Here is a 72089-nt window from a genome sequence, read left to right on the forward strand (position 1 = left end):
CCCTGGAATTAATTGGTTGGTTCATACCCATTTAGAACGTGATATGGGTGTTCGAGTAATTTGCGTTCCCACCTACAAAGACTGCAATTTGGGTGATTTTGAGGTAGGCAGAGTATTACATCAGAGAATTTTGAACTGGTAGAAAAAAAAATTGAAATGGGAAACCAGAGAGATCAATATGTCGACTTAGGAAAGACAAAGAAGAAGTAGACGAACAATGATGTGTTTATTTGTAGAGAAAGAAAGATTGGAAGGTTGTGGGTAGGGGTGGCAATGGGTACCCGTTTACCCGAGAACCGAACCGACCCCGACTCTTAACGGGTAGGTTCTGAGTATAGGTTTTAGATCCATTAAGGAAATCGGGTCCTAAATGGGTATACCCGATAGGACCCGATTAGGAGGTGGGTCCTTATCGGGTATATCCGCCGGGTACCCGACGGGTAATGGGAACCCGAGATAATACAAAAAACTACCCTAGATTATATAGTATTCTTGTACGTCATGGTTTTTCTCACCAATTTACCAATTCACCAAGTTGTGAGTGAAATTTCTCAAATCCTCTTTTCCTTGGTTGAAAGCTAATTTTATAAAACACAAAGATGAGTGAGTTAATATAACATAAAGGTTCATTTCTTCTTTCTTGATTCCGCTAATCTCTAATCTCTTAGAGCATCTCCAATGCAACACTCAACTTACAAAACTCAATTTGACACATAGGATCACTTGAGCTTTTAACAAAAAACACTCTCTAATGCAACACTCAACTAGAGTCTCAATATGATGTAGCAACAATAAATGTTGAGATACGCAAAAGAAAACTCAACAATTGAATTTTCTTTTGAGTATCTCAATATTTATTGTTGTATCTCAATTGGTCCACATCAACATTTTATATATTAAAATAAGAACCAAAAGTAAATTTAAAGTAAATGTTGAGTTTTTTTTAGTGTTGCATTGGAGATGGATTTCTAATTGAGTATCTCAATAGTGCAACCTAGGAAAGAGAAACTCAACTCATACTTGACACATTGGATTAATTGAGTTTTTGTTGAGTGTTGCATTGGAGATGTTCTTATACTCATCAACTATTGTACCAGGGATATTTGCTTATTGAAGGATTTATGTCGTCTATGTTTTTTTTTAGTAGATTCATGCAAATTCTTATACTTTAAGAAATATTTGAATACTCTTATCAATACCCAATGGGTACCCGATACCCGATGGGTACCCGAGAATTTTAAAGGTTCCGGTTCTGGATCCTTTGATTAAAGTACCGGTACCGGAACCGTCAAGAACCGAAACCGTTACAATTTATAGGTTCCGGTTCTGGATAGTTGAATACCCGAACCTGAACCGACCCGTTGACACCCCTAGTTGTGGGTGGAAGATAGTGAGAATGAGAGAGATTTAGGTGTGAGATCAAGTTTTTAAAGAATGACTTAACATAAATGAAATGGGTATCATGAAATAAATACAAATCAAACACCACACAAGAAGAAAATGAAAATAGAGGATTTTTGGAATTAAAGGAGATGATGAGAGAGAGGGAAGTTTTTAGAGAGAGTAAGAAAGTTGACTCTGTGTGAATTAAAATGAGGGTATTTTTGGAAAGTCACAAAAAAGTTAGTAGTCAATAGACGGAAAAGAAAAAAAAAAGGTCACTTAAATATTTTCGATAAATTAGGGGGGTCACCGAGAAAGTGGTCATAAACTAGGGGTCACGCGAGAAATAACCCTAGATTTTACCTACCTAAATCATGGATTGGTTGACTCAAAGAGAACTAAAATCAACAACAAAAATAGAACTAAAATCAACTTATGTTAACTATTTAGACAAGTAAGACATTGTGAATTGGAGAGAAACAAAAAAATTAAATCTAATTCGAGATAATTTAGTCTTTCAGTCAGTCTTAAAATTTAACTTAAAAAAAATAAAAACTAGGTAGAATTATGTCTTGCGGTTCACTGTAGGAGAAGAAAAGAGTATCCTTCCCTGCTAAGCAATCTTAATACTAGAGAATGACTTTTTTATTGGAATGACTTTGTTTTTTTTTGTTGTTGTTGAGAGTTGGAATGACTTTGTTTGATGGATTGCTAATATTTTTTATATAGTGGTTTATTCATAATAATGTATGAAACTTTTTCATTAAAATAGAGAGATTAAAGATTGTAAAGTTACTTATAATGACCCCTTTCGATTTGGGAAGCCATACCTACCCAGCTTTTGACTAAAAGAAAGAAACATTTCCACATTGGTACGTTCCACTAATTTCAATTTTGGAGTAACTCTAACAAAAAATATATCTTCAAGGTGTATGCTTTTTTTTTCAGATGTGTAAAAAAAATTATCAAAATTGACTAATTCTAACTCGATTAGATTGGTTTGATAATGGATATGCCAAATAGAAAAAAAATCAAAGGACACAACTAACCGGCCTTTTATTTACCGTATAGTAGGCAGTTATATCTCAAAAAAGTTATATTCCAACAAAAATATATATGCAATTATACGTATACTAGGGTATAGCCCGTGCCTCCGGCACAGTGAAATTTATTAAGTATTTTACACAATTGCCAATTTAACAGTAAACACATTTTGCTTTAGTTTTACTTCATCTCTTTTCTTGACTTTATAGTTGTCTCTCAAGATCTTTAAATCGCAATATTAAGAAGTGAATTTTCAGCGTAAGTGGAACTCCATGTTCTTCAGGGTAATTCCAGTGGTTCTTTGTTGTTCAAGAGAACAAAACTTATGTAGTGTGACTTCAATAGTTGAAAAATATTCAGAAGGTCTACGGCAACTTTTATTCAGTTTCAAAATGATCGAGAACATGCTTTCTTTGGAAGCCATTAAAATATCAATAAACTTAACATAGGAAAAGAAGATACTCAAGTTACAAAAGTTGAAAAACTATCACTAAATGTGATTCAAAAAAGAATTCAACAAAATGAAAACTAATACTTCACTGTTGAGACTTACAAAGAAATATGGTCAAGTAAAATACCATTATATTGCTAGAAATTGAGTTGAAATAGCTCATATCAATGTGATTTGTAAGAACTAACATAATGCAAATAAATGTGTTCATATAGACAGACCAGAAAGAAATGTCCTTACATACAACACTAAGTACTTTAACATTAAAAAATTCAGAAAATAGTAATACGAAGTACAGGCAAAATGCGGACTCCATTTCAAGTAAAGAGGTTATCGGCATTGTGGGCTTGTCTAGTGAGAGGCTTGTTTTAGCAGAGTGTGCCGGAACAGGGTGGTCACTTTTGGATTAGGTCCTTTCCGCTTCAATACACATCTGGTGAACACGACCAAATCATGGAGCTCACTTCTAACAGGATGGTAACCATCTTCTTGATCTGTGTATTTATGTGTAGATCAAACTTTTCCCTATTAGAGTGCTGGAATATAAACCAAAGACCTGTGAGAGGAAGAAAACTGAACCTGACTGTGTTAACAGTAATTCAATTCTCTACGGAAAATCCATATGGAAACGCTCTTGCATTACTTAATGTGAAATATGGGCTTCTCAAGTTATATCAATGCTTTTTCTACTTTTTTTTTTCATAATAAACAACTCGTCTTGCCATACGGTTAACAATTGATGACTCAAACTCAGGTCAAAGAAGAATGATTTGAGTTGCCGATAGAGAAATTTCAAAGAAGATGACAAATTTGAATGAAGATGTTGAAAAGAACAATGCAGAATAAAAGAAAACTGAATTAGAAAAGTGAAGTGGTGGAGGTGGTAGCTGTGCAAGATTTCGAAGTGCTACCAGAGAAAAGCATGGATGGAGTACGAAACGAAGTATACCAAGTGCTACCAGATTGGTATATTTAATGGTTACTCAATCATTTGGTATAAGTGTTATATACTGGAGTACCATTCCAAGTTTTGGCATTAAACATAAAGGAAGAATCAATACACACATGAAACTACTAAGAAGTCATAATCACCTATTCCTTGGGTCGTAAAGTAGTTCTTATCTTCTTAATTTGTCACAACACCCAAAAGATCCAAATAAAAACACCCCAAAAGATCCTAATAAAAAGGAGAATGCCGAAGTTGCTCAATTACTTGAAATTGAACATACCCACAGTATAGTTAGAGTAGGTATCTACTCGGTTTCAGTTGAGAACAACTCACTTCAGAAATTTCATTTAGACTGTATTTTGTCAAGAAGTTAATCCACATCTTTTAGAGTAGGTATCTACCTCGACACATATTTATCTAAATTACCCATTCCAAGAGAGAAAACAATTAAGTAAACGAAATGATAATCAAACTCAATGAGCAATATGAAACAATTCAAAATGATAATCTGGAGAAAGAGAAAGCAACATATTTTTGATTTTTTTAACCTTAGAATGAAAGATTATATCCTTTGCTGCAACTCCTTAAATGACCAAACTATGAAGACGAAAAACTTAAATGATATAATCAAGCGATAATCTTGTAAAGGACATTAGTATAAGCAGAAAAGGTGAGCAGTGAAGAAGTAGAGTCTGACATGGAGTAAATTTAGAGGGATACCAAAATCTAAGAATAGAATTTTTCAAGTCATTCGTAAAAGAAAAGAAATGCACGAATAATCTAAGTCCATTTAAGTTATTGATCCAAGAGAACCATAAGTAAGCATGCAATAGCTTAAATCTAAGGGTTATTTCCCAAATAGTACCCAACTTTATGACCGATTTCCTGCTTAACCCCCTACTTTATAAAAAAAATACTCAGATGACCCCTTTTTTTAGATTGTGTTATAACACCGTTAACTAGTCATCACTTCTCTCTCATCCAACTCATCGCCACCTCATCTTCTCGCCACTTCATCATCTTCACCGGCGAAGGTCGCCGGCCAACGACCTTCGAACATTAAAAAAAAAATTATCTCTCCTCTCTCTAATTTTTTTTTTAATTTCCTCTCTCTCTAAACTCCGGCGAAGGGGGTTTCTCTTCACCGGAGGTCAGGCAGACCTTAAAGGTCTGCTCGAGCAAATCTGAAGGGTCTGTTCCGGCAGACCTTGAAGATCTGCTCGAGCAGATCTGAAAGGTCTGTTCTAGCAGACCTTCAAGGTCTGCCCGACCTGCGGCGAAGGGAAACCCCCTTCGTCGGCGTTTAGAGAGAGAGTGAGAGGAGAGAGGAAATTAAAAATTTTATTCCTTTTTTTTTATTTTTAGAGAGAGAGAGAAGAGATAATTTTTTTTTATGTGTTTGAAGGCTGGTAAAGGTGATGAGGTGGCGAAAAGATGAGGTGGCAGAGAGTGGCGATGAGTTGGATGAGAGAGAAGTGATGACTAGTTAACGGTGTTATAACGGAATCTAAAAAAAGGGGCCATCTGGGTATTTTTAATAAAGTAGGGGGCTAGGCAGCAAACCGGTCATAAAGTTGGGGGTTATTTGGGAAATAACCCTAAATCTAACAAAGCTTGCTAAAGCTAATCAGGAATAGTTTGATGCAAATCTAATCTCTAGATGGAGAAACACCATGCCCATTATAACAATTCCATCAATTAAATCAAATCACGAAATTTCTTATAGAAACATTTCATGGATTAAAAACGAAATCAGGAAATTGACATAAAAAGAAGGGTTATTTCCCAAATAGCCCCCAACTTTATGACTGATTTCCTGCCTAGCCCCCAACTTTATAAAAAATACCCAGATTGCCCCCCTTTTTAGATTCTGTTATAACATCGTTAACTAGTCATCACTTCTCTCTCTCATCCAACTCATCGCCACTCTCTGCCACCTCATCATCTTCACCGGCGAAGGTCGTCGGCCAATTTTCCGACCGGCGACCTTCAAACATAAAAAAAATTATCTCTCCTCTCTCTAAAAATTAATTTTTTTTTTTAATTTCCTCTCTCTAAACTCCGGCAAAGGGGGGTTCCCTTCACCGGAGGTCGGGCAGACCTTGAAGGTCTGCTCAAACAGACCTTCAAGGTCTGTTCCGGCAAACCGTCCAGATCTGCTCGAGCAGACCTTGAAGGTCTGCCGGAACAAACCTTCTAAGTCTGTACGAGCAGACCTTCATGGTCTGCCGGAATAGACCTTGGAGGTATGCCCGACCTCCGGCGAAGGGAAACCCCCTTCACCTGAGTTTAGAGAGAGAGTGGAAAGGAGAGAGGAAATTAATTTTTTTTAGAGATAGAGAAAGAAAGGAGAGATAAAATTGTTTTTTTTAAAGTTTGAAGGCCGCCGGCCGGCGATCTTTGTCGGTGAAGATGATGAGGTGGCAGAGAGTGGCGATGAGTTGGACGAGAGAGAAGTGATGACTAGTTAACGGTGCTATAACGGAATCTAAAAAAAGGGGCCATCTGGGTATTTTTGATAAAGTAGGGGGCTAGGCAGGAAACCGATCATAAAGTTGGGGACTATTTGGAAGATAACCCTAAAAAGAACGATTTCACTAAGCATGAATAACAAATTAAATACTAATCAACAAAAAAAACCCAGTAAATCGATCCAAAAATCCCTAAAAGGAATAACCTTTATATCATAATTTAATCAATCTGGTCTATTAAACCAAATCTAATAAGTTGTATAATAGAACACTTAAGAAGACATAAATTCTATGCAAGCGACGTCCCTACCAATCTGGTAGAAGAATTGCCTTCTTTTGGAATTCGAAGGAAAAAGTAGATGACATTTGCGCACAATACACTAATAAATCACAAATTATCAATGTAAACAAACTTACAATGACTACCGAATATAGGAAGATAGCTTATCTCTTGAAGAAGCTTCTCTTGGTAGAGGAGTTTCGAGCAAAAGATGATTTGGATCGTCCTTTTAAGGTTGTCAACACTGGTATCTTTGGGTAGAAATCAAAGAGGACATTAGTGAAGAGATTAGTATCAGAAGAAATTGAAGATGGAGGCGATAGGGTTTGGACGAGAGGAAGTCAGGCGAAGAAAGGAGAAGGAGAAGTTGATTTGTGCCATCAGAAGAAGAAAGGAGAAGTTGATTTGTGCCTTGAGCCCTCTCGACGCCCCAGATTAAATGAAAAGCACGAGGCTCAGACATTAATTAATACATATGAATGTTCTCTCAGATCTAGGTCGTTTGTTTGGCACATAAACGGTCAAGATTGACGCGAACAACGCAATATATAGGTACTAGAGGACCCAACCCAGATAACTATAAAGTTTTCAGGGGTGAAAGAAAATTAAAATTGAGCCTCTAGACAATATCCTTTGCTAAAAAAGGATATTTGTCCCAGACAACATTTTTTCTTCTGTTTTATTATATAGATATAGATATATACATATATTATAGGATGGTGCGGACTACTTTTCTTGGCTACTAGTGATATTGCCCGCTTTGGCACTTCTGATTCTCACGATTTTAAAAAACCTCACTAAGGAAGAATGGTTAACCTCTTAACAGAAGCATTACACTCTGTCTCACCATTCAAGTGAGATTGATATATATATATATATATATATATATATATATATATATATCTGAACTCCACATATTCAATCGTCAGGGCTCTCAGGTCGAAGAGAGGCCACAACTTCCATTGATTGAAACTTAACTACTTCAGGTGGATATGATCCTCTTCTTTCAATTTAGGGTGGATCCCTTTCAATTTCATTGCAGTTCATGAGGAAACTACCTATATATATATTACCATTCTAACCTGTCTTTGTTGAACCATTGTAATATGGAAGATTACCCTAGCTAACAGCTTATCCCCAAATGATTCCCGAGGGATTTGCAGTTATTGTAGAAATTTCACTTCCACTGTGATTAGAGTCTTCTGTAGAAGGAAAAGGTATAAAGAAATCTCATAATTTACAGTCAGTTCATTCAAAATTTCTTTTTTTAGATGATAAATGGTCATATTTAAGCCGATTATAGCCCTAAGTTTCTTAAAAGTTAGAACTCAGATCACTCAACCCTCTAATAGTTGAAGCTTTTAGACTGAATGGTTATTAACGAATGTGATGTTGTAAGCAAAACAATAGAAGCCATTGTTTTCGGTATGAATCTTAGTGCATCTCAATCAACAGTACTCGTGGACATAAATATGACTAAATCCTACCAAACACGAGAGTTATTCTCTAATAGCCAATAGCCTCGAAATGGTTCAGATTTCAAAATCTTTAGATGAGATGCACTTACACATGATAACTCATTAGCGTCTAATCTTGTCGAAGAAATCTTCTCCGATATGACTCGGGTGTTCTTCAAATTGTTACCCTTGCTAAATTAAACCTAAATTGCGATTATACACAAATTCTTCACTGAAATGGATGTACGTTCAACTAGATTCAATTGTTCATAAGCTAGCTTCATTCATTCAATAGAGTTAAAGTGGCTTCAGATTCAACGCATTTACATTTTTTTCCCTGCATAAATTCGGTTTGTTCAAATTTTATTCATTTATCTATAAACTTTGAAAATGTGTTGATTGAGAGTTCATATAGAACATCTGAACCAAGGAATTAATTTTGAAATCCATTGAACTCTACTGGACTAAATTGTATTTTCCATCCACACTGAAATTTCCGTCCAAACCGAAATTTAACTAAGAAAATTTCGGTCATTTTTCCCTGCTAACTCAAACTGAAATTTGAATCCTTCGTCTAAACTTCGTATTTCTTTCCTTTTGTTTATAGTTTCTAAATCTAAAAAAATAATCTCAATGATGGTCGAGTTTCCATTACTTTGAGAGGAAAAATATGTAAACCCTAAGGCCATGGGTGACGCGCGGGAATGGCGTGGGAATGAAATGTGATTTCCGGGAATCACATTCCAGATCATTGTTTGGCTTGCGGGAAAGGTGTGGGCCCGGGAATGTGATTCCCTCAAAAAGGGGTAATAGCAAACCCAGTGGGGGAGGTGGGTTTGTGATTCCCATTCCCCCTGAATCACATATATTACTCCCTCCGTCCCAAATTAAGAGTCTCATATTGGTAATCCAACTTATTTTCATATGTTTTCTTCTTCCAAGTTTACCCTTATTTATTTGACAACTTTTCTTGAAATAATACAAGGATTATAATTTCCATTCTAGAAATACATGTAACTTTTCTTGAAGCAATTAACTTTTCTTAAAGTAATTGAAAAATTACAAAGAAAAACCAACTTTTGTATTGGAAAATGTCAAATATCTTAATTAGCTTAATTAATGCACCATATATTAAAAGTATCAATAAAAGGGTATTCATGGAAAAACAAGGGATTTTATATGATATATTAGGAATGGGACTCTTAATTTGGGACATCCAAAAAAGGAATAGTGGAATCTTAATTTGGGAGGGAGGGAGTAATATTTATTGACAAATATATCCTTCACAAAATATTGAATTACCAATTTTATTTTTTTTGTAGGATTTGGTATGAATAAGTACTATTTATGTTTATGAACAAAATTTAATTTTAGATAAATTTCTATTTAGGTTTACGAACAAAGTTTTATTTTAGATAAATTTTTATTAAGATATTTATTTATTATCTTTAAATTCTAACCCTTTGATGTATCGTGTTATTATTTCATATCTACGAATTTGAAAAAATAATACTGATTGTAATATATTACAAAGTTGATGTGTATATTTTATGCTAAAAGAAAAAGTTGATGTGTATTTTATGTAGTTTAAGTAAGGGTAAAACTGAACTTTTACAAATATTTACATTCCTATTCCTATACGAACCAAACACCTAATTAGGAATATGTCAGGAATCAAATTCCCATTCCTGTTCAAACCAAACATGAAACTACAATAATCTGATTCCCAGGAATCACGTTACGGGAAATGGATCTACGTTCTACTAGATTCAATTGTTCATAAGCTAGCTTCATTCATTCAATAGAGTTAAAAGTGGCTTCAGATTTAACGCATTTACATTTTTTTCCCTGAATAAATTCGGTTTGTTCAAATTTTATTCATTTATCTATAAACTTCGAAAATGTGTTGATTGAGAGTTCATATAGAACATCTGAACCAAGGAATTAATTTTGAAATCCATTGAACTCTACTGGACTAAATTGTAATTTCCATCCACACTGAAATTTTCGTCCAAACCGAAATTTAACTAAGAAAATTTCGGTCATTTTTCCCTGCTAACTCAAACTGAAATTTGAATCCTTCGTCTGAACTTCGTATTTCTTTCCTTTTGTTTATAGTTTCTAAATCTGAAAAAATAATCTCAATGATAAGGGTTTCTAGCATTTTATTTGGGACAAGCTTAGCATCTGTTTGGTGAAATATATGAATGAGGGGTATTATTGTAAAATAGTAATTCAAACTCAATAATTCAGATTCAAAAAATAAACACCTAACTTTTAAATTAATTCAAATTTTTAAATTCAGCCGATTCAGTTCAGATAATTCAGATTCAGTCAATTCAGATTTAGACACCCACAAAAAACAAGGTGGATTCTTTGGGGCATAAAAGAAAGTCTCCGGAGAATAAAGACTTAGTCAACCAATATTGACTTAGGGGATATATTTATATTTTAATCCAAAAATTTACTCTATTGTTTTTAACTCCCTAATCTTCATGTTCATCTTCATCTCTCCACCATTACAACTTCCAAACACCACCAACATTTCTTACCATATTTTCTTTGGTTTTTTTCTCTCCTCTCTTCCTCTCTCTATGCTGCTCATCATCGACCAAAAAAGAACAAGAGAGAGAGAGAGAGAGAGAAACACAGAGACTATCATCACCGACCACTCTGACACTACTAAAATTGTTGCTACTTTAAGATACCCATTAACCCTAACAGCTATATTAATGGATAATTTCCAAATCCGAATTGTTCAATCTTAAGAACAACACCAAAATTACAAACATTAGGCATATCATGATCACCAAAATCACCACACCAGGCATTTCACCACCAACACTTCCTTGATACATCTTAGATTACAAATTCCTTCCAAAATCACTACAACATGCATATCTAACTTCCCAACAAGTTTCTCATCTTTCACTGTATTTCTTATATAATTTCCTATAGAAAATAAATGATTTGCTAATCAATTATCAAAATGTTCACTACCTAGATAATTGAATTCATAATTTCTCATATTATTTCTCTTATATGTACAATCACTAGGTATAGCCCGTGCCTCCGGCACGGACATTTATCTAGTATGATGAGTGCATGTGAATGCAAAAATTAATCAACACATGTGATTTTGTTTTTGTATCTTTTTTTTTTGGAATCGAACCCTAGACTTCTAGTTTTTTTGAATTTATGTCAACACTTTCAACCACTTAGGCTAACTTTGTTTCTATTAGTAGTCAAAACGGCAAAAAATAATACACAAATGAAAAATAAATATATTTGAAATAGAGTTTATGGTAAAAAAAAAAATGTAGCATGTACTTTCAAAAGTTCAAATTCTCATCATAACTGCACACTAATACGCCAAAAGGAACAATAAGACAATTACTTCATCATGTAAAGAAACCCCTACAAATAAATCTAAGTTCTAATAAATATGAGTCAACAATTAATTAAAATTTGATTTTGGTTCAGAGTAAATAAAGATAGATTGAAATGAAAAGATAAAATTGTACAATAAAACTTACGAAAATGGAAAGCTCCAAGAAATTAGAACAGTTGGGGAAACTAACAACTGTGCAAAACCATCTTATTTATGTAACTGATCAATTGATTGTGGAATCCATTCATAACAATTAGTGAATCAAAATTAAAGTATATGTCAGTATGGTTGTGCATATTCCCCGGACAGACACACCCAAGCGTAAGCTCGATCGCTTCGACATGTTATTGGTATGTATTGGACCACGACAAATGCTCACCCTCACCAAATATTCTAGGTCCTGAATTATCAGAACGCTCAAATAACCTAAGCTGACACAAATTCATTTCCGACAGGAAACTGTATTTCTACAAGCAAACAATCATTAAATTCTTAAATATGATCAGTACTTATTGAAGTTCAACCGCTTAAATGAATCCAAACCTACAGTTTACAAGCATACTATACAACTAAAATGAACATCAAAAGGGGAGTTTCGTCCATGCTTCCTATTAGGGATAGTAAACCATTGATTACTAATACCTCAAGTATGACTGAGAGTCCATAGCCAAGCCTCGTAAAACAAAGAATGAAGTGAATTTATAACCAAGACAACCTGAGTTTTTTTTGTGAGATAGACAACCCATAGAGTTAAACATCTAAAATGAAATAGTGCAAAAAGGTAAAGAAAATCTCCATTTTGTAGTGCAAAAGGGTAAAATGAACATTCTTCTGTTCACGTCTCAACTTGCTCAATATTAAAAACTGAAGATTTATATCATAAACACCCCATTTTTTTTCTTGGTCAAACATCCCCATTTTTTTCTCACAAAAACCTGCTTTACCATTATTAAGGTTATACATCAGTTATGGTTCCTATATTGCAAACTGAAGATTTATATCATAAACACGAAAAAATGGGGTATTTTCATATATTAGATTAATAAAAAAACTACTGCAGATTCTACAATAGCTCTTCCCACATAGACTGCTTACGGAGAGAAATTCAAGAAAGCAAGAGATCTGCCTACTTGTAATGTTTGTCACGCCCTACATTCATTCCCCTTTACTCGTGTAGGAAAAAAGGCTAGTAATAAAAACACTATTATGTCATAAAAATAGATATTTACCTTTGTTGATATATTTATGATCCAGAAATATGTTGGTGGAATCACTGCATTCATGCCGAATTACAATTCAATTACTTCGTTTGGTCATTAGACGATGAGGTATCCTTTAAGAAACATCTCCTTCTCATTAACTTCTAGAAGAAAAAATCTTCAGTGTCCAAAACGTATGTGATCTTTTTTTGTTGTTGAAAGAACAATGTATCTAACCTACCATTTGCATATATTAGGAACCACTTACTCTAGAAAAGCAATATGCGTTTGAAAACATCCTAAACACTTGATATAATATGGGAAAAGTCATGTCTTAATGGGTCTACCTCGAGGAAATACACCGAGATGCTGCACTTCAATTTATCTTTTATTAACTAATGGAAGCAGAAGAACTAAACTAATAGAGATAAAATGTTAAGTTTGTGGCCATCCAACTCAAAACCAATTGGCAATGAGTGGAGAGGACCTATTCTTTATATTTTTAGTTGCTAGTTACCCATTCTCCCATGTGGGACTATTCTCACACGCCCCCTCACGTGTGGCGTTCTTTGAGCCTAGCACGTGTGTTTTTTTCTTTACGGGTGACGTGGAGCACGTGTGGCTTTTAAGCCTATCACGTGTGGGCCTAGCTCTGATACCATGTTAAGTTTGTGGCCATCCAACTCAAAACCAATTGGCTATGAGTGGAGAGGACCTATTCTTTATATTTTTAGTTGCTAGTTACCCATTCTCCCATGTGGGACTATTCTCACATAAAAAATGACCTCTCTATACTCGTTATTCAATACCTAATTGACACAAAACAAAACTGATTATCTCAGTTCTCATTGAAGCTATGGGGATACAAGAACCGACCTATTGACAACCCGCACAAAAACGAGTATACTTAAAGGGTGAATTGCAAGCTATCTTATACTCCAAGTTGTAACCACTATAACTTTCTCCATGAACTTGGAGGTGATTGAACATTCATCGTGTTGCTGCACCAAATTAAAATGGAATAATTACTTATAAACCTGAAGGGGTTGCAAACAGGAAGTGTGTAACTTTATATTGTAGACTTCAGATATTATTGCGTTATCACCTACTACAGGAAAGAGACATGTTCATAATATGCTTCTAACCAATCTCTACTTGATCATATACTATGTTTACACTTTAACTATCTAGACCAAAATGATAAGACTAAGTATACAACACATTCTCGTTACATCAAAAAATCGATCTACTCTCTTTTTCATATACGACCTATGTTACACCAAATTTTTATCTTCTACAAGAGAATTCATGATTCCATCTTTCAATACTCCAATCTCTTTCTTAAATCTCTTTTGACTACTAATGCGACACCCCAACTATAAATTACCAGAACAATAACAACCAACCCTCCAAGATTGACAATTCCCTAATAGTATAATTTTACCAGTTTCTTTAATGATATTATCTGATCCAAAGAATATGAAATGACATAGAGTTGTATTGCCTATAACAGTATCATCTATTCCCCAAGGGACATAATGATATACTCTTTTTACTATACGAACTGCATAATATATGATCTGGAAAGATTAATTCAAACTACGCAACCGAATTGAAGGAAGAGAGAACTTGATATCTCAACCTGCATTTGTTTTAGTGATACTATACCCAAAACCTCAACAATGAACTGAAGGAAGAAAGAAATTGAATACCGGATTTGGTTAAGGGGTTTTATCGAACACCTACAACTCGTGATGATAACAAATAAAGAACAAAATGAGTTAAATCTTATCATATACTAAATATAAATCAAACTCCTAATACAAAAGAATAAGAATATGAAATGAACTCAACATTGTATACATAAGTGGAGAGCTGTGAGGTATCGAAAAATGAAATGAATATAACACAATAAGATCAAATGAAATACAACAAAAGATCAAATGAAGTACAGAAAAATCGATCAAAAATCACATAAATGAAATGAATATAACACAATGATGAGGGAGTACCTTAGAGAAATCGAAGGTGAGGAGATGATGATGAAAGAAATGAGTAGCCTAGAAACTTTCGGATGCAACCCCTTACTCAACCTGCTACACTAAACACAGAGAAGTTCTTTTAGAAAATTGATATGGCAATGGTTTTCAAAGATGAATAGTCCTAATCATGGTGCTAGAACACTACACGTTTTGGTATTCTTTGGAGTAAGAGAGTTTTCTGAAATTCGCATTCAAAAATAAAACTTATACGAAGATGAAGCAAACCGTGAATGAAGAAATTTCATGGGAGAGAGAGAGACGGAGGGCAATGAAGATGAAGTAGTGGGAGAGGACTCGAAGCCTTGAATGAGGGATAACCATCGGCCTTCAACCAACCGTTTAGATTCGGCCGTTTGAATCCAAGTTCCTATAATATGTGAGATTCATTTGAACGGCAGAGATGAAAAGAGAGATGGTTATGACTGTCAAATACATATACGGATGTCCAAATCAGCTTCCAACTCACCACCTAGCATTTATTTTGTCCCAGTCAGCACATAACAAGTTCTGTTTTGTTATATAGATTTATAACTAAATTACAAGATAAATATAGTTAGAGAATTAAAGCAAATAAGATAAGAGATATTTCTAATCTAATTACAGAATTATAATATATATATATATATATATATATATAGAAATATAAAATATATTCTCTTAATTCCAACACTCCCCCTCAAGCTGGGGCGAAGATGTTGAAGAGTGTAAGAAAAGAGAAATTGTATTGATTTCCTAAGCTATTACATAAGTCTTTATAAGGAGTTACATAGGAGAGAAGTTTTATCTATTGGGCAATGTGGTACTAAATATTCTAACACTCATATATTTTAACATTCCCCCTCAAACTAATGACTTTTGCTAGTGAAAAATTCATGAGTTTGCTTAAAATTTCTAGATGTTGACTTGGTATTGATATGGAGACATCATTGTGAGGTTGCTAAGTTGTTGTTCTTTGTTGTTGTTGTTGTTGTTGTTCTTTGTTGTTGTTGTTGTTGTTCTTTGTTGTTGTTGTTGTTGTTGTTGTTGTTCTTTGTTGTTTTTCTTTTCTCCATTGGAAGACCATTTGAAGAAAAGTTGGCGCCATTGCCAGGTATTTTCCCTTTTTAAAGAGAAAGCGGACAATTATAACCCATTGTCCGGTTGTGGGCGGAGATATACTCCTTGCTATCTTGTTTGTTGTTGAATATTGTTGAATGTCTTTTCTCCCTTTTCCATTTGAGGAAAAGTTGGCACCATTGACTAGGTATGTTCTCTTTTTAAAGAGAAAGTTGACAATTATAAACCATTGTCAAGGTTTTGTTTGGAGTTCTTACTCCATTGATTTTAATAGCCCTCACACATGATTATTACTCCAACATCATCAATGTAATATAATGCAAACCATTGATCTTATGATTTTATCATTTTTCAACCCCTTGATCTTATGATTTTATCATTTTTCAACCACTAGCAATTACCATTCTTGATTTTTCCCACTTCAATTCTTCTTTATAATCTTCTCTTATCTCCTCTTCATTTGATCTTATGAAAAACTAAGGAACAATAGTTTGAGAGTTCTCAACTTTGATATAAGAAGTATGAGCAAATCAACTAAGAGAATAAACTCTTTTGCCATAAAGGAACCCACAAACATGTTTTCAAACATCAAAAGAAAACTATCTTTGAGAATAAGCATGATTTCTTTGATACATTCTATCAAACACTTCATGTGCATCATATTGGAAATCAAGATTTTGGACAACTATAAGTATAGTTTCAAGATAAACATGGGGTATATAACTATTCTAACAAGAAATCCATGAATTCTTTTCCCCCTCTCTAATAGCTTTCCAATTTCTCTCAAAATATAACTTCATGGAACATGGATACACATAGATTTGATGTTGTGGAGGACTTGACATTTGAAATGCTTGAGATCATTGAAGAGTATATCATGTGATTTCTTCAACAAATCACTCTTGTTTGGATCTTTCATCTTCTTGTTAATCTTCATCATCTTCAAATACTATTGAGAAAAGTATTGAAGAATGATTAGATCTCAACAATAGAAAAGAACTACTCTTATTGGAAAGGAAAAAAAACACTAAACTTGAACTAAAAACCGATAAAAGCCCGGCGGACGGTAGCCATTAATGGGACTACCGCCGCCGGCAAGCGGAAGACTCTATTGACTAACCCAAGAAAGAAACCTAGAAGCTCTTATACCATGTAAGAAAAGAGAAATTGTATTGATTGTATTGATTTCTTAAGCTATTACATAAGTCTTTATAAGGAGTTACATAGGAGAGAAGTTTTATCTATTGGGCAATGTGGTACTAAATATTCTAACACTCATATATTTTAACAAAGAGCCCGAGCTTGACAAGTGATGACTGCAGTAATGATGGACCAACAGGTTTAGTAAACATATCAGCAGTTTGATTAGAGGACGAGACAAAAATTGGTTTGATGACACCTGAGTAAACTTTCTCTCGAATGAAGTGAATATCTACTTCTATATGCTTTGTTCTTTCATGAAGGACTGAGTCTGAAGATAACATGATGGCAGACTTATTATCACAAAATAGTGTAGAAGACTCCATTTCCGAAAAGCCTAATTCAGTTAAAAGCGAACGAAGCCAAATGATCTCACATGTGCCTTGAGCCATGGCACGATACTCAGATTCTGCAGAAGATCTTGACACCACTGCTTGCTTCTTACTTTTCCAAGCTAAAAGATGATTACCACGAAACACACATATACCAGAGGTTGATCTCCTATCACCTTTTGATCCTGCATAATCAGCATCAGTAAAACTAGAGAGGCCTGACTGTGCTCCTGTGGCATAAAATAAACCAAGACCAGGACAAGTCTTTAGGTACCGAAGAATATGGTAAGCGGCATCCATATGAGCGGTACGTGGTGCGTGCATGAATTGACTTAAAACACTCACTGCATATGTGAGATCAGGTCGTGTATTTGTCAAGTAAATGAGGCGACCCACTAATCGCTGGTACCGTGATGGATCAGGTAATTATTCCCCAGACTCTATAGTTAGTTTAAGGTTTGGGTCCATAGGCGTAGATGCAGGCCTACACCCAAGCATACCTGTATCCTGAAGGAGATCGATGGTGTACTTCCGTTGAGATAAAGATATTCCCCGAGAAGATCGAGCAACCTCGATGCTAAGAAAATACCGAAGAAGACCCAAATCCTTCATATCAAACGAGTTCCCGAGAGCTTCTTTTACTTGAACGATGCCAGATGGGTCATCTCCAGTAATGATTATGTCATCAACATAAACTGAGAGAATAATACAATGACCCTGAAAACAACGAATAAAATATGTGTGATCTGAGTGACACTGCGAAAATCCGAAAGATTTGACCACATCACTAAAACGACTAAACCATGCTCTAGGAGATTGCTTAAGACCATATAGGGATTTGCGAAGGCGACAAACTTTCCCTGAATACTCCTGATGGGTCATGAAAATGTCCCATCTAAGTCGTTTAATTTAGTCGAGTTAGTTCGTTTTGAGTCTTTATTATAATAAATTGGTTGGTTTTCTTGATTAGGTGTCTTTTGGAGAGTTAGGTGTGAAAAACGGTTAAAAACGAGGAAAAGATGCATGAAGGGTATTTTGGTCTTTTGGACACAAGGGTATTATGGTAAATTTGGCCAAGGTCAGTTTATGGGTGAAAAGTAGAGTCCGAGACGAGTCCGTAGGAGAAAACGGAAGTCGATTCGGAGTCCGGATGAGGAAACTAGGCAAAGTCAAAGTTGGGTCAATATTCGGGTAAAGTTCGGGAACAGTTGGACATGTGTCGCAATCTGGAGGCCTGAAGCACTTTAACTCCGTGGTACGTGAAACACCAGAACTGATCTTAAAGTGTTCGATTTAGTGGAGCGCGGAGCAAGTTAGATTCGGTAGCCCCGTCCTCGTACAACCGTCCACATCCGTGCACTTTTAATCGAACGGATGCTGCTTGTGGTACAACATAATACCGTGGATCAGCTCACACAATAACTTTCAATTTCCCAGCTTTGGAGACAAGTAACGGACGAACCTGATTGATGCATTAATTCCATAGCCGACACTTGGCGCCCCCATATTCACAATAGATGCTTTTCCTCAAAACCCCAAAACGGCTAATAGGCTTACCCTCTTGTAACGAGACAAGTGTCCTCCCATTTCTCTCTCTTAAAGTGAGAAACCCTAGCCGCCTGGGTACTCCGGGGTTTTTATATTTTAAACCTAAAATCCCACAAATAACCCTCCTATTCTCCCATTTCTACCATTTAACCTCAATAAACCCTAACACTATATAAGACCTTTTTCCTCCTCCATTAAAACCTAGACTTCAACAACCCTCTCAAATGGCTTCCTTATCTAATTTCTAAGCCACTTCTCTTTCTATCTTCTAACCCTAATCCCCCATTCTTTTCTTCTACTTTCTCTACCACCTTCATCTATTCTCTACATTTTCTTTCTACTTCTAACCTTCTAATTTCTCCATACTCCTTCTTCTCTAATACTTCCTCTTACATATTTCTTTCTTCAACCTAATCCATTTTTCCCATTCTTTTTCTATCTTCTCTACTAATACTACTACTTTCTTCTCTACCACTATTCTTTCTACCATTAATAGTCATCTTCTTCTTCCTTCCATATTCTTCTATCATCTTTACCCTCTTCATCTCTTCTTTCCAACTTTCTAGATCTAATTTCTTCTTTCCCTTTCTTTTTCTTATTTGAGTGGCAATAAAATAGCTACTACTTGGATTTCTTGGAGTAACATTCTTGAGCATAAATGGAGCAAATCTTGGACAAATTTGAGATACATGGGGATATGGAATTTGAGCATTCTTGGTGATTTCTTTCCATTAATTTCTTAGTATTTTCATTTATTTTACAATGTCAATGAATGTTATTCTAGATTCCATGTATAGTTAATTTAGCAATCTAAGGTTGTGAATGAAACCCATTTTGGATCTTTATAATACTTGTTCTTGATTAATTAAATCCTTTGATGTGCTTTAATGCCTATTGATTGTCATTTCATGTTGATTCTATAACCTTATTGTCATTCATGTATTATAATTAGATATTTCATGCTTTTATTGATTTATTAGATGAGATATGCCTTTTAGATCTTGAATGATAGTGTAGGAAATTAGTTTTATATGGTAGTCAATCATACATTCTTAATTATAAAATTGTTTCATCTAGAATATTATCCGGAATCCAAATAGTTCATTATATTGGATCCCGAGTAAATACAAAAGAGATTTAAGTAATTAAGTGCTTGTTTTCTAAAGTGAAATTATGTGGTGGATTTTATAACCTTAGATATCTTCTCCCCTCTCTTAGATAGTTTAGATAGTTTCTTTTGTTTTCTTATTGCTTATATATCAAATCAAATCAAATTTATGAGTGGGGTGTGTGTGTGTTTTAGTCTAAGTTAGTTTTTGACATTTTAATTATTGAGCTAAACTCGCCGTTAATTTCCGAAATTGCCTACTTATCCCTTGGGACGATACTCGATCTTATTATAAATACTATAACTTGACCCCGTATACTTGCGGGAAAAGACCTATTTTTAGGCCCATCAAGTTTTTGGCGCCGCTGCCGGGGGTAGGTTTAGTAGTTAGGATATTGTTTGCTTGTTTTGTTCTTTGGTTTAGTGTTATTTGTTAACTTAGACGTTTTCTTTCTTTATTTTCGTAGTTTCTTATCTATTCTTTTTTTTTAGGTACCACTTTAAGGGAAAAGCCCAAAAACGGGAACATAGGAGCGAAGGGGAACAAAAGAATCAGAAAGGAATCGGAAGAAAGAACGAAACGAGAGGAGCATCCGCTAGTATCGTATTCTATCTCTTTCTTTCTTACTTGTGTGTGATTGGTTGGATGAGTTTTGATTTGCATTGATAGCTTGTTTGTTAGTTCCTTGAGCATTGTGAGATCATGGTCCGTTCTTATAACGGTTGGCCATTTGATGATGATGATGAGCTTATTTCGAGGATTCCCCGCACTAACCGACCTGATATGACATTAGGTGAATACCAAAGGATGTGTAGGGATGCTTCGATTAGTGAGGGGAATAGACCATTTGAGCCTGACCGATCTCGTATGACCCTAGGAGAATACCGATGGATGTGTAGAGATGGTCAAATTAGTGATGGATATGGTCCGACACTAAATATGTATGAGAGACCTTATAGTCCACATTATTCTGAGACCAATGATTTTAGAGGCAGGTATGATCCTAGTATGTACGGTGGGAGTTATTATCAAGAATCTTCATTTAATTACACTTGTGAGCCTTATCATGAAGAGACTCTTGAAGATAGTTCTCAATTAGAGTCTGTGAGTCGTTTGACTGAAATGATGTTACAACTTAAAGAGACTCAAGATCGATTTGAACAGACGCAGGCTCAAATGCAACAAGAGTTACATCAGAAGTTTGAGTCTCTAAATCATCAAGTACAGATGATTACATCACAGTTATTAGCCGACGAGGAAGGGGTTTCACCACCCCAAACTCAAGAGGGTACTAGGTCCGATGGCGAGGGTAATACGTCATACCCTAGTACTAAGTTAAATGTCGACGAATCAACTGAGAGGGCCCAAGAGCTTGAACAAACTGATAACCTTGTTGTCTCGTTTCCTCACCATTTGGCGTCTCACCATGATAGGACTACATCAGACGTTGATGTTCAGGGTGATGGCTCTACGAGCAAGTTTGAGGATGACACGATTCCGAACTATCCAATTTTTGACACTTGTAAGGAGTCAGTCTTAGATGCAATGCTAGGAAGGCCTGATATTATAACTGACTGCGAGGCCCCAGATGTCTTTGAGGATATTGATGACGTAGTAGTTATAGACATGTTGGATAGTTTGTCAGACTATTTACCTAAGGAAACCATGGACCTTGACTTGGTCCCCGAGCATACTGCCTTACCCTTAGAGTCTAGTTCGACTTTCCACATGATCTCAAACTCGGTTGTTGATCCCTTTTGGGACATTTCAGACGTCTTTCCAAAGACGTCTATGGACATAGTGGATATTCTGTCCACTAAGCTTCCAGATGATTTTTTGCCTTCGACTGACATTTTGACTCTTCACATGTATGTCGATCCTTTTGATGATTTCTTTGTTGTCGTTCCTTCTATTTATACCTACTTAGTGGACTGTGCACCCACTAAGTTTGGGGATGGCTTGTTTTCTTTTATCGTCTCATGTGCACTTCGTATTCTTTATCTTTTTTTGAGACGATTAGCACCTGCATATAGCTTTCTTTGGGTTGACCCCCAAATCTTCCGTCTTTTCTTGTACGATCGTTAGGCCGACTGAGATGGGCCTTGATGTTTGTGGGTAACATCTCTGGAAACCCTCCACGAGACATAACTCGTGTTCTTGTGTGAAATCAAGAGAATTAAAGGCTAATTGCATAGCTCAATGCAATCGTGTATACCCGCGTTAGTGGTAGATTTTTATATGGTCATATGTTTTATGTGCTTCATTCTCATGATATTTGTTGATATTTTAGGAGCAATTCTTATATGTTTTACTTCTAAGGCGTGGTTTGTTCCAAGTTTGGGGATGGCGCGAGCTTGGCATCAACTTGGAACCTCGTTATACATGAGCCTTGGTAGTATCATCTTTTATCTCCTTCGGTTATGGTAATATCTCTCCACTCTTCTCTTTAGATTGACGAGCCTCTTTATCTTTTGGTGAGTATATGCTTAGAACATTGAGGACAATGTTAGTTTTAAGTTTGGGGATGCGGGATATGACCATAACCGATGCATGACCATGGGTTCAAAGACAAAAGGGTTCAAATTAGCCAAAAATTGAAAATTTTGAACATTTTGAGTAGATTTGCATGTGATTCTAGTGATAGTTTTAAGAATTTTGATGCATATGTGTCGAGTTGATGAGTTTTGTGATTGCTAATGGCCTTTGCATGAAAGTCGAGTCTTTTAGTGTTTGTGTTGTGCCATGTGAGTTACATCTTAGTGAAGAAGAAACATTTCTAAGAGACCTAAAGTAGTCATTAGTGGAGACTTAACCCATGTGAGAGCTCAAAGCCTAAATTGCCATTCGAGTGTACTCTTCCGCGCTAACTCCGAGTAGAATGAAGAGCTACTCAACCTCGTAACTTATAAAAGAGCTCATTTGATCTCGTGTGCTCAATTTCCTTAGCCACTAGGAGTGACATTAGGATAGCGAATTAACCTTGCCCTTGTAGTCCATGAAACCCAATGAGAATGCCAACTAGAGGAAAGCGGGTACTCCATCACCATCCATCATCTTATATCCCGAGAATGAAGACATGAGATAAAAGAATGAAGAATGTCAAAAGCAAGTATGAAATGAAAAGTTGATTGCAAGAATAGAGTTGTGTGTGTTGTATTTTGTTTTAGTTGTTTGTATTTGTGTTATGAAAAAAAAAAAAAAAAGAGAGAAAAAAAAAAAAAGAAAAAAAAAGTGATATGAAAAAAAGAAAAAAGAAAGAAGAAAGAAAAATAGTGAAATAAAGTGATTTTTGTGAGCATGTGTTAGCTCTTTTGTGTGAGTGATGTGATTGTATATATGTGTTGGTGTTTTTGTTCATGAATAAGTATTCGAAGCAAGAAACAAATGTTGAGATGCTTAAGAGATTCTACCATAATGAAGAGGTCGAAATTCTCGGGAATCCACTACCATCACATCATCTATTGTATCCGCTAACCTTTAGAAGGCATCTTAATAGGGTAGAATGGGTGAGAAGGGCGAGTGAGCTTCCCCACTCTATATAGTGGCTAATTCCTTTTCGAAGATCATTCGTTCCAAAATGTTGTCCTCACCCCTTTTTATGTGTTGAGTCCTATTTAAGTGATCACACTCACACATACGAGCGAACCATTCTTGAGTGATTTCATTTTTGGAGTGTATGTCCGTGAGGTCGAAGTCGAGGCGAAATGTACAAACTTGGGAATCAAGGTTTTGTGACTTCGGAACATAGATGTGCTTATTATGGTATGACACTTGCATTTTAGGGTAAGATCATTAGTGAAGGGGTCTTTAGCTTTCACATGAACTTGTTTACTTGATTCATTATGTTTTTTCATGCTTAAACCCTTTACTATATCAATCATGCTTATCTACGATTTGGATTTTGGACCCTTGTGTATTTGAAACCATGATGTTTGTGGGTATCATCTATAGAAACCCTCAGACCACACTCGTCCACTAGGGCAACCTAGGGGTTTAACGGCTTGTTGCATATGCTAAATGCAACCGGGATTCCTCCGAAAGTGAGTTAGGTTTTTCTTTTATTTTGTTTTGCTCGAGGACTAGCAAAATCTAAGTTTGGGGATGTTTGATGGGTCATGAAAATGTCCCATCTAAGTCGTTTAATTTAGTCGAGTTAGTTCGTTTTGAGTCTTTATTATAATAAATTGGTTGGTTTTCTTGATTAGGTGTCTTTTGGAGAGTTAGGTGTGAAAAACGGTTAAAAACGAGGAAAAGATGCATGAAGGGTATTTTGGTCTTTTGGACACAAGGGTATTATGGTAAATTTGGCCAAGGTCAGTTTATGGGTGAAAAGTAGAGTCCGAGACGAGTCCGTAGGAGAAAACGGAAGTCGATTCGGAGTCCGGATGAGGAAACTAGGCAAAGTCAAAGTTGGGTCAATATTCGGGTAAAGTTCGGGAACAGTTGGACATGTGTCGCAATCTGGAGGCCTGAAGCACTTTAACTCCGTGTTACGTGAAACACCAGAACTGATCTTAAAGTGTTCGATTTAGTGGAGCGCGGAGCAAGTTAGATTCGGTAGTCCCGTCCTTGTACAACCGTCCACATCCGTGCACTTTTAATCGAACGGATGCTGCTTGTGGTACAACATAATACCGTGGATCAGCTCACACAATAACTTTCAATTTCCCAGCTTTGGAGACAAGTAACGGACGAACCTGATTGATGCATTAATTCCATAGCCGACACTTGGCGCCCCCATATTCACAATAGATGCTTTTCCTCAAAACCCCAAAACGGCTAATAGGCTTACCCTCTTGTAACGAGACAAGTGTCCTCCCATTTCTCTCTCTTAAAGTGAGAAACCCTAGCCGCCTGGGTACTCCGGAGTTTTTATATTTTAAACCTAAAATCCCACAAATAACCCTCCTATTCTCCCATTTCTACCATTTAACCTCAATAAACCCTAACACTATATAAGACCTTTTTCCTCCTCCATTAAAACCTAGACTTCAACAACCCTCTCAAATGGCTTCCTTATCTAATTTCTAAGCCACTTCTCTTTCTATCTTCTAACCCTAATCCCCCATTCTTTTCTTCTACTTTCTCTACCACCTTCATCTATTCTCTACATTTTCTTTCTACTTCTAACCTTCTAATTTCTCCATACTCCTTCTTCTCTAATACTTCCTCTTACATATTTCTTTCTTCAACCTAATCCATTTTTCCCATTCTTTTTCTATCTTCTCTACTAATACTACTACTTTCTTCTCTACCACTATTCTTTCTACCATTAATAGTCATCTTCTTCTTCCTTCCATATTCTTCTATCATCTTTACCCTCTTCATCTCTTCTTTCCAACTTTCTAGATCTAATTTCTTCTTTCCCTTTCTTTTTCTTATTTGAGTGGCAATAAAATAGCTACTACTTGGATTTCTTGGAGTAACATTCTTGAGCATAAATGGAGCAAATCTTGGACAAATTTGAGATACATGGGGATATGGAATTTGAGCATTCTTGGTGATTTCTTTCCATTAATTTCTTAGTATTTTCATTTATTTTACAATGTCAATGAATGTTATTCTAGATTCCATGTATAGTTAATTTAGCAATCTAAGGTTGTGAATGAAACCCATTTTGGATCTTTATAATACTTGTTCTTGATTAATTAAATCCTTTGATGTGCTTTAATGCCTATTGATTGTCATTTCATGTTGATTCTATAACCTTATTGTCATTCATGTATTATAATTAGATATTTCATGCTTTTATTGATTTATTAGATGAGATATGCCTTTTAGATCTTGAATGATAGTGTAGGAAATTAGTTTTATATGGTAGTCAATCATACATTCTTAATTATAAAATTGTTTCATCTAGAATATTATCCGGAATCCAAATAGTTCATTATATTGGATCCCGAGTAAATACAAAAGAGATTTAAGTAATTAAGTGCTTGTTTTCTAAAGTGAAATTATGTGGTGGATTTTATAACCTTAGATATCTTCTCCCCTCTCTTAGATAGTTTAGATAGTTTCTTTTGTTTTCTTATTGCTTATATATCAAATCAAATCAAATTTATGAGTGGGGTGTGTGTGTGTTTTAGTCTAAGTTAGTTTTTGACATTTTAATTATTGAGCTAAACTCGCCGTTAATTTCCGAAATTGCCTACTTATCCCTTGGGACGATACTCGATCTTATTATAAATACTATAACTTGACCCCGTATACTTGCGGGAAAAGACCTATTTTTAGGCCCATCAAGTTTTTGGCGCCGCTGCCGGGGGTAGGTTTAGTAGTTAGGATATTGTTTGCTTGTTTTGTTCTTTGGTTTAGTGTTATTTGTTAACTTAGACGTTTTCTTTCTTTATTTTCGTAGTTTCTTATCTATTCTTTTTTTTTAGGTACCACTTTAAGGGAAAAGCCCAAAAACGGGAACATAGGAGCGAAGGGGAACAAAAGAATCAGAAAGGAATCGGAAGAAAGAACGAAACGAGAGGAGCATCCGCTAGTATCGTATTCTATCTCTTTCTTTCTTACTTGTGTGTGATTGGTTGGATGAGTTTTGATTTGCATTGATAGCTTGTTTGTTAGTTCCTTGAGCATTGTGAGATCATGGTCCGTTCTTATAACGGTTGGCCATTTGATGATGATGATGAGCTTATTTCGAGGATTCCCCGCACTAACCGACCTGATATGACATTAGGTGAATACCAAAGGATGTGTAGGGATGCTTCGATTAGTGAGGGGAATAGACCATTTGAGCCTGACCGATCTCGTATGACCCTAGGAGAATACCGATGGATGTGTAGAGATGGTCAAATTAGTGATGGATATGGTCCGACACTAAATATGTATGAGAGACCTTATAGTCCACATTATTCTGAGACCAATGATTTTAGAGGCAGGTATGATCCTAGTATGTACGGTGGGAGTTATTATCAAGAATCTTCATTTAATTACACTTGTGAGCCTTATCATGAAGAGACTCTTGAAGATAGTTCTCAATTAGAGTCTGTGAGTCGTTTGACTGAAATGATGTTACAACTTAAAGAGACTCAAGATCGATTTGAACAGACGCAGGCTCAAATGCAACAAGAGTTACATCAGAAGTTTGAGTCTCTAAATCATCAAGTACAGATGATTACATCACAGTTATTAGCCGACGAGGAAGGGGTTTCACCACCCCAAACTCAAGAGGGTACTAGGTCCGATGGCGAGGGTAATACGTCATACCCTAGTACTAAGTTAAATGTCGACGAATCAACTGAGAGGGCCCAAGAGCTTGAACAAACTGATAACCTTGTTGTCTCGTTTCCTCACCATTTGGCGTCTCACCATGATAGGACTACATCAGACGTTGATGTTCAGGGTGATGGCTCTACGAGCAAGTTTGAGGATGACACGATTCCGAACTATCCAATTTTTGACACTTGTAAGGAGTCAGTCTTAGATGCAATGCTAGGAAGGCCTGATATTATAACTGACTGCGAGGCCCCAGATGTCTTTGAGGATATTGATGACGTAGTAGTTATAGACATGTTGGATAGTTTGTCAGACTATTTACCTAAGGAAACCATGGACCTTGACTTGGTCCCCGAGCATACTGCCTTACCCTTAGAGTCTAGTTCGACTTTCCACATGATCTCAAACTCGGTTGTTGATCCCTTTTGGGACATTTCAGACGTCTTTCCAAAGACGTCTATGGACATAGTGGATATTCTGTCCACTAAGCTTCCAGATGATTTTTTGCCTTCGACTGACATTTTGACTCTTCACATGTATGTCGATCCTTTTGATGATTTCTTTGTTGTCGTTCCTTCTATTTATACCTACTTAGTGGACTGTGCACCCACTAAGTTTGGGGATGGCTTGTTTTCTTTTATCGTCTCATGTGCACTTCGTATTCTTTATCTTTTTTTGAGACGATTAGCACCTGCATATAGCTTTCTTTGGGTTGACCCCCAAATCTTCCGTCTTTTCTTGTACGATCGTTAGGCCGACTGAGATGGGCCTTGATGTTTGTGGGTAACATCTCTGGAAACCCTCCACGAGACATAACTCGTGTTCTTGTGTGAAATCAAGAGAATTAAAGGCTAATTGCATAGCTCAATGCAATCGTGTATACCCGCGTTAGTGGTAGATTTTTATATGGTCATATGTTTTATGTGCTTCATTCTCATGATATTTGTTGATATTTTAGGAGCAATTCTTATATGTTTTACTTCTAAGGCGTGGTTTGTTCCAAGTTTGGGGATGGCGCGAGCTTGGCATCAACTTGGAACCTCGTTATACATGAGCCTTGGTAGTATCATCTTTTATCTCCTTCGGTTATGGTAATATCTCTCCACTCTTCTCTTTAGATTGACGAGCCTCTTTATCTTTTGGTGAGTATATGCTTAGAACATTGAGGACAATGTTAGTTTTAAGTTTGGGGATGCGGGATATGACCATAACCGATGCATGACCATGGGTTCAAAGACAAAAGGGTTCAAATTAGCCAAAAATTGAAAATTTTGAACATTTTGAGTAGATTTGCATGTGATTCTAGTGATAGTTTTAAGAATTTTGATGCATATGTGTCGAGTTGATGAGTTTTGTGATTGCTAATGGCCTTTGCATGAAAGTCGAGTCTTTTAGTGTTTGTGTTGTGCCATGTGAGTTACATCTTAGTGAAGAAGAAACATTTCTAAGAGACCTAAAGTAGTCATTAGTGGAGACTTAACCCATGTGAGAGCTCAAAGCCTAAATTGCCATTCGAGTGTACTCTTCCGCGCTAACTCCGAGTAGAATGAAGAGCTACTCAACCTCGTAACTTATAAAAGAGCTCATTTGATCTCGTGTGCTCAATTTCCTTAGCCACTAGGAGTGACATTAGGATAGCGAATTAACCTTGCCCTTGTAGTCCATGAAACCCAATGAGAATGCCAACTAGAGGAAAGCGGGTACTCCATCACCATCCATCATCTTATATCCCGAGAATGAAGACATGAGATAAAAGAATGAAGAATGTCAAAAGCAAGTATGAAATGAAAAGTTGATTGCAAGAATAGAGTTGTGTGTGTTGTATTTTGTTTTAGTTGTTTGTATTTGTGTTATGAAAAAAAAAAAAAAAAGAGAGAAAAAAAAAAAAAGAAAAAAAAAGTGATATGAAAAAAAGAAAAAAGAAAGAAGAAAGAAAAATAGTGAAATAAAGTGATTTTTGTGAGCATGTGTTAGCTCTTTTGTGTGAGTGATGTGATTGTATATATGTGTTGGTGTTTTTGTTCATGAATAAGTATTCGAAGCAAGAAACAAATGTTGAGATGCTTAAGAGATTCTACCATAATGAAGAGGTCGAAATTCTCGGGAATCCACTACCATCACATCATCTATTGTATCCGCTAACCTTTAGAAGGCATCTTAATAGGGTAGAATGGGTGAGAAGGGCGAGTGAGCTTCCCCACTCTATATAGTGGCTAATTCCTTTTCGAAGATCATTCGTTCCAAAATGTTGTCCTCACCCCTTTTTATGTGTTGAGTCCTATTTAAGTGATCACACTCACACATACGAGCGAACCATTCTTGAGTGATTTCATTTTTGGAGTGTATGTCCGTGAGGTCGAAGTCGAGGCGAAATGTACAAACTTGGGAATCAAGGTTTTGTGACTTCGGAACATAGATGTGCTTATTATGGTATGACACTTGCATTTTAGGGTAAGATCATTAGTGAAGGGGTCTTTAGCTTTCACATGAACTTGTTTACTTGATTCATTATGTTTTTTCATGCTTAAACCCTTTACTATATCAATCATGCTTATCTACGATTTGGATTTTGGACCCTTGTGTATTTGAAACCATGATGTTTGTGGGTATCATCTATAGAAACCCTCAGACCACACTCGTCCACTAGGGCAACCTAGGGGTTTAACGGCTTGTTGCATATGCTAAATGCAACCGGGATTCCTCCGAAAGTGAGTTAGGTTTTTCTTTTATTTTGTTTTGCTCGAGGACTAGCAAAATCTAAGTTTGGGGATGTTTGATGGGTCATGAAAATGTCCCATCTAAGTCGTTTAATTTAGTCGAGTTAGTTCGTTTTGAGTCTTTATTATAATAAATTGGTTGGTTTTCTTGATTAGGTGTCTTTTGGAGAGTTAGGTGTGAAAAACGGTTAAAAACGAGGAAAAGATGCATGAAGGGTATTTTGGTCTTTTGGACACAAGGGTATTATGGTAAATTTGGCCAAGGTCAGTTTATGGGTGAAAAGTAGAGTCCGAGACGAGTCCGTAGGAGAAAACGGAAGTCGATTCGGAGTCCGGATGAGGAAACTAGGCAAAGTCAAAGTTGGGTCAATATTCGGGTAAAGTTCGGGAACAGTTGGACATGTGTCGCAATCTGGAGGCCTGAAGCACTTTAACTCCGTGTTACGTGAAACACCAGAACTGATCTTAAAGTGTTCGATTTAGTGGAGCGCGGAGCAAGTTAGATTCGGTAGTCCCGTCCTCGTACAACCGTCCACATCCGTGCACTTTTAATCGAACGGATGCTGCTTGTGGTACAACATAATACCGTGGATCAGCTCACACAATAACTTTCAATTTCCCAGCTTTGGAGACAAGTAACGGACGAACCTGATTGATGCATTAATTCCATAGCCGACACTTGGCGCCCCCATATTCACAATAGATGCTTTTCCTCAAAACCCCAAAACGGCTAATAGGCTTACCCTCTTGTAACGAGACAAGTGTCCTCCCATTTCTCTCTCTTAAAGTGAGAAACCCTAGCCGCCTGGGTACTCCGGAGTTTTTATATTTTAAACCTAAAATCCCACAAATAACCCTCCTATTCTCCCATTTCTACCATTTAACCTCAATAAACCCTAACACTATATAAGACCTTTTTCCTCCTCCATTAAAACCTAGACTTCAACAACCCTCTCAAATGGCTTCCTTATCTAATTTCTAAGCCACTTCTCTTTCTATCTTCTAACCCTAATCCCCCATTCTTTTCTTCTACTTTCTCTACCACCTTCATCTATTCTCTACATTTTCTTTCTACTTCTAACCTTCTAATTTCTCCATACTCCTTCTTCTCTAATACTTCCTCTTACATATTTCTTTCTTCAACCTAATCCATTTTTCCCATTCTTTTTCTATCTTCTCTACTAATACTACTACTTTCTTCTCTACCACTATTCTTTCTACCATTAATAGTCATCTTCTTCTTCCTTCCATATTCTTCTATCATCTTTACCCTCTTCATCTCTTCTTTCCAACTTTCTAGATCTAATTTCTTCTTTCCCTTTCTTTTTCTTATTTGAGTGGCAATAAAATAGCTACTACTTGGATTTCTTGGAGTAACATTCTTGAGCATAAATGGAGCAAATCTTGGACAAATTTGAGATACATGGGGATATGGAATTTGAGCATTCTTGGTGATTTCTTTCCATTAATTTCTTAGTATTTTCATTTATTTTACAATGTCAATGAATGTTATTCTAGATTCCATGTATAGTTAATTTAGCAATCTAAGGTTGTGAATGAAACCCATTTTGGATCTTTATAATACTTGTTCTTGATTAATTAAATCCTTTGATGTGCTTTAATGCCTATTGATTGTCATTTCATGTTGATTCTATAACCTTATTGTCATTCATGTATTATAATTAGATATTTCATGCTTTTATTGATTTATTAGATGAGATATGCCTTTTAGATCTTGAATGATAGTGTAGGAAATTAGTTTTATATGGTAGTCAATCATACATTCTTAATTATAAAATTGTTTCATCTAGAATATTATCCGGAATCCAAATAGTTCATTATATTGGATCCCGAGTAAATACAAAAGAGATTTAAGTAATTAAGTGCTTGTTTTCTAAAGTGAAATTATGTGGTGGATTTTATAACCTTAGATATCTTCTCCCCTCTCTTAGATAGTTTAGATAGTTTCTTTTGTTTTCTTATTGCTTATATATCAAATCAAATCAAATTTATGAGTGGGGTGTGTGTGTGTTTTAGTCTAAGTTAGTTTTTGACATTTTAATTATTGAGCTAAACTCGCCGTTAATTTCCGAAATTGCCTACTTATCCCTTGGGACGATACTCGATCTTATTATAAATACTATAACTTGACCCCGTATACTTGCGGGAAAAGACCTATTTTTAGGCCCATCAACTCCCCCTGAGCCCGAAATCCCGGTGGAGGGTCCATATATATGGTTTCTGATAAATCGCCATTAAGAAATGCATTTTTGACATCAAGTTGATAAAGAGGCCATGAATTAGAAGCAGCAAGAGATACCAACAAACGGATTGTGGTTAGTTTGGCAACGGGGGGAAAATGTAGCATTAAAGTCCTTTCCTGGTACCTGAGTGAATCCTTTGGCGACAAGACGAGCTTTATATCTGTCAATGGTACCATCACTTAAATATTTCACACTGAAAACCCACTTACATCCCACTGTTTTCTCTCCAGTAGGTAAACTAACCAACTCCCATGTCTGATTATGTTGAAGGGCATTCATTTCAGCTTGCATAGCATCCACCCACTTAGGATTTTGAAGAACCTCATGAACAGAGCGAGGAATAGAAATTGAATCAACCTGACTGAGAAAAGAGTGATATTGATATGAAATACCCTGATAGGACAGATACTGAGAAATAGGATGATTAGTGTTGCATGTAAGTAGATACCGAGAGGGCATACGTCGCTCCCGGGTAGGATATCTGGGTGGAGGAGGTTCAGAAACTGAAGGAGTTAAAGAATTACCTGATTGGGGGGAAGAAGCTGGCAAAGGATCGCTAGAGCGCGAAGGACGTGAGCAAACCTGTGATGGATTAACAATAGGAGAAAGAGGCACCATTTGACTAGATGAAGGAGGAGAGGACAATTCATTTGAATCAAGGATAGTAACTGGACGTGGAAGAAAAGTATTGTCCTCTACGAAAATCTCCTTAACAGGATCTGACAAGGAAGGAGTATCGGTGAAAAAGGGAATCTGTTCTAGAAAGGTTACATCCATAGAATGGTAGAAACGATTTGTGAGGGGATCATAACACCTATATCCTTTAGACATTGAGGAATATCCTAAGAAAACACACTTAATAGCCTTGTCATCAAGTTTTGTACGGGTAGGGTTGCGATTCTGAACGAAACACGTACATCCAAAAACACGAGGTAAGATGGGAAATAAAGTGCTACCTGGTTGGAGAATATGGAAAGGAGTCTTGCCATTCAATACTCTACTTGGTGTTCGATTTATAAGATAAACTGCTGTGAGGACTGCCAGATGCCAGAGATACTTAAGGACACTCATACCACGTAGAAGGCAACGTACTACAGACATAATATGGCGGTTTTTTCTTTCTGCTACACCATTCTGCTCAGGAGTGTAAGGGCATGTAAGTTGTTGAAGAATACCTTTTTTGTTAAGTTCAGATCGAAACTCATTAGTTAGGTATTCCCCACCGTTATCAGATCTAATGTTGCAAACTACTGTATTAAATTGAGTTTTTATCAATTGAAGAAAATTAGTAAAATGGGTGAAGACTTCAGACTTTGTTTTCATCAAATAAACCCATGTGCAACGAGTGTAATCGTCAATAAATGTGACATAGTAACGATGTTTCGAAATAGCTGACACAGGAGAAGGACCCCACACATCAGAATGGATAAGATAAAAAGCCCTAGGTGCACGAAGCATGCGAGGGATATACGTGGTACGAGTATGTTTTGATAATTCGCAAACTACGCAACTAAACTTAAAGTCTTTGCAAGCTTTATGAAGGGAAGGAAATAACCAACATAGATATTGAAAGTTTGCATGCCCTAAACGTGCATGCCACAGATCTAAAGATTTTAGAGAGCAAAGAGACGAATTCGAACCAGGTAAAACAGAAGCTTGCAGACTAGATGGAGAAATCCTAGGAGTCAAGGGCTCACCAAAATAATAGAGTCCATCACGCTCATATCCTTTACCAAGAATCTTCCTTGAAATTAGATGCTGTAAAACACAACAGTTAGGTAAAAAAATAACTGCACAATTTAGTGTTTTAGTAAGACAGCTTACAGATAAAAAGTTATAAGCAAATTTTGGGACGTAATAGACTGAATTTAATTAGGTAATATTGGAAGATAAACGAGCATTTCCTTGACTACTAATAGGCATGGCGGTTCCATCAGCAATACTAACCGTCTGATTAACGGGAATAACCTCTGAAGTAAGAGTAGATAACTTGCCAGTCATATGATTATTGGCTCCTGAATCCAAAATCCAAGTACAGTGGTCTGACTTACCATGAAGAGCAACATAGTTACCAACCGTAGTAGTATCCATTGGCATAGAAGTATGTGTTATGCCCGAACACAATTGTGACTTATCAATTTGGGATTGAAGTTCGACATAATCTAATTGAGCAACAAAACTATCATGAGAATCACAAGACATCTTTCTTCCAAGTCCAAACACGAGAAAAAAATACTTAAAATATTACTGCAATACTGAACTCATACACAAAAGTATGAATAATAAAAATACCAAGAATTTCGAGCTTTGAACCTGTGGATTCTCTTGATTGAAAGTTATAGCTGGTGACGAGAAAGAAAAAAAATCCTTTTCTTTTGATATTTGTAGAGAGAAATAGAGAGAATAATAGATGAAGGTTAGAAATCCAAAATCACATTATAATGATAATTAAGTCGATTTGAACAAACCTTTGAAGCAATACACATGTCAACGGAAGAATTATGATGTAAGAGACCTCGATCTGCAAAACTTTTCTTGATATCCCAACATCGATGAATGTAGCCGAAAATACTGATTGATTACAAAGATTCAGAGAAAAAATAGTAACTTTCTTCTACTAGATATGAAGATCCACTATGCCAAAGACATTGTTGGATTGAAGAAAAAAAAAACAAGAAGAATGTCGGAACGACACGAGAGTTGTGAGAACTGAGGTATGAATCAATTGATTTTGCTCTGATACCAAATTGAATTCATAATTTCTCATATTATTTCTCTTGTATGTACAATCATTTATAACTAAATTACAAGATAAATATAGTTAGAGAATTAAAGCAAATAAGATAAGAGATATTTCTAATCTAATTACAGAATTATAATATATAGATACATATAAGATATATAGAAATATAAAATATATTCTCTTAATTCCAACATAGATTAGTATAACCAGTTGTAGCTTTGAGTTCAAAATTCCTTCTTCAATCTTTAATAACAAGTTCCTCTACCAATATCAAAGATCAAAATATTTTGTTCACCTGATGTTGATGTTTTTTTATCTAATCCCTAAGCAATAGCAGCGGCAGTAGGTTCATTAATGATCCTAAAACGTTTAATCCAACTATCGTCAAGCATCATTCGTTGCTTGTCTTTGAGAATCGTTGAAATAAGTAGGAACAACAAAGTTTGTGTTTTTATTGACCTAAATAAGCTTCAATTATTTCTCTTTCTTTCAAAAGAGACAGAGATCTACCGAGAGAGGGAGTGATACAGATCTACAAAGAGAGTGAGAGAGAGAGGGAGCGACATAGAAAGAGAGACCGTGAGAGCATAGAAAAGTAGTGATAAAGTCATGATGAAGACTAGGGGGTAGATAACAAAAAAAATCTAATTTTGGATCCAAAATTAAAATGCCTCATAGGTCAAATCTCGTTGACCAAAGTCTTTATTCCCCAGAGACTTTTCTTTATGCCCCAAAGACGCGACCAAAAACAAACCTTCAAATGACATAGTTGAGAGGTCATTTCCTTCCTCAATTGCAGCAACGACATAGTAAAAACGACATGTTAATGATCTCATAATTTTCTCAATAACACGTAGACCAGTTAATTTTTCATCGTTAATCCGCAATTGGTGAACAATAGATTGAACTCTAGAAAAATAATCAGAGGTATTTCCGGAGTTAATCACATGAAGATATTCAAATTCACCTTGTAAACTCTGCAACCTTACGGTTTTTACCTTCTGATAACCCTTGCAAGATATTTGCAACAAATCTCACACTTCTTTAATTAGTTATTTCAGCTTTCAAGTTTTCTCGAAAATAATCTCATCAACAGCTTGATAGAGAAAGAGCAATGTCTTCTTATCCTTCTTTTTTGTTCTCTCTCAAACTATCTTTTTGAACCAAAGAGAGTTTCATGTGCTACCAGATCAACTGGTTCTACATACCAAAATTCGACAACCTCCCAACTTTCTTAGAAGCTAAATAATGCTTTCATTTGGATACACCATTGATAAAAAAAACTTCTCACAAAATCGCGAAAGCTTAGGTTTGATTGAGCCGTTCATTTTGCAATTCAGTTAGTAATCACAAAATATTCCTAGATCTGATACCAAATGCTGGAAATTAAAACTTTAATTTCAGAATGATAAAGGAAAAATAGTTTTGCACAGACAAAGAAGAATGAAGAAGATTAAACTTGAATTTGATTAATACTCCTCACTTAATTTGATGGAAAATAAACTACAAAGATTAGTCTATTTATAGACCAAAATTTAATATACTAACTATGACGACTACTAACACTATCCCCACTAACTTGACCATGAAACCCACTAAAGGAAAGGTTTTCTCACTTAAATAACCCTGTAATTACTTAATTAATAAACTAATTAATTTTTAATTTAAATAAATTCGGAAATAAACTTTGTAGGTCAAAATTGAATCAGAAACAAGAATGAGATTTCATATACAAGAAAAAATAACAGATTTACAATAGGTGATCAAACAAAATCAAGCTAGAGCAGAGTAATGAGCATAAAAATAAGAGGAACAACGATAATGGAGTACCTGAGAGCAACTACAAGAATTACAATAGAAGTGAGTAACTTGTGAACTTGAACCCTTGCCTAAGTTAATAAACCTATCAATCCAACTGCTACAAAGTTTTCCGTATCTAGGTTAATGAGATTTCTCCAATTCAGATTGAAGAAGACTGACCTTCAATCCCTTTCTAGATCATCATTCTGATTATTGTTACGATTTTGTCTCTCCTTGCCTTCATTGGTGTAAACAACAAAGGTTTTTGGATTAGTTATAGAGTTTTGAAAGGGGATTCTTTTGGTGAAGATGGAAGGAAGAATTTGTGAAGAATTATTCAGTAAAGGTGTTGAAATTGACCAGACTAGTTGGAGATATAGTGCTCCAAATCCTACAATGTTCATATTTTTCTCCCGGGAGCGTCTAAAGGCGCCTTCGACACCACTCTAGGCGTCTCCCTTCGGGCTGACCAGTCTCAGGCCCAAAGCATTGCCTCGAGTTGGCCCAGTTCAAAAGGAGTTGAACTGGACAGTCCTACTGGCTTCAGTTCCTTCATCTAGGGTTTTTTCTTCTCGAAATCTAGATCTAGTTTCTTTATCCAAAATCTAAGGTTTATTCACCTCAACACAACCTAGAGACCTTAAACTTGAGATTAATGGGTTTTTGATTTCCTTGAGTTCGAAGACCTTAAACTAAATGTAGGTAGGTTTTTTATTTTCTTCATGACGTTTAATCTTTGATTGATTAGTGAGTGTTTGTTAATACATTAATGGGGTTTTGTAGGTTCAATCTTTGATTAGTTTTCATAGGTTTAATATTTCATTGGTTTTCATATTGAAAATTGAGAGGGAAGGTAGAGAAAGAAAGTAAAGAAGAGAACAAGAAGAAGAGGGAGGTGCTCCGGAGGCGCTCCGGAGGTGCCTACAGCAATTCTAGCAATTATGGGACGCGCCTACAGAGGGGATGCGCCTACAATATTTTTCTCTCCCAAATCATGTGATTTGATGTTAGAGAAAAAAACCCCTCTGCAAGTATACCAAGAACCAAAGGTAGGAAGTTGTGTACTCCAGCACATGTTGCTTGTGTCAGTGTGATAATTATGGTGCTGGAAGGGGTATTGCAGATCCAAACAATTTATCTATCGTTTGGAGTTTGTTGCAGCAACTATGGCAAGTGAATATATGAATAAAGATGGTGGAGTGGCTAGTCATGGTTCATTTGTTAATCTTAGTTTGGGTTTCAATTTTGTCCATTTTCATAAGGTACATCACTTATCTTAGTTGTTTTTTTTTATGAAAGGCTTATCTTAGTTGTTTTTTTTCGATGAGATATAAATAAAGCAAACCACATAATTCTTACAAAGTCAACTAACTAAAAGCGGAAATAAAAGAAGGTACTACATTCCATACTTTTTTCTGACAATTATTTCTACCCCATTTAGCTAGAGCATCTGCTTTGGAGTTGCATTCCCTTGGAGCATGAGTGAAAATGATGTCTGTGAACTAATTCTTGAGATCTAGAGACTTGGAGATGATATGTTTGGGTTGCCAGTGTAAACTGTCACTCTGATCATTGATGATGTTTTGATTATCACGTTCGATGTGAACATGTTGGATTTGAAGTTGGATCACCCATAAGATACCGTAGTGTATGGCTAAGCTTTCACATCCTTCTGAATTTTGTCCTCTGACAGTGTCTGCGATAGCTATGATAAAATTTGCTTCTTCGTCATAGATAATGCATCCTATTCCAGCTGGTTCCGTCAGTTGCGTAAAGGAAGCATCCACATTAATTTTGAGAAATGGTGTCGATGGAGGTCCCCATTGTTGTTGCCTTAGTGTTTTCCTGCATTTATTGGTTACTAATGATTCAATTTTGAGTGGTGTGGTGGACGTATTGTTGATACGGATGATCATCTGCATTGGTGTTTGTTTTGGTGAGTTAAAGCAATTCTCGCACCTAGCTTTCCAGATAAACCAAATAATTTTTGCATATAAATTTGTAGTTTCCTCATTTAATTGTTCCCATTGCTGAATCCATTGCTTAACCGTAGTTAATTGTTCAAATCTAACCTGAAAGTGAAACCATATTGCTCTGGCATAGTTACAGTGTAACATCACATGGTATAGAGTTTCATTTTCGTTACAGTATGTACAATTGTATATGTTGCCAATATACTTGGCAATTTTGTCCCTGACTGGTAGACTGTTTGTACAGCATTTCTATAGAAATAGTTTTATTCGTGGTGTAGTGTTCATATTCCAAATGAAGAACCAGTTTGTTGTGTCGTGCATCGGTCCATTACTCACATTTCTCAAATAATTATACATTGATTTAACAAAGAAGTTACCTGATTTAGTGAGTGTTCATTTAGCGGCGTCCTCTTGATTGAGTGAGTTGTTGGAAAATGTATTTGTCGAGTATGTGGTAGAATTGTTGATAAATCCTTGTTTACGTTACAAGCTTACCCAAAAAAATATGTGAATGACCCCTAAGTAGAGGAAACAATTCTGATTCAATTCCTAATATGTGGCCAATTCACTAGCTTGTCCCTCCATATTTAACAACTTCCATTTTTTGCTTCTTCGATAGTGGAGATCTGTCTACCCTTATTTTTTTCTCCCTTTTTTGTAAAAAAGTTGAAATAAAAACAAAGAAGGAATCTGTGTGTTAAGTTTGTAGTGATCTAAGTCAAATTCAATTTGCATATAATGGAGATGACTATTCTCCTATTTTGAGACGACTATTCTCATACGCCAGTCATTTGTCGCGTTATTTGAACCTAAGACATGTGTTTTGCGTTGCGTGAAACATGTGTGAGTTTTTCTCCCTTTTTTGTAAAAAAGTTGAAATAAAAACAACTTCCATTTTTGCTTCTTCGATAGTGGAGATCTGTCTGCCCTTATGTTTTTCTCCCTTTTTTGTAAAAAAGTTGAAATAAAAACAAAGAAGGAATCTGTGTGTTAAGTTTGTAGTGATCTAAGTCAAATTCAATTTGCATATAATGGAGATGACTATTCTCCTATTTTGAGACGACTATTCTCATACGCCAGTCATTTGTCGCGTTATTTGAACCTAAGACATGTGTTTTGCGTTGCGTGAAACATGTGTGAGTTTTACGACCTCCACGTGCGAGTTCTAGTAACATGTTAAAATTTTAGTTGCGCAACTAAAAAGCTATTAGGGTTTGGTGAAGATAGACTTACGTATTATATTTGGGAAATTTTAAAAACATCCCCTATAATTATTAGGGTTTTTTTTTTTACTTTACCCTCTCAATACTAATTTGTAATTTAAGGACCTATCTCAATAATTGGTAATTGAGTTTACTCCCTTGAACTTACTCATTTTGTTAAAAATTAAGACAATATTTGACGTACGAAAAACGAATATGACTAACAAGAAAAACGATCTGATAATGTGATTTTAGTAGTGGTAATACCTACTTTAGTGTCAGGTTTAGTCAAAAATATGATTCTTAGAGACTTATTTTGTCTACTTACATCAAACCTGATTTTAATGTTTTGTTGGTAAATTCAATTATCAATTATTGAGGGAGGTAAACTCAATTACCCATTATCGAGGGAGGTAAATTGAATTACCAATAAGTCTTGAGAGAATAAGCTAAACAAAAAGTCTAGTTATTAAAGGCGCCTCTCCAGAGGCAAATTTGAGGGAGAGTTTGTGAAGGAAAAAAACTTCTTTAAGGAGGCGTCTATAAAACTTCTCACTATATTACTTTTTAAGAGATCATCCATTTCCTTCACCGAAAGAAGTTGGGTCCAAAAGGACGAATTGGTCATAAACTGGGGACTAAGTGGATTTTGACCATAGTAAATGGTAGTAGTAGTCCCTTAGAGCATCTCCAATGGGACACTCAATCTCTAACACTTACAGTGCCATATATGACTTTTTGGAGTTTTTGTTAAAAAACCATCTCCAATGGGACACTTTGTTAGACACTCTATTATGAGGTGGACACATTTAAAATTTAAACGAATAGAAACCTTTTCTTTTCAACTACTTTTTTCATATTCAATTTAAGAGTGACATGTGCATTAAGTGGAGAGATTTTAGAGATATCCATTGGAGATCAAAAAAATTTAGAGTGTCTCTATAATGACACCCAGGTAGGGGTGGGATTTTGGCCCGGAAATCCGGAACCCGTCCACGACCGTCCGAGTCCGAAGGGTCCATGACCGTCCGATGCCCGAATCGGTCCGTACCCGCCCGACCGAAAGATCTTAAGCGAACGGACGCGGGCATAGGTCTTTACCTGGTGGTTCGACCGAGTCCGCCCGCTTATATCGTCCGCCCGACCGAACCCGTCCACACCCGTCCGTTTATCCTACCCGTTATACCCGCCCGCCTATATGATTGATTTTAAGCCTTTAGATTTGTAGAGTTAGCTACAACCATTAAATTTCAAGAGTAAAAATAAATAAACCTAGAAATCACTTCTCTTAATTTTGTCTTCGTCGTTCTACTTCTCTAGTCTCTATCTCCTCCAAAATCTCAGTATCTCATCAATAATCCGAGAATCCACAATAAACTGGTCGTAATCCATGAGAAGAAGCATAGAAAACCGATCATAATCCATGAGAAATCTCAATGCTTATCTTGCGGTTTTGAATTCATTTACTTTTTAGAATTGTAAAGTGGGAGTTTTAGAAAGTTGTATTTAGCGACTAAACATTTTAAATTTGGAATAAAAGTTTTTTTATTTGTTCATTAGTGACCGGTGTCCGCCCGACCGATACCCGGTTTGCCCGACTATCAAAACGGTCACGGACGGGCACTTTGTTGGAGAAAAATTCGAAATGTCCGCCCATTTTGTCATGATGTCCGAGTGGACACTTAGGACTCGTGTCCGTTCCGCCCGGACCGGTTGAGTTAGTGTCCATTTCCCGCCCGTCCGAATCGATTCCCACCCCTACACCCAACACCCAGGAGAGAAAATCTCCATTGACACTTGACAACTAGATTTTTAGGTGTTTTGTTAGAGTGTCCCTTGAAGATGCTCTTACTTCTTTACAAATTACAAGGGCCAAAGGATTGTGAATAGTAATATCGGGGATACCAAATAGTAGCTGTACATAGTTTATTCGACGCCAATGGCGTAACCTAGTAGAGGAAAGCCTCTGTTAAAAGGTCGAACACCGCGAATCAACGCCAGCGTCACCGGGCCCAAAATCTCGGTGTCACAGAAGAACGAAAAGATCTCGATTCGTATCGGACTTCTGAGTCGTAATAATTCGACACGATTTCTTTCCTTCTCCAGACACCAGTTTAGATCAATCACATCGAACCCTAATCTTCAAAAGTTGACTTCGAATTTTCGAATCAGATTTTGTTTGATCAAATTTTAGAGGGAAGGAGGATCTTGCTTTGTTTTAGTTGTTATTAGTTGATATTGAAGGTCGGAGAATTCTCCGATCTCTGAGAAATGATCACTCGGTCTAAGCTTGTTGAACAACTCAGAGATTATCAGATCCGATCCCAACACAAGTGGGCAAAGCTAACTCTTTTTTCTCCTAAGCCCCAAATTATTACCAGGTATGTTATTTGATTTATGAAGTTAGAATTTAGGTTTTTAGGTTGGGAACTACTAATTAGAAGAGTAGAATTCATCATCCTTCTCTTAATAAAGTTTATATACTAGTTTTCATGACTTCTTATTTCCTGAATTAGGGTTTAATTGAGTTTAGGGAATTGGAATTGATAAAAAATGTTTCTTGAGAATTTAACCTGAAAAGTGCAACTACTTGGGAGATTTTATCAACCTAATTTGTTACTGGAAATAACAAGAATGCAATTTATGTCACAATAACAATCCTTGCGAACACCCCAATCAAGCCACTGATAGATATGCTAAGAAAAGGAACATAAAATGTTTAGATTTTTCTGGATAAGCTGAAGAAGAAGAAGGTGGTTTCACCTCTTTCCTTAAGGATATGTCAATTTGGTAACTGAGCTTGTTTTAGAATCTTAAGATCTTCTGTGGATGGTTCTTTTTTCCGTGCACTTGGGGCGTTTGGGTACTCTTTGACGGCTCACTTAGTTTGAGGGGCTAAAGTGGCCCCCAGAGGATTTGACCATGTTTTATCAACTTAAATGTCAATCTCTCCCAGTATATGAAGCTCCCATTTCCACGATTAAGGTTTGGGTATGTTTGATGTAATAATCAATATGATGAAACCGCAGAATCTATGAGTTAATCCACGGCATTATGCTTTTTGGTGGCTAGGGACTTCTTGATGTCCATATTTAGTCTGAGAACCTATTTTTTTTGGTCTCCTACCCCGTGCGGGTTGATAATGGGTCACTAGTTAGTGGTTTCAAAACTAAGGACAAATAACCAAATCAAGGGCAAAAGAACAAACTCTCTACGATCCTAAATTCCATCTTCCCCTTAGGTCTGCCTGAAGTTTTTGGTGACTGAGACACTTGTATAGCTGTTGTCATGAACACAGAAACTGTGGGTAGAACGTCTCAAATCATCTTTGTTCCTGTGCCACTACTTAATCAGTCCATTGCCTGTGCTTCCAGTGTTTATATACGCGCGGTTGGAGTTATTTCTTTAATGAGTTAGTTGGTATATATCGGAGTGAATTCATGATACTCTTTTTGCATGATGAAGCATGGAGAAATTTAGAGGAAAGGATAGACTATGGTCGGTAAACCCAGTGGTAATTTGTAGGACCCGAGAATGCAATAAAATTTTATTTTATGATTTGCCTCAAGTCCATGAAGATCTTATGGTCCTTTTCAGGATATCTTCTCGCTTCGAGAGTAGCCTATATCGTTATTGACAACATGGCTGCTACATGGGAGAACCTCTTTTACCCCACGACTGGTTTTGTCATCCGCGGTCTTTAGTAGAGGTGGGAATATAGACTGCAGGCCTAGGCCCGCCAGTGGGTACCCGCAGCCCGACGTGTTTGGGGGCATTGCTACCCAGAACCGGGCTCTACCCACCTGTTTCGGATGGATTCACCAGGAAAGCACGAGTTAAAATATATGTTGGACGCGTGCCTGAGCCCGTTACCTTAGTTAGTTGCCTGAGTTACCCGCCTATACTATTTTAATATCTGAAAGGCAAAGCTTTAAGATAAGGGGTAGGACCGTACATTTGACTTTACGAACTAAACCCTTGACATTACTTTGTCTGTGTTATAAAACTCCTCCTTATGCGTTTCCTGCACTGATATTTTCGTGTAGGACTAAACTCTCAAAGGCTTTATCTTTGAGTGTTTAACTTTGTAGTCCCACATCATGCAAGTTAATGGAATAAGTCTTGGGTGTTCGTGTAACAGTTTGCAGCTATTAAGTGCATGAAGCACCCTTTCGGGCTAAAGTGGCGTGCAAATTTGAGGCTTCTTATAAGTTATAATTGCCTCGTCTTGTTGGGCTCCAAAATTTTGTCTTAATCGAGCCATCCCCTCTAGCTACTTGACGAGCCTATCAGAATAAGTGGGCTCTGGCAGGCAATGATGGAGTAAAGGGGACGCTTTACCCTCCTGGCTCGACCGATTACTCTAGTTGGTCATCATAGTAGCCTGCCCCATACCCGCAAGGCTTGACTCCGCTGGTGTTCGCGGCCACCTGCCTGGCCCGATTCCCACCCCTAGGACTCTTTAGTATATTTTGATTCTCCTTGAACTCATGTTGTGCGGGTGATAGCCGGGTGTGTCAGTTTAAGTTTCTTCATATTAGGCCTTCTCGGATCTTGAATATATGTCTTAATGGGCCTAATCAATACAGCCTAGAAGAGGTGCTCCAACCTTATGTTTGTACTGTGATATGTCCAATGTCATACTGTATCAGCGCACCCATGGAGTTGCACGAGAATGACATATCGATAGCAGTAGATCATTTGACAATCAGGTCACTTGGGGGAATTTTAGGTGTTCCTGTTTGTCTGGAGGATTAGTTGATCAAAGATTAACGATTATATCCATTCACTCATCATTATTCCAGAACTCTTTCTTTTGGTGCTTTGATGTCATGTTTTGATAGAGAACTCAGAGCTGGTACAGGAGTTGTTTGGTCATATGGAAAACAGAGAAGCAGTTTCTTTCTTTGTTTTATTATTCTGATCCTTGATTCTTTAACCTACGGATACTGGGGATATTTCTTCATGATGTTCAAGGTCAAATGAGTGAAGGAAGTATCCCAATTCCAAAATCTTATTTTGGAATTGAAGTTCTGTCAAAACTACTTTAGATTGAGGTTTTTTTCCCGATTGTCTCTTACCTCCTTGTTAATGTGTTGTTATGGTGCTTGTATCTTACTTCCTAGAAAGAGAATTTTGCTCAAGATGTACTAACTAAAGTTGGGATTTGGGAACTTCGGTAAAGAGAATTATGTTCCAAATTGTTAGACAGAGAGACCCTTGTTGATGGTGTGTATTCCCTCTTTTTGAAGGAAGAAGAATTGTATTGAAGACGGAAAACTATACAAGCAACCTTAAGTATAGAAGGCGAAAGAAAACAAAAGTAGAAGTGAAAAATATGAAAAATACATAAATTAGTTGATATCAACGCCTCTCACTTGACTGTCAAATCCCTATAGGAAACCGATGCCACCTAATGCTTCCTCGCGCCGCAACAACAGAGAAGGGATAGGCAAATCAATTTGACATGCTCGAAATTAGTATTACCGCCGTTGAACATGAACTTTTTCCTCCTCTTCCGTAAGGACCGAATAAATGGTGTCTATCTTCTAATAAAGTCGCTTATTTTTCCTCTGAAACGTGTATTCAGAAACTTGTGTTTCTTTTTGTTGCTTACTAGGTGACTTCTGAATAATGTGTACTTTCATCTCTATGACTGTTCCAAGAGTGAGCTCTATGTTGTTTCAAGTATGACAAACAAATATGTAGCTTATTCTTGTCCAGTTAAAGAGTAAACTTATGTTGATATTTGCAGGGCTGATGTCACTGTTGCGCTCTTATGGGCTTTGCTGTTTACAATGCTTGTAACATCCACCTATGTAGCATTCTATTTCAGACACTTCAAAGTCTCGGTTATCATTGTATCCCTTGCAATCCTTCTTCCAACAGGTTTAAAAATTTCTCGGCAAAGAAGATTAGCTAGGAAAAGGGAAAGAAGATTGCTATTACCACTATCAATGTGAGGTTCAATAGCTTTGATCAATCCCCAAGTTGTCCAAAAGATGGTACGTTAGTTTTTCTTCTCCCTTCTCCGATCTTCTTAGATATATCTGAAAGCTGTACCGACAACTTTTCTATTGTCATATCCTTACATTTGAACCTAATCTCAGTATTCGATAACCATATTCTTTTGTTTTTGTGGGTTGTAGGATTGTACTCGGGTTTAAAAAAATGGGTACTATACTACGATTTGTTGTCTTCATATATGCGTTATTAGATGTAATTTTTTTCAGGAGCCAGATAAACTGATAACAGGTAAAGATTAAGAATGTTGAAGAAAATGAGAATAGTTAACTATATATTCTTGAAACTACTCAGACATTTGAATTGGCAAATAATCTCACTTTTCTAAATGGCTTTTCTCTTTTGTTGTAACATCCATTTCTTCGTCGCCTCAAGTGCTTCTTTTTTTGTGAGGGTTTGAATCTGACTCGAAAGAGTCTAACTTGTTCAAATCTAAATATTTCGAAACTACTTGTTTTGGCAAGTGGCACAACGAAGATGTTTCCATAGTCAAATCGTCTCAATGAGGGATGATGCAAGTAAAACTGTAAGATATTTGGTTAAAATGTGAATTTGTAGGAATAGTTTGACTTAATGTGCTTCCTTAACTAATAAAGTTCACATCCTTCATGGAACTTCTTTTGGTGGATGGTATGGGAGGGACATGAAAGGCTCTTTACAGATCAAAAAGTTTTTTACATTTCTGTACAAATGTATCTGTGGTATTTTTAAGAGGGATTAAAACGAAATTTTATTTCGACCAAATTGAAAATAAAGTTCATTCCGGTCATAAATTTAACTTCTGTTTTTTCAAACCCCTACACAACAACGATCAACCAATGAAGAATTCTAATTAAAGGATGCTAACATTAATGAGCCATAAAAAACTATTAGATTCACGCTAATAATATATCGTGGAGATATATTTTTAGAGGTAAGATAAAAAAGAGGTAAAAGCGATTCTTCAAAAGAATACTCAATTTTCTATGGTAAAATCGATTGCGTGTTCGATGTCCGCCCAAATCAACACTTGAAACAATTTTGGAAATTTCTGAAAAAATTTTAGTTTGCCCTCAATAATTTTGTAAATTTCTGAACAAATTCGTTTTTGCTCAAAAGTATTTTGCAAAAATGTTTCGCATTTTGTCTTTTGCATTTGATATACACAAACTGACACTAACATTTTGGCTAAAGCATTTTCCGATTTGTCTTGTGAAGAAAAAAATGATTTCCGCATTTTTTGTTTTGCTTTCGACAGAAACGTTTAGACTAAAGCATTTTTTTGATTTGTCTTTTGCAAAAATAGAAATGTTATGCATATTATCTTTTGTATTTGATACACCCATTAACGGACAAATAATATTTTGACTAATGCATTATCTATGTTGTTAACAACATAATTATATATGTTTTCAACATTTTATAACAAGTCAGAACATTATTACACATGTTGTCAACATTTTATAACAGTACAATTACATATTTTGTCAACAATTTATAACAACATATTTCTACATGTTGTCAACATATGAGGGCAAAAAAGAAATTATGAAAAAAAATGGTTGTCTTGTTAACAACATAATTATATATGTCGTCAACATTTTGAAAAATGTTCGAAAAATGAGATTTTTTTTGCATTATTATTTTTGAGTGGTTTTTTTTTTCCTATTAAGGCCTAGATTTGGGTTTTTCATGCATTTTTCTATAGTGTGGGAGTAAAACCCACTGTTTCTTCTTTTTGCAATTTTTTGAATTCTAGAAAAGAAAATTAAGCACTTATAACTTAATAAAGTAAAACTAATTAATCAAATAGAAAAGCAGACGAATGAAGACTTCAAAATGCATTAATACTAGAAGGCGACTCGAAATTGATGGTGGAGATCTTATCTAAGGTAAATTATCGGCTACCGTGGCGCCTATCGACTGAACTTAACAATCACCGTGGACGGTTGGGATCACACTAGGTGGAGATCGTGCATTGCCCTAGAAATGCAACTTTGCGGCCCATATTTTAGCTACTTCCTAATTGGTTCCTGACCTAGCTTTTATTTGGATTTCTTTTTGTTTTTTTGATGAAATATACTGGCATTAACAACAAACTATTCTTACAAAAGAGCCTAATTTAAAGCAGAAACAAAAGAAGGTGCAACATGCCAAATTCTTTTCTGAATATTTGTTCCATCCCATTTGGCTAGAGCGTCTGCTTTGGCGTTGCATTCCCTGGGAGCATAAGAGATTATAATGTCTGTGAACTGATTCTTGAGCTCAAGAGATTGTGAGATGACTTGTCTGGACTGCCAGTGTAAGCCATTACTTTGGCCATTAATGTACTGGATTATGTTTAGATTGTCGCTCTCGATGTGGACATGTTGTATTCGTACTTGAAGGACCCATAATATGCTAGAGTGAATCGTCAGACTTTCACATTCTTCTGTATTCTGTCCCCGGACTGTGTCTGCTGCCGCTATCGATGTGGACATGTTGTATTCGTACTTGAAGGACCCATAATATGCTAGAGTGAATCGTCAGACTTTCACATTCTTCTGTATTCTGTCCCCGGACTGTGTCTGCTGCCGCTATGATAAAATTTGCTTCTTCATCATGTATGTACATCCTATTCCTGCTGGTTCTGTGAGCTGCGTAAAGGAAGCGTCTACATTGATTTTAAGATATGGTGTCGATGGAGATCTTAATTGTTGTTGCTGTGGTTTTTCTCTGCATTTGTTAGTTATAATAGACTCAATTTTCAGTAGCGTGGTTGATGATAGGCCTATAAATAGGTCTATTCCCGCAAGTATACGGGGTCAAGTTATAGTATTGAAAATAAGATCGAGTATCGTCCCAAGAGACAAGCTAATTTATCTAAATCTCGAATTAAACCCCCTTTCAAACTTTTGATTTGATTTGGAAACTACTATGAAAAAAAGAAAGCAATACTAATAGACTAATAAGAATTAAATCAAGATGAGAAGAAGAGTCTAGGGATTTCGATTTCACCACATAAATGGACTACTTAAGACAAGCATTCAATCAACAAATCACTATTTGTTTATAACTCAAAACCTAGCTTAATGAACTAATTAGGTTTCGGATAATATTCTTTAATAGCACAATTCAAAATCAAGAATGTATGATTGACTACCATATAAAACTAATTTCCTACACTATCATTCAAGATCTAAAAGACATATCTCATCTAATAAATCAATAAAAGCATGAAATATCTAATTATAATACATGAATGATAACAAGGTTATAGAATCAACATGAAATGACAATCAATAGGCATTGAAGCTCAAAATAAAGATTCATTGATTTATAACATATCTCAAAATAAGCCCAAATATGGGTTTCCTCTACACCCTAGATACAAAATTTAGCTACTCATGGAATCTAAAATAATATTCATTGAATTCATAAAATAAATGGAATTACAAAAGATTAATGGAAAGAAATCACCAAGAATGCTCACAATCCATATTCCCATGTATCTCCATTTTGATGTCCAATTTAAGCTCCAAGTATCTCAAGAATATTGCTCAAAACTCCAAATAATAGCTTATTAGAAGATAAAAGAAGAGAAATTTAGAAGAGAGATAGAAGAAGAAGAGATTTTAGAGAAAAAGGTATGGAGAAATTAGAAGGTTAGAAGAAGAAATTAGAAGGAGAAAGTAAATCTAGAGAAAAGATGAAGGTGGTAGAGAAAAGAATTGTGGCTAGGGTTTTTAGTTGAGAAGAGATAGAGAGAAAAGGAGGCTAAGAAAGGATAAGAAGTGGCTTAGAAATTAGATAAGGAAGCCTTTTGAGAGGGTTGTTGAAGTCTAGGTTTTAATGGAGGAGAAAGGGATTTATTTATAAGGTTAGGGTTTGAGTTGGGGTTAAAATTGGTAAAAAAAATGGAAAAATGGGGGTTAGTTTTGGAATTTTAGGGGTTTAAAATATAAAACCCTAAAATTACACAAGTGTAGTGGCGGCTAGGGTTTCCTGGGGTTAGGGTTTGGAATTCTCGGCACTAGAGTGCTTCTCGGCTAATGAATGGGCGCCCGGCAGCAGCTAGTGACCGTTAGATCTGAGGAGGCGCGGAGATGGATGGTTCAGATTAAGACGCGGGCATGGGACTACTGAACTAAATGGCAATGGACTGTACGGGATAAGTATTAATAGAGCAGATCCACAGGAGTCGTCCGATCTAGAAAACGCGGAAGGGAGAGGCTGAGATTAAAAGGTGGGATTGGGTGCACGGAGTTAAGCTGCAACGGGCTACACAGAAGCCTTAGATTGAGAAGGACGCTCAGAAGCCGTCGATCTGGGACACGCGGAGAAGAACGGTCAAGATTAAAACGTTGAAGTGGGGCTACGGAACTAAGTTGCTGCGCGCTACACCGGATCAGGCCTATAGGGTCCAATTCGTTGCTTAGCGGAAGCACGGGATTTAGATGCACCAGCCTCCATAGAGCACCACGTGTCCCACCGAATCCCGCGTGCCCGAATGTCCACCGAATGTGTCCCACCTAGTCAACAACATTTGACTAAACTTTGACTTTGCATATTTCACTCATCCGAACTCCGATTTGACTTCCGTTTTCTCCTACGGGCTCGTCTCGACCTCTACTTTTCAACCACGCACTGACCTTGGCCAAATTTCCAGAATGTCCTTGACTCCAAATGACCAAACTACCCTTCATGCATCTTTTCCTTGTTTTTAACCGTTTTTCACACCTAACTCTCCAAAAGACACCTAATCAAGAAAACCAACCATTTTATTATAATAAAGACTCGAAACGAACTAACTCGACTAAATTAAACGACTCTGATGGGACATTTTCATGACCCATCAGTTGACGTGTTGTTGATGCGAGAGATCATCTGAAGAGGAGTTTGTTTATGGGCAGTAAAGCAATTTTCGCATCTGCTTTCCATATAAACTATAAGATTTTTGCATATAAATTAATAGTATCCTCATCCAAATTTTCCCTTGTTGAATCCAAAGACTTACCGAGCTTAATTGTTCCGATCTGACCTGAAAGTTGAACCATATCGCTCTAGCGCAGTTGTAGTGTAACATCACATGGTTTAGAGTTTCGTTATCGTTACAGTTTATACAAGTGTAAGTGTTGTCAATATACCTTCTGATTTTGTCCTTTACTGGTAGACTATTGGTACAACATTTCCAAATGAATAGTTTTATACGTGGTATCGTGTTCAGATTCTAAATGAAGAACCAGTCATCGTGATCATGCATAGATCCATTGTTACCTGTTCTAAGATAATTATACACCGATTTAATCGAAAAGTTACCTGATTTTGTGAGCGTCCATTTTGCCGTGTCCTCCTTATCTGTCTGCAAATTAATACTCAAAATCGCGCTGCAAGTGTCACTATCAAAACAATTGTGAATCAAATGAATATTCCAGGTATTATTTGTTATGAGTTGGGCAACCCAATTGAGGTTAGAGTTACTCTGATTAGTGAGAGGGGGTGGATGATTCGGGATCCAGAAATCATGCTAGATAATGATGTGAGTGCCCTTGTTGATGTCCTAGAAGACAAGACCTTCCATTTGACTAAACTGTTTGCTAATCGATTTTCAAGGCCAGGAGTGGTTAGCTTTAGGAGGGGAGGGTTTTTGCGATTTAGGGAAATATTTGCCTTTGAGAACTTGGACCCAAATCGCATGAGGGTTGTTGATCAGACAACAATTCAGCTTGATGAGGAAAGCTTGATTATCTAGGAGAGGGAGACGAAACCCTAGACCACCCAATTTGCATGGCTTACAGATGGCCAACCAGTTGATAGTGTGAAATGTTTTGGATTTTCCCCACGAGAAAGTCCTTTGAAGGGACTCGATGTTGTTACAAATGCCTTTGGGAATGGCAAAGCACTGCATTTGGTATCTGGGAACGGCTGCTGCAATAGTTGAAATAACTATCGAGCGGCCAGCTTGAGAGAGAAGGTTGGTTTGCCATCTGGAAAGTTTGTTCTTGATTTGGGCGAGAAGGGATTTGAAGGCTTGATTTTTGTTTCTGTCGATGAAAAGATTAGTATCCAGATATTTATCGTCGGACGAAAATTAATGGACTTTGAGGGTGCGGATGATCATTCTCTTGAATTTGGGATGCGAGTTTTTGCAGAAGAAGATGTTAGATTTAGCATAATTGATCATTTGGCCGGAGGCCTCACTGAATTCTTTTAAGATTTGTTCAAGGTTATGCACATTCTCGAGGGAATTTTGGCCGAAGATGATGCTAGAGGTGCTCAAAAGGCCGGGCTGGCCCGGGTTGGGCCAGGGCCCGACCCGTTCCGTACAGGCCCGGACCGGCCTGGCCCGTACGAAAAACGGGCCAGGTCAACCCGGGTTCTGTCCCGGGCCCGGGCTAGGCCTCTATTTTTGGCCCGACGGGCCTGGCCCGGCCCTAAAAAGCCCGGATTGAGCCTGGCAACTTGTTTTTTTTTTTTCCTTTTTCTATTTTTCTTTCTTTCTTTAAATATTTCTATTCCTCCTAATCATTTATATCCTATTTAGAAAATATAACAAACTTAAGTTGGAGAAGAAGTTTTTGGTAAGCTTTAAAAAATCTTATCTAAAAATAAATTTAGGTAAGTTGTTGAGTTAGAAAAAAATATTTATATTTATGTTAAGGATTCATATCCTTATGTAAGTTTAGAAAATCTTTTCCTTTTTAAGTTAGAGAATATAAAAAGAATATAGGTAAGTTTCATTAAACTATTTTTGTGTAACTTTTAGAAAATCTTTTCTTTTCGAGTAAGAGAAGAAATTTTTAGTAAATACTATTAATTTTTTAGTAAGTTCCATTTCGTTTTAATTTACTTTAGGTAAGTTCGATTTTTTTAAATAGTAATTACTTTAATACTACGTGATAAGTTTTATTTTCATTTAAGTAAGTTCTATTACAAATAGTTTTATATTTATAATATTACTTTTGAATTTACTTTTAGGATTAGTTAAGTTTTAATTGAGTTTCATATTAAAAAATAGGAAAAAAAAACAGATTAGCCTGGTCAAACCCGGGTTTGGCCCGGCCCGGCCCGGATTGACCTGGACTGGGTCAAGTCACGGTCCCGGGCTGGGCCATAGGTTTAACCAACCCGGGGCTATTCCAGCCCGGGTTGCTTGGGCCCGGCCCGCAACCCGGCCTGGACCGTTCTATTCCAGGCCGGCCCGGCCCGGCCTTTTGAGCACCACTAGATGATGCAATCATCCGCGAATAAAAGGGGCTTAATGATAAGATTTGAGTTGGGGATAGGAAATCCAAGAAATGGATTCTGTTTGTTGTTGCTCTCCAGTAAGCGGCTGAGCCCTTCCATGGCAATGGCAAACAAAAATGGAGAGAGTGGATCACCCAGCCTGATACCTCGGCTAACCTCGAAAGCAGAGCCATGACGACCATTTATGAGCACTGCCATGGTGCTCGAGTTAAGACAAGCTTTGATGAGGTTAATCCAATGTTAGGAGAAACCCATGATAATCATGATTTTCTCCAGATAGTTCCATTCCATGCGGTCAAAAGCTTTAGACATGTCCAGTTTGACTCCAAAGTAGCTTTTAGGCCCTCAGATTTTTTCAAAGGAATTGACAAGCTCTTGACTGATGAGAATGTTGTCAGTGATTAGCCTACCTGGCACATAAGCTGCCTGAAAAGGGGAAATGAGATCTGGCAGAATAAGTTTGAGACGATTTGCCATGATTTTAGTGATAATTTTATAGGTAGTTTTGAGAAGGCTTATTGGTCTGAAATCTGTCGGGGTTTGAGGGGTTTTAGTTTTCAGGAGAAGACAGATGTGAGTGTGATTGGACTAGGGCGGGAGGGTCGCAGTGCTAAAAAAGTGAGTGACCATATCCCTGATGTCATCCTGCACTATGTCCCAATTGGAATGGTAGAAGAAGGGGGGTAACCATCTGGACCAGGGGCTGCCCCTGGCTTGAGATAGAAAGTAACCTTCCAAATCTCCTCCATAATGGGAGTAGAGATAAGAGAAGCATTTTGAAGGGAGTAATTTGTGAAGAAAAACACTCCAGCAGATTAGAGGAGAAGCAGGATCTAACCGACGTGGAGATGTTAAGAAGATGTTTGGAAAACATGGAAGAAATCTCCGCCTCATCGTTGGTCCAAGAGTTATCATCTTTTTTGATAGAGTGAATTTGATTCTTACGATTACGAGTGGCTGCTTTAGCATGGAAGTACTGAGTATTTCTGTCTCCCAGAATGATATTAGCGATTTTGGATTTTTCTTTCCAGAGACTCTCTTACTGGAGCAGAAGGGTTTCGATCTGAGTAAAAGTCTCTTTGAAGGCAACCGGATCCAGGATGCTCTGAATTTTGCTAGTTAGCTGTTTGATGTTGGTATCCAGATGGCCGAAACCTCTTTGTTCCATTTCGAAAGGCGAATAGCTAGAGAATTGAGTTTGGATTGAATATGGTTAGGGAGAGAGATCCAATTAGTTTTGATAAATTGGACACAATTAGGGTGAGACATCCATGTACGGATGAATTTGAAAGGTTTTCGCCCCAAAGAAGAGTTCTGTTTGGTGGTGAGGAGAATGTGATTATGGTCAGAACCAAGAGTGGCGAGGTGAGTGAGTTTAGAATGAGGAAATCTGGAAGCCAATTATGATTGACCAGAGCACGATCGAGTCTTTCCTGAATAAGGTTGCCCGTAAATTGTTTATTGGTCCAGGTGAAGGGATGGCCCGAGTAGCCAATGTCATGGAGGCCCAGCCGATTAATGGGTTGCTTGCATTTGAACATATTAGAACAGTGGGCCTCTTTCCCTCTTAATTTTCCAGAAGGGTGCAAAATACAATTAAGGTCTCCAATAACTAAGCAAGGATACTGATTGTCCGGGATGTGGCTCGCTAGGGTCTCCTAGGGTTTCATCTTGTTGTTGTTATAGGGGCACCCATAAAAGCCCGTGACAAAGATTGATTGTTGTCATCTATTTGGGTGCCTTTAGCATGGATCATGTTTTGACCTGTGTACAAAATATCGATGGAGTAATTGGGCGACCAGAATAGAGCAAGCCCACCTGCTTTGTTAATGGGATTAACAATATGGTGCTTGTAAATAAACTCTGGGTTATGCTCTTTGATGAGACGCCACAAGTGTTTTCTATTGGTAAAGTTCCCACAACCCTTAACATTCCAGGCCAAAAAGGCCAGGTCCATTAGGGTGTGATTGTGATTAGGGGATTGAGGGTCCATAGGCCGTCAGAGACCTAAGAGGAAGGCAGCCCCCGGGCCTCCAGGAAAGGCAAAGAGAAATAAAGCACCTCCTAATAAACGAAACACAAGGCCACAACAGAGTGATAAAAAATAGAGGCACCTCCAAGAAGCGCCTATCTGTCAAGGTGCAAAACCGAGTCCAACTAGGCCTAACTTCTCCTGGAATCCTGTCCCTGATGGAGATCAACACTGCGACCTAGTTAAGAGAACCAAAATAAAGAAACAACTAACCCAGAAGTGAGAGTCGCCGCCAGAAATAAAGAAACAGAAACAACCAAAGAAAGAAAAAAACAACTAGTAATTACTAAAGAGAAAGTACAATTAGAAAGTAACTAAAGAAAGATCCAACTGAAAAGTGAAGAGAAAATACAACTAAATAAGCAACTAAAGAAGACAATAAAACTATTCTAATACCAGCAGGAGACACAAAAGATAGAAACCAATTAAAGTAAAAAACTAGTAACTCAAGGAAAGAGAAAGTGGGAAGAAGAAGACATCAAAACTATTCTAATACCAGCAAGATACACAAAAGAAAGCAACCAGAGAGACTCAAACCAAATTAGAAACTTGTAACTCAAAATCAGAACTCAAAAACTTGTAACTCTTAGTAAGAGAAAGGGGAAAAGACAGTTAAACTATGTTGTTCCCCTCAAGTATGAAATACTTGCTGGAAAAGACATAAAGAAAGCCAATAATACACCTTAAAAGCTTCTAGCAGCTTATTAACAACTTAAGTTAAAGACAAGTAACATGCATGAAAGATCTAATAATTCTTATAACATGAAGAATGATGAGAATTACTTCTCTGATATTGATTGATAGAAACCTCTCTTGCTGATTTAGGCCGCTAGTCGCTGTTTACCAATTTCTGCGATTTACCTTTGATTTACTTAGCTACGGCAGATTCCCCTAAAACTGAAGTAGCTGATGAAGTTAAGGTTTTTGTTGTACATCTGCTGCCTTCTTACCCGGGTGAGCTTTGTAGGGGCTACGTTGAGGAAAGGTCAGCTGGCTGTGATTAGATATTTCTTTAACTGATTCAAGTGTTTTGCACTGGAGGAAGTTCGTAAGTTTTTCTAGATTGGGTTATGGGTTAAAGGAAGAAAGGGGATCTCCTCTGGAGGATCCTCTCTATCCTCAAAAAACCAATTGGTGATGTTGTTACAAAGGAGATCAGTGAGGGCTTTTGGCTATGATTTGGTTGTGTGCGTTAGGGTTTCGGTGAAAAGAGGAGAAAGCAGATCGCGAAAAGATGACGTCACGCGAGAGCTTTTCTCTCCTAAAAAACCTCGCCCTGGAACCCACAACTACCTCCAACTCTTTTATTTGGGTTCTTACTGTTACTTTCTGATGTATTTGTCCTTACTCAGATCTTTTCCTTTCTATGAGTACAAGGATATTTCATCTTTCTATTTTAAGCTCCTCCCCCCCCCCCCCCCCCCCACAAAAAAAAAGACATTAATTTTAAATTTAGATAAAAATAGAATAAAAAATACAGTATAAAATTATAAAAAAGATAAACAACATATGGAAATAGAAAAAGATTGATTTTCAACAGTATATGTCAAAAAATATTTTCTACTCTTCGGATTTATCGAAAAATATCATCTTCCTCAAGTCCTTTTTCTATTGTGTCTGAGCTTAAACTTCACAAAACCAAAAAAGGGTGCTGCTATAAGCACTAAGTCAACCGATTGTTTGTATAAAACCAACCGATTTAAAAAGTCATTGCTTGAGATTGTCGGGGTAACTTCTACGTTGAAATCCTTCACCGTGACGCTTATTTTAATGGATGGAGGGGCAACAAATCAGTACACGTGGGCCTTTAATCGTCTGAAGACGTTGTGTCCTCCCAACTCAATGGCAAGTGTGTTTATTATTGACCGTGAACTTGCACTAACTAACGTCATTTGTGAAATCTTTCCACAAACTTAAAGGTTACTATGTACTTTTCACATCGACAAGTGTGGTAGAAAATGTCAACGGCCATTTCAAGCACACATGAGAAAGATATTTATGCCTGAAACATAAAATCGGTCATGTATAACATGATTAGCATTTAGGCATCTCATATACTAAGAGTATAAACAGACGTCAAACATCTGAATTCAGATTAGGCAATTTGAAATACTACTAAAGAACATCCCATAAAGGTTTTGGATTAAGTAGTACAAAAGTTGAAACGTGTCACACAATGCAAACTTCCACGCATGGGAGGATAGTAGGTCCGAAAGTGGTTCCGAGCCGAGAATTGTTGCAGACTCTACAAACAAACGAATTAAAATTTAAGAAGTTTCAAATCTAGTAAAGAATACTAGAAATTATCAAAGAAAATTGAAGTCAAGTTCAATCAATTGATAATTAGCTAAGTTTAACCGGATTGCATCTATTGTCAACTAAACAGTCACCTAAGACAAAGTATGAATGAATTCATAAGTCTAAGGCATAAGTATATTTTGGAAATAACCTTGACTAGTAAATTGAGTAAGTGAAAGAGTTTACATAAAAGACTCAAATTTACAAACTCTCGTTTTCGGGAATAAATTAGTTATTTCATAGTCGTCTAAATTTGGTTTAGTACTTAGACGTCAGTCCAAAGATAATAAAGTATTTCAAATAGGTTTGTCAGATACATGATCTGATGAATGAAACCCTATTAAGTGAACTTGGAGTTATTTCGTTATCATCTCCCTAGTCCAGATCATTACATGGACAACCGTGACTTACGAATACTAGCACGTGAAATCGACAAAATAACGTTGTTTCATTGGCTATGTGAATAGTTTATTCAGGTCGGCTATGTGGATGTACTATTAGGAATATACATCAGATAACCCACAAATGAGAAGTACATCAATGATGATGAAAGTCAAATAGTTGTCATTGAAAAAAATGTGGAGATTCCTTAAAATATGAGTGCTTCACTCATCTTGTGGAAGGAATGTATGGCTTCACTACCGTTAAATGCGCCATAAAAGGAGGTTATAAAGGCGGTCACTAGGTCATGCATGATAGACATGAAGTTGAGTGAGAGTACAAGAATGGATTGTGTCATTCTAATTAATTTAGGAAAAAGTACCTCGAGGCCACTTAATGAGTAGCAACTGAAAATGCATGGCCGCGCTTGAATGAAATAAAAGGTTAATTATTCCTTTTCGTGCCCAGGGACAAGTAGGGGTGTACATTCAGTATCCGAACCGACCAATCCAATCCGATCCAAATGGATTTGGGCGGTTCGAGAACCGATCCAATGTTGCTCCGGATTGGCTCGGCTATGAAAAGTTGAAAACCGCGGGCTTCTGATCGGTTTATGGATGATGTTACCGGATAACCGAAGCAACCGAACCGAACCGTTATTTAACACTTTTAAGTTTTAAATATCACATATATATAAATATATATGATTTGAGTGATGGATGGCTGAGATTTAATCACTGAATTAGTACATTAAAACATATCAAAACAAAACAAAAAAAAAATCAAAAGGAAACCCTAAGCAAAAGCTCTCGGCCTCTTCCTCCTATTCCCATCGAACCAGACTTCTCAAATCTAGTTCTCAACTTCTCATCTCTTCTTCTAACCTAAATCCAAAAAGGAAACCCCTAAAACTAAAGGAAAAAGCTCTCGGTCATGGCTGCCGGTTGGTGAATCTCTCTACCTCTCAGTCATCTCCATCTCTCTCTACTTCGACCTCTCAGTCATGGGTTCATGGCTGCCGGCTGGTGATGGTGAAGAGTGAAGAGATCTCATTTTTAGGTTCTTATCAGTTATTGTTGATGATATTGTTGTTGAGATGATGGCATTGTTGGTGTTCTTGATGAAACAAAACTGTTTGTGCTATAATCTTTGCTGTGTGTTATAATCTAGGGTTTGTCAACTTTAGGTAATTACTAATTGAGTTAATTCCTATATGGCCCCCTACTTTGTGACCAGCTTCCTTTATGGCCCCTTTTTTTTCGTAAATTCAAATATGGCCCCCTATTTTCATGGAAATGTCGTAATTACCCTTCCTTTAAATCTTTTTTCAAAATAAAATAAAAAAAACAAACATAATTCCACCTCACTTCCCTCTCCACCACTTATCTCTCTCCACCTCACCTCTCTTCCCAAATCATCTTTCTCTCTCTCCAACTCACCTTTTTCTCTCTCCACCTCACCTCTCTCTCTCCACCTCACTCTATCTTCTCCGATGAAGGTCGCCGGCCGGAAAATTTTCCGGCCGACGACCTTCAACCTAAAAAAAAAAAAAAAAATTTTTTTTTTTAACTCTCACCTCTCTCTCTCTCTAAAAACTCCGGCGAAGGGGGTGTTCTTCGCCGGAGTACGGGTCTGTTGAAGAACAGACCCGATCTGGTCTGTTTTTTTTTTTTAGGTTGAAGGTCGTCGGCCGGAAAATTTTCCGGCCGGCGACCTTCATCGGAGAAGATAGAGTGAGGTGGAGAGAGAGAGAGGTGAGGTGGAGAGAGAAAAAGGTGAGTTGGAGAGAGAGAAAGATGATTTGGGAAGAGAGGTGAGGTGGAGAGAGATAAGTGGTGGAGAGGGAAGTGAGGTGGAATTATGTTTGTTTTTTTGATTTTATTTTGAAAAAAGATTTAAAGGAAGGGTAGTTAGGACATTTCCATGAAAATAGGGGGCCATATTTGAATTTACGAAAAAAAGGGGGCCATAAAGGAAGCTGGTCACAAAGTAGGGGGCCATATAGGAATTAACTCTTAGTAATTACTCGAGTTGTTGTGTGTTATAAAAAATGCAGCAGGTGGTTCGGTTATCCAACCGAACCAAACCAGTCATGTAGAGTTCGGTTGGATAACCGAACCGACCCACAACCGGTTTGGTTCGGCTAGAACTTTGCAATAACCGAGACTTCCGGTTCAGTCTATGGATAGGCAAAAAAAATCGGTTATCCAACCGATGTACAGCCCTAGGGACAAGAGATATACCCTAGTGACTAATAAAGTTGGCTTGTTGTATCTATAAGATCCCAAGAGTATACTGTACAATCCCATACCCACAATTGTTATTTGAGCTACAAAAGATGGGTTCTGTTGTTGCATTGTTCCCTGTGCAAATACCAAAAAAAAAAGGTACATGTTTGTATTGTAGTACCAAAAGATGTAGTTCCTTGACACATGAACAATCAGTAAGTTTAGATTCTGACTCTTACAAAGTAATTAATTAATGGGTCCGTGGGTCTATAGTCCAAAATAATTTTCAAAAAAGGTTTAGAATCCAATCTTCCCAAAAAATAGAATTTTAGTCCTTTTACCATATGGACATAAAAACCCTCACTTCTTAAAACAGAGTCCCGTCAATGTCCCACCTTCATATTTCACGGGTTTTTAATTTGGTGGCGGAAAGAATCTGGAAAGGCAAGATTTGGACGTGATTTGGGGGTTTTAATAGGAAGTAACGGATCAAAGATATTTTCTAAAACAGATTTTCCGAAACAGATTTGGAAAACGGATATTTTCCAAAACAGATTTTCTCTCTCATCCTTTCAGATTCGGAAACCAAATCTATATATATCTTTCTCTCACTTAACTTTCAGATTTGGAAAGTATATATTTTCTGAGATCAATTAGCGTGATTTGGGGGTTAATATTCAAAACATATATATCAACTTTCTCTCACTTAACTTTCGTTTTTACTCACACACATACACACACATCGAATACAAATTATGAAACAAGTTCGTAAATTATGTGTTATTTATGACGAGGAAACCATAATTTGTCATGTATACAACGTAATTTGTCATATGTATGTGTCTCATGTCCATTATGTACCATTGAATACTTAGATTATTTTCTGACATAAATTACTTGTTTTTTACGCGTACATGTCCATTATGTACCATAAATTATGGTAACATGTTAGGAAATGTAAATCTGAAACCATATTTTTTGTTATAAAGTATGTGATTTATCATAAATTATGTATACTGTATAGTAAATAACACAACCTTTGTACGACTGAAATGAAATTTTATTGAACAATAATCTGTTATTTATTGTAAATGAAAAGAACATAGTAGACTAGGTAACTTAAAAACAAACTCCGTTGGAATGTTGCCCGAGCTCTCGATCCTTACTGTCTTTGGCCTTCCAGGTCTACGGCGAATCAAACATGGTAGTGTTTTTGACTCTTCATTAAATGTACATGGTTATCAAAGTAAGGGGCGGGGCTTATATGTTCCTTGTAAGTCTTCACATAAGACTCCGTTGTCCAAACAGGATCACAGAAACAATCTTCTTCATCGTAATTTATGCTTCTATAGTTTATGTGATGATTCTGTAGGAAATTCCATCAGTGTTGGTTTACTACAAGAAAAAAAACATATACATTAGTTAGAAAAATTTATAATTTATCATAAACGACATTAAACAATGAATAAATTATCCATAATATTTGATAAACTTCCACATGTGTTGGAGATAAATAGTATTTTAGTTTGAATCATATTGACACTGTAATATAACACAAATATGTGTAATTTGCTATAAATTACATGTACTGTTTCAAAAATTACGCAATTATACGTACTCTATGAATAATTAAACATTCTTTTTAAATAAGGCTGCTAAAGTATGTATAACTGTTAACAGATTACATATATTTTACATTCTGTTATACAGTTGCAGTACGGCCGAAATTCATGTAATGTACTTTAAAGTATGAAAAATTTAATACTAATTACTTATAATGTATATTCTGTTAAGAGAAACCGTACGGAATAATATCTGGATAAAAAATTGTACGGATGCAAAGTTCTGATGTGAAGAAATGTCAGAAAATCAAAAACCTAATATCAGAAAATCAAAAACCTAAATTACAGATCTGAAATCTTCTGTATGAAAAAGAAAATGAATGATGTTTCGGTTTTAGAAAGAGATCAAAATCTGGTTTGTAAATAATTAAAACGATTTATAATCAATAGGAAACTAAATGTAATGAAATATGATATGATGATTCGATGATACAGTGATTACAACTATTTATAAACAAAATCATATAAATCTTAGAAGATTTTAAGCGAAAACATAAATTTGAAAGATGATTTCTTACCTTATAATAAGATGAAACTGTAGATCTTGAAAATAAACTTGATATGAAGATGTATAAATGGAAATGGAGTTCTGAGCTTGTATATTGGATTATAATGATATACGAAACTTCTTCACAATAAGAACGAATATAAAAAGTTTCGGTTTTAGAAAGAGAAACAATTGTGGATTTTCGATTTTGATTATAAATGAAGATCATGTTTCGGTTATTAAGATGATGATTGGAGAGATAAAGAAGGAGATAAAAAAGGAAACAGAATATTAGTGGATTTGATTAAAAAGAAATTGAGTTTAATATATATTAAGATGGTATTGGAGAGATAAAGAAGGAGATAAAAAAGGAAACAGAATATTAGTGGATTTGATTAAAAAGGAATTGAGTTTAATATATATATATATATATAAGGTTATATTTGGTATTATGAATTACTAAGCATCCTAGGAATCTGGGTTTTCTATCGAGATGGATCCAAATGGACTAGATATCCATTTTAAATTGATATTTTGATTTTTAAACCCTTTATAGGATTAGAGAGGACTAAAACCGTTATTATGGTCCGTTTTTTGGTCTGTACGCTCAAAATTTCTTAATTAATTTCTACATCGGAACAATTGATTAAAGAAGTTGGAATTTCGTTTTGGAATAACGGAAAGAACTCCTAAGCTTAGAAAAATATACAAATCACATGTTAGAATAATTGACTAGTTCACAATATAATATGCATATTCCAAAAAAAATATAAAACACTACTAATTACATACTAAATTAGGACCCTAAAACAAAATCAGAAAAGGTGAAACAAAATGGTTATATCTTTTAAGTTAACATTCTAGAAACTCACAAACTTAGAAAGAAGATCTGATAAATATTTTCTATATCACCGGTAAATTGAATATTAAAAAAGTTACCTCATCAGCAAAATCACTTAGATTTTGCATCCCCAATGCTCACTATACAAAAGTTAATGATAATGATTAAAAGTTGACTTGTTGAACCTATAAGAACCCTAGAGTATGCTGTGTTTTTCCACACTCACAATTGTTATTTGAGCTACAAAAAATGGGTTCTGTTGTTGCATTGTTTTGTTCTTTTATCCTATTCTTTTACCTCACTACTACAGGTTAGACTTTTAACAAATTTTGTGTTTTTTTGTTCTTGTTTGGTTTGTATAGATTAGTTTATCATACTATTTGTTTATTAATCGTGATAAAAGCTCTTTTCCTCTTTATACAACAGTTGTCTGATAATTCAAAGATATAAATTTTTTGGACACAAATAGTGTTGTTCATATTTTTTTGGACACAGATAGTGTTGTTCATATTCAAATTTTTTTGACACATTATTTCTCAGACCAAATTTTTTTGGACACAGATAGTGTTGTTCATTATTTCTCAGACCACTAAATATTCATATTCATGTTTAACATCCGAAATTTTTCAAAGCCTTAACTACATATTTATTTGATCTACTTAACGTCAACAAATTTTAAGTGAGAAAGTGAAACATACAATTATTTTCTTTGGTTTCTCAAAAAAGTCTCTAGATAATTGAAATTTCAGCATATTAAAAGTTGGGCCTCGAAAATTGAGAGTGCCAAAATAAAAATAGTCAAACATGTACAGGAAGATAGTTCTATTGAGAATCATATATCTTGCAATATTAGAATGGGGCGGTAAGATGAGTGTATAGAATAATACTCTAATAACTATTATTTGGGAATTTTCGATCATTATAAACCATTTAATATTTAAATTTTGACAATTAAATCTTTCAACTTCAGGATTTATAATTTAAGGTATTAATAAGTTATCATTTTTATTTTTACAGGAGCTGTAAAAGTTGGGGTAAATTATGGTATGTTAGGTGATAATCTCCCATCGCAGGACAAAGTAATAGCTCTATTAAAATTAAGAAACATCCAAAGAATTCGGATATTTGATCCAAATCAAAACGCCTTAAATGCTTTGGCAAATTCAGGAATTGAAGTCATTGTCGGGACATTAAATAACGATCTTCCACAACTTGCACAAGATAAATCTTTCGCAAAATCATGGATCAATACTAACATTGTTCCCTATGCAAATACCGTAAGGTTTAGGTGTATATCAGCTGGTAATGAAGTGATTCCTTCTGAATTGGCCGGATATGTTCATGACGCGATTATCAATCTCCACGACGTTCTCCAGGAGGTGGGGCTTCAAATTCCAGTGAGCACAGCCATTGCTATGGTAGGTCTTGAAGAATCATTTCCACCTTCTGCTGGTAGATTTAGTGAAGCTACAGTTCAAAATTTGAGTCCTGTAGTACAGGTTTTGAAACAATATGGCTACCCATTATTAGTCAATGTTTACCCTTACTTTGCATATGCTAGTAACCCTAACGATATAAGTTTAGACTATGCACTTTTTAGGCCTGGTGCACCTGGTGTTCCAGATGGTGCATTGGTGTATACAAACTTGTTTGATGCCATGGTTGATTCAGTGATATCGGGTATAGAGAAACTAACTGGTGGATCAGATGTTGATATCATAATAGCAGAAACGGGGTGGCCATCAGCGGGTAACGGAGCATTTACAACCGTTGATAATGCCATGACTTATAATAATAACTTAATTGCTCATCTAGGAGAAAATAAAGGAACACCAAAGAAACCTAACATACAACTGGAGACTTACTTATTTGCTTTGTTTAATGAAGATCTTAAACCTGCTGGAGTTGAATCTAATTTTGGTCTGTATCATCCTGATGGAAGTGAAGTTTATCATGTTAATTTCCCTTGATGTGCTTCAAAGTGCTTCATACATTGTACACATTTCTCTGGAATAAACAAAGATTGCTACATTTTTATGTGTGTAAGGAGGTGTTATCGTTTTCTATTTTTAAGTTTACAATCCCATAGAAATGAGTATGATAAATTCTATTCATCCCTCCACTTAGGTAGGTCTCTCCTCTAGCCCTCCGTTGATGTGGCGACATATCACTTGAGTGTGAAGCAACTAGAGAGAGAACGGTGAGAACATATACTCCAGTGATATGTCGCCACATCAGGGGGGGGGGGGGTGGGGGGGGATGGACCAAAATGGAGGGATAAATAGAATTTTTGAACGAGTATTGACAATTCTTTTTTTACCCCTTGCCATATTATTTATGGGAGCAATATGATCAATGACTCTTGAGTTTCAACTTAGATTTATGAGGTACAAGTAAGTCTTTTGATTTTTGAAACGAGTTTGTTATTCCAATAAGTTCGTGTTCAAAGCACTTAAGTAGAGTGGGTGGTTATACCAATTTGTCTTGTACGTGCAGTCAAGGATCAATATCTAGGGAAAACATTGAGTAACTTTTACGCACTTTAGATGAGCGAAAAAAAACTATCAGCTAATTAGAGTTCTTCTCACACCTGTACTTCACGAGGCAGTGTATTTGATTGACAACTTCATAAATTGTTGCATTGCCGAGCTCCCTTCATTTTGTTTTACTTTCAACTTTGCGCTCTCGTTGTATAGAGTTATCATTGAAGCAAGACTGTCTTGGTTTTTGTTTGAGATGTAACAAAAAATATTTGGGGTCGTACTTTACTTTTTGTCAATCTCCTAACAAATTCTTGTTCATCCTCCATCAACCGGGAAACAAATGTATGACATGAGATCCTGAGCTAGTGGGTCGTCGTGACGTCTATTCAATACTTCAACTATCCATTTGTCGTGTTCCATACATTTTACTCCAATAAGAAAGGGGCAATCACTATTTCAAGAACTTGTACGTCTCTTTTTGGCTGGGTCAGTATTGGACTGGAAATTTATCGCAGTGTTACTTGCATATGAACAAAGAGAACGACCGCTCGCTTTTGTTGTTTGCATTTTTCTGAATCTTGTAACTAGGACAAAGAGTTTTTGTTCGCAATATATGTCCACCACCCAACAACTACTCTCTTGACTCGAAAAACTGCAAAGTAGAAAGAGTTTTGTCAATCAATTCGTACAATGTATAAAACAAATTAGGGTTCACAAGTAAGAGTAGCATACCCTTTTAGTCATAAAGCATTCACTGAGATACGAAATTCAGCTCTTAAAAGTATGACCATTAACCCTGTCTCCAAAAGATCATGTTTGTAAGTTAAATTGGGTATTTTATAAGAACATTTCAAAGTATATATGATTCGGACTAGAAAACATTGTAATTCTAAAATTCAACTATAATTTGCAAATTTCGTAGAAAACTATAAGAAATTTGCCTAGAATTTCGTGGAAATACCCCAAATAATATAATAAAATTTTGAAATTTTGCTACGAAATGTTATGTTACCTTCCAACACCACCAATTTCTGTCGTGAAGTCTGATTCATTTCTCCCAAATTAGAAAATAGAAAATAAAAAATAAAAAAATGTTAGGATTAATTATATGATGGCGGCCATCTTATAGTGGGCCTCTCGGCCAGAGTATTATCGGGCCTAACTGCCAAGTCACCATGTTAGTATAGTTTCCAGGTTTAAGTATTTAGGGTTTCTATATTTTAATGGTTCCTACTAAGTCTAGGTTTGGAAGTTTCTATGTTTGAGTATCTTTGATATTTAGGAATCCTAGTTTGAGTCTATCTAGAAGTGTGTCTAAGTTCCTATAAAATGAAGTCCAGTATGTCCTTGTTAATCAGATCAGAGAATATTATCAACCAAGTTTATTATCATGTTTATCGTTTTGTCGGTTATTATTATTTTATCAGTTTTATTTTATTAGTTTAGTTTAATAACAATGGTGGATTCCATTACTTTTACGCTTCCTCAACGGCCTACATCAGCTGGTATTCAGAGCTTGAAGAATCTGGGAACAGATGAAATTTTTTTCACGGATACATTTCTTCTTGAATGTTGGAATAATTCCCTACGTTTAGGTTGGGATCCCTTTCGAGATTCACAACAACTCTATGTTGATCGAAAAGATCAAAAAAAAAAATTAATTATGTTTCCAAAATTCCTTTATTTGATGGTCAATATCATATAAATTTTTGGATTCAACAGATGAAAGATTGGTTCATAAACCAAGATGTTCATGACGAAGATAAGGTTTTTGTCACTGAACAACACTTCTTTATAGGAGTCTGTGAAAAATTCAACGAGATGCAATGGAGACTCGTTGATCAAATAAAATCATTCATTGATGATTGGAATCAAGTGAAAAATATTTTTCGGTATATTTTCCTTCCTTTGGATGAGTATTTGTCTTATGCCGAATCACAAATTAATTCTAGACGACAATCATCACATATTTTCTCGACCACCTTTGTTAAAGGAGGAGTTCGAGACAATAAGATATATGGGTTCTTTTAGACGGAGGAAGAAAGAAACAATTCGTCGTTCTCCGATCCAAAACCTAATTCAACTATACTTGTCAACATCAACTAATTCGGCTTCCCCGATTGCGGGCTCGCCACATCACCCAATCTCTCTTGCTGCCGCGTCGGCAAAAACTTTGGTTGCTGCAACGTCTTGTTCGACTATTCCTGCTATAGTGTCATCTACACCTACCCCTATCGTGACCATGCACCGTGATGCCTTTATGCCTACTGCCGCACCACTCAACCTAATTCTTGGTGCACCTGAGATGATGATTGTACCTAAACCATCTCATGGATTTCTTGGCACATTCACAAACATATACAAACCATTGCCACTGAGTCCTATAGAGATGTGGGAAGATCTTATACAAAAGTCTAAAGATGGAGGAGTTGATGTTAATGAAACTTATGTTTTTCGAAATAAACATGAATGGAGTACTGGAAATTACTATTTTGATGGAAGATATGATCTAGTTAGGTTTATTAAAATAATACAACAAACTGATCTTCCTGCTCATCTTAAAATTGGATCTTATGTTTGTGGGTATGGTGATGAATTCAATACTCTTGTAGAGAAAACTTTGACGACGAACAATAATGATGAAGAAATTCTAATTTCAAATCACAAAATCCCACCACGCCTACACAAACCAGTTGTTGTTCGGCTTTGGGAATCAGTTGTGGAACTATATAAGGGAGATACTAGGGTTCTGTTTCACAGAGTTGCTGAATATTTGCCTCTACATATTGAGCTTTGGATCGCTCTTGAAACTTATGAAAAGGCAAAGCAAAGTCTTAATACAACACATGAAACGGCTATTTGGATTCCTACCACTAAACGTGAAGAAGCTTCCTGTTTTCTATTAGGCAATGGCGCCAACGAGGTGTATCGTTTGGTGGGTATGATGTTGAAGCAGCTAGAGGAAATACCAATGGAAGAGAGCATGCGGGAAGGAGAGTGTTTTCTGTTTGATAAAACGGTATCATTGAAGCATGGTTCGAGTCCCTTCACACTTTGTTACGGGAGTAAGCACCAGGTAAATGATTCATATTCTAATTTCACTTCAATGTGTCTGAAAGAACATGCATGTGGTGATTTTCCTACTTGTACTATCACACCATTGATAATGAATTCTCTAGCTACATCGTTTCTACGAAGTTTTTCTACTCGATTGTTTCCGTTCGATGAAGAAGTTTGTAGGACATTAGTTCTTGACACATTAATTATTTTGGGTGCAATGGTAATTTTATGTGATGATTTGGCTAAGATAATTACGGCCTTGAAAATTTATGAGGGAGTCTCGGTTTATAATCTTCACGAAGATGAACGCGGGAAGATCGTTCAAGTAATAAAGTGGTTGAGGGATTTGAAAGCTAACTGTTCCATCGAGAAGGATGTGGTATTTTCATTCATTTTGTTCAAAGATGATGGGAGATGATATTTTCAAGTTGTTATTAAACGTTACAAGTTCATATACGTATTGGATGATAGGACGACATTCATTGTTTTTCCAACAACAAAGATGGTAGTATATGTGGTTTCTTTCATCAAACTAAAAGACGATGGGCGATGTTGCAATATATTAGACGTTTATACGTTGGTATTGCTTTTGCGAGTATCTTGGCAATATATGATTCAGATTATCTTGGCAATATTTTTCTTCTCTGCGGATTTTCAACAACTTTCGTGCAAAGTGGGAATTAAGGATCGCATTGTTGATTCTCACTTGAGGGCAAGTTCGTTCTTGGACGGGGAGTATGATGGCGACCAGGGCCGGCCCAAGTATATTGGAGGCCCCAAGCGAAATTAAAAATTGGGGCCCACACAATGGATATTAGAAAAAAAATTAAATAAAATTTAATCAATACAAAGAGTATGAATCAAACCATTGACCTTTTATCCAAGGTCTAAACTCTTTACCACTAAGCTACGCCTTCAGTTATGTTTGAAATTGGTTTAAAGTATAATTAGATTTTTGAAAGTTACATACGAAATAGGAAACATGTGGCCCTTGATTATCTGGGGCCCAAAGCGACCGCTTTGGTCGCTTTGGTCACGGGCCGCCCCTGATGGCGACCATCTTATTAACGGGCCTAACGGCCAAGTCACCATGTTAGTATAGTTTCCAGGTTTAAGTATTGAGGGATTCTATGTTTTAGTATTTCCTACTAAGTCTAGGTTTGGAAGTTTCTATGTTTGAGTATCTTTGATATTTAGGAATCCTAGTTTGAGTCTATCCAGAAGTGTGTCTAAGTTCTTATAAAAGGAAGTCCTATATATCCTTGTTAATAGATCAGAGAATATTATCAACCAAGTTTATTATCAAGTTTATCGTTTTGCCGGTTATTATTATTTTATCAGTTTTATTTCATTAGTTTAGTTTAATAACAATGGTGGATTCCATTACTTTTACGCTTCCGCAACAGCCTACATCATTATACTTCATCAACATCATCAATTCCTACTACAAAACTGGAAAAGCTTCTGTAATTAGAGATTAAGGGATTTGATCTTCCTCCATTGAAAATATTTTTCCTTCCTCCATTAGGGGCTTACGAAATGAAATAGTGAAGCAATGGAGGTTGGATTTTACTTGTAGTAATGGGGGAAGAAGAATGGTGGGCTCCTTCGATATGGAATGGGGTCTTTTGGTCATTAGACCAAACAACCATTTTTCTTCCTTTTTTTTTTTTGATGAGATTTTTTCTTCCTAAGATTAGCTAAAATTGATTTGTTTCCTCTGGTAATTCAGATTTCAACTGAAAACAGAAACTCTACTTATCCCTCGTAGTAAACCGACCACCCTAGAAAATATTTTGCCCCAAATTCTTGCCTAAGCAATTTGTATGTCTTTCGTTAAACAACCCCACGGTATCACAGAGCCATCCCCGCCACCAGCACGAGACAACACCATGAAGAATTCTGTAATTGACCTTTTTAATCTAAAATCTTTATTACATGAATGTAGCTAAGATATATATATCAACTGTAACTTCGACTGTAAGGAGTAACACATAAACTCATAAACCAAAAAGTTGACATGTTTGACTTAAAAGTTAGTACGGTCTTGTGAGTCCAACTCACTGTCGAGAAACCTTACGACAAAATAAAGGGATAAATAAAAACTTCTATAATGATATTCAAGAAAGAAAGAATGAATCTAAAATTCAACTAGTATATACAATATTATTCATGAAATCTTAGAGAACACTTTGATCTATCGATTTAAGAGATAATTCTTGCACGACAAATTGGACAAGCCTGCATAAAGAATTCAGACTTTAGCCATTCATTAATACACTCCACATGAAAAATGTGTTTGCACTTCGAAAGCATGCACAATTTCTTTTCCTTTTTTTCCTTCTCATCATTATCGCTAGTATTATCATCCGTACCTTCTTCGCGTAAATTTTCCAAACAAATAGGACAATCGCTAGTTGTCGATGCATCAATAGGGGGTGCTTGTCTCGGTTGATCTGATGAACTTCGTGCTGAACTCAGTTCGCTATTAAAATTATTATCACTAGGACTTTGATCAACAAAATAATCACTTGTTAGAATAATGATGAATTCTTGTAGTTGTTGTCCTTGCCCATTACGATTACTTCTTGGAATAGTAGGTTGAGAACGTAGATTTGAAATCCAGCCTCGCTCAACAAAGTGTACATTGTAACTTAATGGTGCCAGACTAGGGTTTCTATGCCAGTCGGCGATATTTAAGATTTGAGTTAACCTTGTTCTTATATATGATATTAAACTACAGCAACAAAGATAAAAAACAAACAACACAGGAAGTAACATGATAACATAAGTTGCTACTTTTCTGGCCAAAATTGATTCAGCAAAATGGTGGAGATGATTAATATCAGAAGGTAATGGTGAGGAAACTGGATTTAACATGATGATTACTTGATGAACTAAAGTTATTGCTTGCTTAAACTAGAAATTTGGAACACTTAAAACTGAATAACTGATGATCATTAGATGAAATAAAGAAAGAATTTTGTAGTTATATATAAAATTCCTGGTTACTTAGAGAATAAAGTTAGAAATTTCAAAAAAAAGAGAGAAGAAAATTAGAAAGTGAATATAAAAGCCTAATAGGTTTTGGGGTGGTTTTATAGGCGGCCTTAATTAGTGATATGGGCGTCCTACCTAAACAAAAATTCACAAGCCATCCATGTGTAAATGGGGGACACAGAGCAATAACCGGGGCGCCTATAGAACTACCTTATGTGTTAGTGTGTTAGAGCAACTCCAACGTGGGGCTTGGGCTCCCAATTTTGGGAGCCCCTGAATTTTGGGAGCCCCGGGGCTTTCCTCAATTCCAACGTTGGGCTCCCAACCGGGGCTCCCAAATCAATATATTATACGTGTGCGAAGTATGTGTGCGAAATTTTGATTTTAAATTTCGACTATAAATTATTAGATTTCGACTATGAATTAAAATGTGATATTATTCGAGAGAGATAATTTCAAAAAGATAAACACAAAAAAAAACACAAAAATAAAAATTAGAGAAAAATACTTAAAAAAGTAGTATTTAAAATAATAAGAATATTAAAAAAAAAATTAGTTTAAAAAAAAAATTAAAAAAATTAAAAAAAAATAA

The 72089-nt window shown here is 36.2% G+C and overlaps 2 protein-coding genes, 4 long non-coding RNA genes and 1 pseudogene across 8 annotated transcripts in view; 3 read left to right on the top strand and 4 right to left on the bottom strand.

Annotated features, from left to right (window-relative positions):
• Nucleotides 1-19006: 19006 nt before the first annotated feature.
• LOC147537544 (uncharacterized) lies at nt 19007-23182 on the bottom strand. The gene is made up of 2 exons (XR_015225767.1): nt 19187-23182; nt 19007-19107 (listed from the first exon to the last, which is right to left on the bottom strand). It is a non-coding gene; the product is annotated as an uncharacterized LOC147537544 (long non-coding RNA).
• Nucleotides 19125-22506, top strand: LOC147537545 (uncharacterized). Of its 2 annotated transcripts, XM_086642308.1 has the most exons (3): nt 19125-19520; nt 20404-20705; nt 20790-22506. In XM_086642308.1, the coding sequence occupies exons 2-3, from the start codon at nt 20615-20617 to the stop codon at nt 21995-21997; spliced, it is 1299 nt and encodes a 432-aa protein (XP_086498434.1). In that variant the 5' UTR covers nt 19125-19520; nt 20404-20614; the 3' UTR covers nt 21998-22506. The 2 variants fall into 2 exon arrangements, with proteins under 2 accessions (XP_086498434.1, XP_086498433.1); XM_086642307.1 differs by having other exon boundaries at nt 19486-20705.
• Nucleotides 23183-25016: 1834 nt separating the features above from the next.
• On the top strand, nt 25017-29169 carry LOC147537546 (uncharacterized). 2 transcript variants are annotated; one of them, XM_086642306.1, is made up of 3 exons: nt 25017-25412; nt 26296-26597; nt 26682-29169. In XM_086642306.1, the coding sequence occupies exons 2-3, from the start codon at nt 26507-26509 to the stop codon at nt 27887-27889; spliced, it is 1299 nt and encodes a 432-aa protein (XP_086498432.1). In that variant the 5' UTR covers nt 25017-25412; nt 26296-26506; the 3' UTR covers nt 27890-29169. The 2 variants fall into 2 exon arrangements, with proteins under 2 accessions (XP_086498432.1, XP_086498431.1); XM_086642305.1 differs by having other exon boundaries at nt 25378-26597.
• An 18723-nt stretch (nt 29170-47892) lies between these two features.
• LOC147537547 (uncharacterized) lies at nt 47893-49661 on the bottom strand. The gene is made up of 3 exons (XR_015225793.1): nt 49311-49661; nt 48332-48553; nt 47893-48218 (listed from the first exon to the last, which is right to left on the bottom strand). It is a non-coding gene; the product is annotated as an uncharacterized LOC147537547 (long non-coding RNA).
• Nucleotides 49662-61048: 11387 nt separating this feature from the next.
• LOC147537548 (uncharacterized) lies at nt 61049-62324 on the bottom strand. Its single transcript, XR_015226464.1, has 2 exons — nt 62145-62324; nt 61049-61399 (listed from the first exon to the last, which is right to left on the bottom strand). It is a non-coding gene; the product is annotated as an uncharacterized LOC147537548 (long non-coding RNA).
• Nucleotides 62325-63203: 879 nt separating this feature from the next.
• LOC147537549 (putative glucan endo-1,3-beta-glucosidase GVI pseudogene) lies at nt 63204-64924 on the top strand (annotated as a pseudogene).
• A 449-nt stretch (nt 64925-65373) lies between these two features.
• LOC147537550 (uncharacterized) overlaps nt 65374-72089 on the bottom strand; it is a 15491-nt gene continuing 8775 nt past the window's right edge. The window contains exons 2-3 of the long non-coding RNA XR_015226441.1: nt 66170-66233; nt 65374-66089 (exon numbers count right to left, since the gene is read on the bottom strand). This is a non-coding gene — a long non-coding RNA (uncharacterized LOC147537550). The remainder of the gene's footprint in view (nt 66090-66169; nt 66234-72089) is intronic.

The sequence above is a fragment of the Eschscholzia californica genome, unplaced genomic scaffold (assembly GCF_041429995.1).
Source record: "Eschscholzia californica isolate CP2 unplaced genomic scaffold, dmEscCali1.0.p SCAF_5, whole genome shotgun sequence".
NCBI lineage: Eukaryota > Viridiplantae > Streptophyta > Magnoliopsida > Ranunculales > Papaveraceae > Eschscholzia > Eschscholzia californica.

What these genes read in the sequence shown, in the direction of transcription:
- LOC147537546 (XM_086642306.1), top strand. Translation starts at nt 26,507, where the DNA reads ATGGTCCGTTCTTATAACGGTTGGCCATTTGATGATGATGATGAGCTT. An exon ending in CCGACCTGATATGACATTAG is followed by an intron (nt 26,598 to 26,681) that starts GTGAATACCAAA and finishes GTATGACCCTAG; the next exon opens with GAGAATACCGATGGATGTGT.
- LOC147537545 (XM_086642308.1), top strand. Translation starts at nt 20,615, where the DNA reads ATGGTCCGTTCTTATAACGGTTGGCCATTTGATGATGATGATGAGCTT. An exon ending in CCGACCTGATATGACATTAG is followed by an intron (nt 20,706 to 20,789) that starts GTGAATACCAAA and finishes GTATGACCCTAG; the next exon opens with GAGAATACCGATGGATGTGT.